This window comes from Mesoplodon mirus (genome assembly GCF_964341445.2).
Source record: "Mesoplodon mirus genome assembly, chromosome: 4".
Lineage (NCBI taxonomy): Eukaryota > Metazoa > Chordata > Mammalia > Artiodactyla > Ziphiidae > Mesoplodon > Mesoplodon mirus.
Genome location: NC_138979.1, coordinates 113693414 through 113765502, shown reverse-complemented (window position 1 = coordinate 113765502; position 72089 = coordinate 113693414). Strand labels below are relative to the sequence as shown.

The window sequence follows — 72089 nt, the reverse complement described above, 5'->3', positions numbered from 1 at the left end:
AAAATGGCTGGGTGGACAGCCACAGAGCTAGAAATCTACTCTTCAGAGCCTAAAGAAAGATGGGGGCAGGAGGGGCCACGTAAGACACACATCTGAATTTCACCTGAGATAGAACTGCATCACAGAGCCTTCACCTCACCCTGGGCTCTGTTCTGGTGTGGTGTATCGGACTAGATGTGGACCTTTGTCAAAATGGGACAAAGTTTGAGTTTTATATTGGGTCTTTTAGAATAAATACATATGCAGGCATGAGTGACAAAGGAGGTATCTTATCCACATGAATAGCATTTAAAATGAGATAGATTTTTAGTAGAATGGAAGACAAGTTCTGTGGGCAAAACCCAATAAACACAAATCATTGCAGAACATAGTTTAAGAGACACTGTGGCTTTAAATAACTCATGACTCCAATATCTCTTCGGAAGAAGGGCGGCTGAGCTGCCATATTAAAGGCAATTTGGGATGGTCTCATTCTGCGTCTATTTATCATTATTGCTCTATTCTCAACAATCATGAATGTTTCATGCATTTACAAAAGTCATTTTTCAAAAGGTACATTTGTCTACATATTAAATTAAATCTCTACTAACTCCACAGCATTTATTTGTTTGGTCAAATATAAATAGAACATGGCCACTTACTGGGCTTTACCAACACCTGGGTTCCAGTTCCAAAGACGATTCTGGCATTGTTATTCCCACAGCATTTCCTGCCTTTACTGAAACCCCTAGTGAAACCCCACTACACACGTGGCATGGTGGTGAGGGGGCAGTTGGACTCACCGTGATTTTTCTTTTTATGTGTTTCTGGAAAATGGTATTTTATGATAGGAAGAAGAACATTGGTTCTGCTACATAAAGCAAATCATTTTTACTTAGAAAGACCAAACTTAGGAGCTTCTAAGACCCTTTTGCATTGTTAGGCTCAAATCTGCCAAGGCTGAATCAAATAATTTGTTAACAACTCTTGCTCTCTCATATGTGAGCTCAGCCCTAGACAGACGGGTCTGAAAGGATGATGCATTCCTATATCCAAAGGGATGTTTTCCAGCTACAGAGCTGCCTGAACTCGTATCCAGGCTCCACCCAAATGCCTCGGTCCTGGCCCATACTCACTGGCCAGGTTATTTCCAAGCTTTCTCACTGTGTAACAGTGTCTGTGTGGTAGCCTAGGAAGATATTTCACCAGCGAAGAGAAACAAGAGGAAAATAGTCCTATCTTTTCCTAAAGAGGTGCCACCATGGACTCATATGATGCTTCAGATGGACAGGAGTAGGGAGTTATAATACACCATCTCCTACATTTTAAGCAAGTCCAGTCCTGAAATAAATGGAAGAAGTGAACATTTTCTTTAGAAGAAAGATTTTATCCTAAAGGCAAGGATAAGGGCCCACAAGAGCTCCTTTATCACAAAGCTGAGCATTGGCTGGATTTTAATATACATTTTAACATACACTGAGAATCAAAGAAAAGAGAGAGGGGTGAGCATCCAAGACAGTGATACCAGGTCTTGGTTAAAAATAGAGCATAAGTGACAGGATTTTAAGCTTGGAGAGAGGAGAATTGATCACATCCCCAACGTAACTGTGACTTGTTGCTTCTTCAGATTTGAAGAGAGAGTTCAATGCTAGTTTTCTCTCCTCTTAGCCTGGGAGCAGTAAATGTCCAGAATAAACCAAAAGGATGTAGTCCAGGGAAAACGAAAGGGAAAACAAATGGAGGACATATAGGGAAGGTGTTATTGAATATATGGGTCACCATATTAATATTGATCTAACCCACCCTAAGCCTTGTCTTTGCCCTGCCCCACCCCGGGTCAGTTTTGTCTGCCTTCTCAGCAATCTCTCCAACCATAGCTCTGAGGTCTCTTCTGGGAGAAAAATAAGGTGCTTGGACCAGCTGACACACAACTGTACAGATAGGTTAGCAGAGATTGTATCTACCTAGGTAAAGGTAGGACTGGAGCTGACCTGGGAATCAGGTTCACAGAGCAGAAAGCCTGTAACATTTAGATGGGAAGAATTTTTCTACAGTGGTTTTTCTTCCTGGGATTTACCTTAACACTAGCCCATTTCCCCTTCTCTGACTGTGCGGAGCCATCAGGAAAATGGGAAATTTGAGAGCCTGCCTAAATAAGGGATGGCAGTGGGGTAAGAACTCTACCTTCATCCCTCCTTTCACTGAGGAGTGACTTTACTTCCCACTTGCCAGGGACACAGAATCCCACTACTCACGTACTTGGCTTGACAGAAAGCAGTGGCCAGTCCCAAAGAGGAGCTCGTTGGCAGCACTCCCATAATTTGCACAGCCCTTCAGAGCCTTACAGTAATCCTCAGGAGGGGGCATGGCAGGATGGGGAGTATGGGCTTATTTTTCCCAGGCTAAGAGCTCCTTAGTCCCAATGCTGCGAAATCAGACTTGCCAGGTATCCCTTTAGGCTCCATTCTTCCCTCAAGTACCCTGACACTGCCTTTTATTTATTTTTTTAACATCTTTATTGGAGTATAATTGCTTTACAATGGTGTGTTAGTTTCTGCTGTACAACAAAGTGAATCAGCTATACATATACATACATCCCCATATCTCCTCCCTCTTGCGTCTCCCTCCCACCCTCCCTATCCCACCCCTCTAGGTGGTCACAAAGCACCGAGCTGATCTCCCTGTGCTATGCGGCTGCTTCCCACTAGCTACCTATTTTACATTTGGTAGTGTATATATGTCCATGCCAATCTCTCACTTCGTCCCAGTTTACCCTTCCCCCTCCCCATGTCCTCAAGTCCATTCTCTACGTCTGTGGACACTGCCTTTTAAATTACACCCTTGTGGGACTCATGCTGAAGCCCAGAACCCCAGGGGATTCACCAGCAAATGACCAGAAGCTTTGCAGGTATCTGCTCCCCACGCAGGACAGCAACCAGAGATGAGGGTGTCGGGAAAACCGCCCGCACTGCTTTTCACCACTTGGTATTTGACTGTGGCCCTTTCCCTTTTCTCTGGATTTCTCTTTTGATAAAATGAGACTGGTTATATCCTTGGGAAAGAATTCCAACCATATTAGAGGGAATTAGATACTCCTTAACAACCCAGCTCTGCTCTCTTGGAGGGCTAGTGAAGCATTATTCATTCTGGAAGCAACTAGATCAAACGAGAGAGTTGGTGGCTGACATTGCTTCTCGCTGGGAATGAAAACTCTATTTGGGTCGAGTGCATTGTCTCCAGCAGGCTGGATTGTTCTTAAGAATATAATTTGCGGGCTTCCCTGGTGGCGCAGTGGTTGAGAGTCCGCCTGCCGATGCAGGGGACACGGGTTCGTGCCCCAGTCCGGGAAGATCCCACATGCCGCGGAGTGGCTGGGCCCGTGGGCCATGGCCGCTGAGCCTGCGCGTCTGGAGCCTGTGCCCCGCAATGGGAGAGGCCACAACAATGAGAGGCCCGTGTACCGCAAAAAAAAAAAAAAAAAAAAAAAAAAAAAAAATAAATAAATAAATAAAAGAATATAATTTGCATGCGATGCCTCGTGTATTATTCAACCTGTGTCTCCTCTCCCTTACGGTTGGTCACATCTCTGAGACTTACCTGGCTTTATAATTAGCTTGGTCCCAGAGCCCCAGATCAACTGATAGTTGCCATCCGCACAGAGACAAAAACCTTAACTAAAACCTTCACTGTCCTTCTGGGGAGCCTATTAGAGATAAATCCCAGATATAAAGTCCAGAGCCAAGCACATAAAACAACGTAGGACTATTGACTATTGAAGACTATTTGCTCATTTAATTACACTTGATTCCCTCTCCCATTATAGATTCCAGACACAGATGATGAAATGGGATGACTAAACATCCAAAGTCAATCTCGATCTCTCTGCATATAAGGGAAGCAAAATTCAGAAACAGTTTTCAAATGGGAGAAGCTGAACTTGCTTCACCTTCCCTGATGTTTTAAATAAAAATGCAAAAGAGAGAAACAGGGACTTCCCTGGTTGTGCAATGGTTAAGAATCCATCTGCCATTGTAGGGGTTCGAGCCCTGGTCCGGGATGAAGAGTAGCCCCCGCTCAACACAGCTAGAGAGAGCACGCACGCAACAACGAAGACCCAGTGCAGCCAAAAACAAACAAACAAACAAACAAATAAATAAACAAACAACAAAAGAGAGAAACAGATCATTTTTTTTGGAGTTATAATGCATCTGATTTTCTAGTGTCTTGTTTTCACTGCGGAAAAGATTCTAGTCAGAACCATGGCATTCGTATATAGATTATACTGATTTGGTTTACAGAATGTTCTCTCTGTGAGAAACGGCATCCTGAGGGAACAAGGACCAGGCAGCCAGAGGTGGGGAAGGCCCTACAGAGTGCAGGGCTGGGAAGGCTGGCCCAAAGTACCACGAGGATGAACCAAAGCGAGTTGACTGTTTATACAAAACACCTTTGCAAAATCACTTCTTGTTTTCTAGGACTTACTTGGAAAGACCTGTAATCTGCTTCCAGCCCCAAAGATGAGTTTGTCTGTGTTGGAGAACACAGTGATGCCGAGGCCTACAAACCCCCCTGAGCCCAGCAGGGTGCTCTGCCTTTACATCTGGCCCCTCTGCTCTGTCCCCATCTCTGGCACCAAATAACTACCAACGGCAAAGCAGATTTGGGCATGTACATTTCAAACACCAATGCAATCATCAGACAGTCAGTTTTTGTTTTGGTTAAGTTCCATCCCCACTGGATTCCTATGGCCTGTGCTTATTATGTTTTCAATTCACAAAGGTGACAACTCAAGATAATTCACCATAAGAAAATGGGGAATCTCAAGCTCTAATCCCAGTTCTGATTTTTGGGGTTTGACTTCAATTATTTAACTTGTCTGTGCTTCAGCTTTTCTGTGAAACTGTGTGTGATGATGTGTGACCCTGTTTACCTTCTTAGAGAATGTTGTGAAGACAAAAGGGCTGGCGGTAGAGCAGTGGGTTACACACAACAATGCATTTTGAATAATGTGGGGAAAATTGCTTGTTGAAGCCAAGATATTATTAACACGAATAGAAGGGAATAAGTTAGCTAAAGTGTACTGTCAAAATAACTAACCAAAAGCTTTCTTAGGAAAAGCTGAAGGAGAGAATATATCTGTCTTGTGTGTTTTCCTTCAAGAAAGTTAGTGGACACAACCATTTAATCTGCCAGAGGAGACAGGCCTGGAAAAGGTCAGCTGAATTCTGAAGTTTAACTGCCGGGGATAAGAAGAAATGACTGTCCTCCCATAGCAGCGAACGAGCATAGATTAGGTTCCCACGACGTGCTAACTTCCCTTTGCTGTTAGCAGCATTAATTGAAATCAGTCAAAGTTATATCTGAAAATGAATTTGATCATCTTAATGGTCAAACCGGCAGGGCAGCTGGATCCAGAAATTGTATCCCATCAGTGACTAGCTGGGAAACGGGGGTGGGGGGAGAACTCCTCTATATGATTGACAGACATACCCACCCACAGAAATGAGAAAAGATGCACTTACGTGGTGTAACAATCACTTGAGTGCCGGGGCCAGAACGCTGTATGCCCCCAAAGCCTGACTGTCCACAACGGCTGATTCCACTACAGAAACCCGCCCCCTCTTCAGAGCCACAAAGGTCGAGTCAAGGTGGAAGCTACAGTTTCCCAAGTAGGAGGGGACTCACACACATGCATCATGAAGACCGTAGTGGTCCTCATTCTGGGGCGGTCCTCCACTTCTTGGGGGTGGGGCCCTGCCCTTAGGGAGGATTCTCTCAGGTACCTGAGCCTTTGGAGGATCACTCAAGGGGGGCTAAGAAACTCCTTAGAAATACAACGGATGGCCCAAAAGGCCAGGCGGCCTCTTTAGTGTGTGGTAGGGTTGGTGCTGGGTATGGGCATGGGAGTCAGGGGTCACAGGAGACAGAAAGGAGCTAGACAGAGGAGTGGGAGATGGAAGGAACAGCCCTAGAGCAGAAGGGTCTGAAAACAGGAGTAAGAAGGGTGGACACACAGCAACAGCTGATGTGCTCTGCTTTGTGAGACCCCAGGAGCTCTGGGGAAAGACATGTTCCCGGCTCTGTCAGTCACCTTGACCCATCTAGCACTGTTTTACCCCCTGTAACAACCTCTCACATGCAGCTGAGAAGGCCTACACTACAAACAGTGAGCCCTCTCCCTGTCTTATTTCTGTTTTGTAGAACCATCTGACCAAATGTTCTACACGAGGGGGCAAGGACAGCAGCCACAAAAAGATACTCGGACTCTGTTTCTCTCTTTCTAATTAGGCTGTTAATCTGTTTAGCTAATAAGTCCTATGAAGTGTCTTAATCTCTTCCAAGGAAGGGAGTCATATAAATGCAAAGTAGCAGCAGCCATAAGTCAGATGGCTTGCTGGGTCTCTTTTCTTTGTGTGCAGAAATGTTGTTGAATAGAGGGAAAACTTGCTGTGTGGAGAGAAGACAGACGGGGGCGGTGGGGGGACACAACAGCCTCTGTTTTTATTAGGCTGAGTCTCTACAGCACAAAGTAAAACAGATCTGGCAATTATTTAGGTAATGTGACAGTCAATTCAGGCCATTTTGAGTGCAAAAAAGGTTTCTCAAGGAAGTGCCTAAATATTTGGATCAGCTACTGACAATTAACCAAATTAACTAGACAACTGTGCTATGTGTAGTCACAAGCTAATAAATGTGCCCTGAGACGGTTCTTCTGAAAGGGTCACATTTTATAAACTTAATATTAAAACTGGTCCAATATTTATACCCACTCTCTTCATTTTGGCACCACAATTGACTTTTCCCATTTTTTTCTTACAACAGGCCTTACATTTAGAGCTGCAAAGGTAAGGGTAACCTTCTCCCTGGAGTGTCTTATCAGGTTAATACACGGAAGCTCATTGAGAAATTCAATAGGTGTCTGGGATGTGAGAGCTGGTCATTATAGATTAAGGGCTTTTTCTCAAGTGGCAAAAGACTTACAGGGAATGACAGTGAGTCTTGTTCCCATCCCAAAGACAAGCTGGTTTGCCCCAGAATCTGACACACTGTTTCTGCCCAGTACAAAACCACTTTACTCTGGGACATTTTCTTCCTCTTCTTCCTCCGTGAAGCTCACCTATGTTTTGACCCTTTTGACTCCTACTTGGTGATAGCCTTTTACCAACCATCCTACGGAAAAATGCTGTTTTCCATGTTTCTTAACAAAAAAAAATCCAAGTCACCAACAGTCTCCCATCTTTCCTCCCCATTATTTTTCAAACAAAACCTTGTCATTTCTGTGTTACCCCTTTTCTCCTTGAAAGACAGTTCGTAGAGAATTCTAGCCTCTACCAGTGTGGTTCTCACTGTAGTATGCCATTATGTAAAATCACCATTTTTTTTTTTTTGGTGCATCTCTCATACTAGATGTTTTTATGTCTCCCATAAAATTATATTCTCTCAGTCTTAGCCTAGAAATTCCAGACCTAACTCACTTCAAATCCTGCCCCCCTTTTTTTTGCCACTAGCTGAAACCAAATGTGTTAGAAAAGAATGTAGCCAGGCTTTACCCACTTTCTCCTTACTACTGTAAAAGAAAAATAAAACCTAAAAATAAGAGTCTTTGGTTAGAAGTTGAAAAGGCAGAGATGATTAACCAAAGAATGAATTTAGTGGGTAACTCTGGCTTATTCGAGAACATTCAGACCTACCTGGTTTTACTTGTAACATTGTCCCCTGCCCAAAGGTGAGTCTTCCTGCATTGCCAGAGTCACACTGTAGTACTCTACTTTACAAAAACTTTAAAAGGAGATAGTTTTTTTCCTTCCTTCCCTCCAGCAACCTGAGCTAGTAATAATAACTAATATTTATTGAAGACTTACTAGGTAAGTCACTATGCAAGGTCCTTTATAGGTATTAACTCTTTTAATCTCATAACAATGCAGTGAGCTAGGTACTGTTATTGTTCCCATTTAACAGATGAGAAAAATGAGGCATGAAGAGATTAGGTAACCTGCCTAAGGTCACACATCTGGTAAGTAGCAGAGTTAGGGTTTACCCAGGCAGTTTGATTCCAAAATTCACCTATAGTGGCTATACCTTTCATTAGTCTTAAAAACATTCTGGGTTCCCCTTTAAAGTGTGCATCCCAGTAACACTGACAAAATAGTTAGCTCATCCATCCTAATAAATGTGCCTTGAGCCAGTTCTTTTGGAAGGCTTACATTTCATAAACTTAACATTAAAACTGGTTCAATATTTATACCCAGTCTCTTCATTTTGGCACTGCAGTTGACATTTCCCATTTTTTCTTGCAACACATGACTTCCATTTAGAGCTGCAAAGGTAAGCGTGACCTTCTCCCTGGAGGGTCTTTATCGGGTTAACACACAGAAGCTCATTTAGAAATTCATTAACACCTGTATCAAAGATGTCTTTCCCAAAGCCCCTGGACTCCATTGTATCACACCCCTTCCTCTCCCCGCAGCTCCAGCCTGGAGCTCCAGAACTTCCCTGGGAGCTAGCCCCTGCCAAAGCCACAGCAAACACTGCTAGGAACAAGTCTGGTTGTACAAAGCACAATTCTGAACAGGTTAGGTGGTCCCTAAGATACTCCTGAAGAGTCTTGGAGAGAAGAACTTTTCAGGAGAGACCAGAATTAGGATGAAACCAACTCCTTCCCTGTTACTTCTAGCAAATCCACCATAAGGCTGTAGGCCAAAGAGAACTGAGAGATGCAGAAATTATATGGTAAGTTTGAGTCATTCTGGATAATCCATGGTGAGGAGATGTCCTCCAGGGAGGTCACTCGGAGGGCCCTAAGTCCCAGGAGTTCCCAGCAGCACTTGAATTATCTTTGGCTGGGAGGAAACAGGATTCACCAATGGCCCATAGTGAGGTCAGTACAGTATGGACTAAGGAGGTCTAACTTTCAGTGCTCTCTGATGGCTCTTTTTGGAAAGGGCCACCTGTTTGCTCTGTAAGAAAACAGTCTAACAGTGCAACTGCCTTCCTACCAGGCACATCTGGCCCCCTCTCTCTAGTTATTTTGGTTGAGAGGTGGGCAAGGGCTCAGCTTGGGTGGACAGGAGGAAAACACTATTCATTACTGCACAGTTAAAACATGAGGGCTAAAGAAGGAGATAGTTTCTGAGATACTTCCAGCTACATAGACAGGTTTGAGAGAGTTAATTTGAAGACTCACTTGTATTTACTGCCACACTTGTCCCCAATCCCCAAATCAGCTTACGGTTGTTGCCAATATTACACAGTCATAGAAAGCTTTACAGAAACTGACCAGGCCAATGTGTACCAGGAAATCCCTTTCAATCCCCAAATCCAGCCAGTGTGCTTCTCCAGCTGGGACCCTGGCCAAAGAATCAGCGGGGAAGACTTTATTATCGTGGTCAATTCACAGCATGGTTAGGACACAAAGTGTTTTCTGAGGTTAAATACCAACCTCGAGACTGAGCTGTCCCCTCACGAGGCCAGCAGGGCATGGCAAAATACTGACTAAGTCCCTGGAGAAGGTTCTCTCACTCCAGTGCTCAGCCATCCCCGTGTTCAACACAGACTTTCAGACCCAGATGGTTAAGACAAAAAGGACAAGGAATCTGTTATTCTCCAGCTTATTTGTTCCTGTGCCAGATGATTACATATGTGCCCGTTTTCACATATACATATGGCATATATATACACTGTATAATCATTAGGATTAATGATTAGAATTAACTTTAAAAAAATTGGGTGGAAAAAACAGCCCCCAGATGAAGTTCAGTGCTATGGCTTCCTTTAGAAGTCAGAGCAATCATTACAGATTCAGCAGAGATACTCACGGGGTTTGACCATTAACCTTGTTCCCCCTCCAAATGTGAATGTGTTGCCTGCATTATTATTCACACAGTGATCTTCAGCTCAGCAAAAACCTCCTAGAAACCAAACTAAGTTTTCCCTAAAGATCTTCTGGAAGAAGCGATACCATGAGCACAGAGAATATTAAGTAATAACCTGGCACAGAATCATAGCTCCAGCCTGGATTTCAGGACTGTTTACACATTGGATGAATGGAGGATATTCTTTCTAAATATTCTAAAGGAGTTTTCCTGCATAAGCCCAGCATACTGACTGCCAAAAATCCTAGCTATCCTCCGGTGTTTTACACAATAATTCTCCAGGGGTTCTGAAGATCATGTACCTCATTTGGACAAAGTAGGAACAGTTTTTGTCCACGGCACCAAAGCCAAAGGAGTCAGAGATATTGTCATCGCAATGGGAGAGACTGAGGGCAGCTGCAACTGCCTACCCGTCAAGAGGGGTCAGCATGCTGGTCCACCCTTTCAGGGCGCTGGAGCCAGACACCTCTGACCGAGGTAGTCACAGGCGCTGGTCAGCCCTGGAGTTCACCCTTGACTCCAGCTCCAGGCCTTTTCTTTTCTTTTCTTTTCTTTTCTTATTTTTTTGGTACGCGGGCCTCTCACTGCTGTGGCCTCTCCCGTTGCGGAGCACAGGCTCCGGACGCGCAGGCTCAGCGGCCACGGCTCACGGGCCCAGCCGCTCCGCGGCATGTAGGATCTTCCCGGACCGGGGCATGAACCCGTGTCCCCTGCATTGGCAGGCGGACTCTCAACCACTGTGCCACCAGGGAAGCCCTCCAGACCTTTTCATCCCCAACTTAGACGGTCACCAGGAAAAGGACTTTCACTACTTTCTATCTGTGTCCTAGTGGGGACTTTTGCATTCTCACTGTCCCTTTCCCGGGAGATAGCATAACTCAGGGACTAACCTGAAATCATTCTCTTACAGGTAGCTTCTCCCATCCTGTCAAGGTGATCCTTTTGAGCCTCTCTTAATTTTTTTGGCTTAAAACAATAAGCATTTATTAGACCATGAGCCTGCAGTTCAGTGATTTAAGCTGGGCTTAGCTGGGCAGTTCTCTTCATTTTGGCTGGACTTATTCTCGGGTCCGGGAATCAACCAGCTATATAAACTGATGTCGGCTGGCTATGGGAAAACTGGTGCAACTGATTCTGCTCCATGTGCCCTTAAATGTCTGGGTTGAGCATTTTCTCTTAGTGAGGACAGAGATGCAAGGGCACAGTTGAAAGCTTGCAAGTGCTTCTCAAGCCTTTGTGAACCTCTCTTAATTTTGAGGTAGCTTGAGGAAAATCTGAGAAGGAAACTCCATAGGCACCACTGCTGAGTGTACAGCACGGTCTCCTCCCTCTTCCCCACCCTCTGGCCATCTGGGGGACCAGGGGCTTAACAACCAATAATTCGGAACGGACCACTCCAGAAGGAAAACAAGAAACGTACAGGGAATTTGGCAGCCCATAAATTTCCTACTTGGATTTAGTCAGTGTTGTTCTCCTCCAAGAGTCTTCCCTCCTTCCCACACCCATTACAGAAGCATCTCCTTCCTTCCTACTTTGCTATTTGCCTGCTGGATCTCTTACCCAAGCCTCCTTCATTTTTAAGAAGAGATATAGTTTCTCAAGTTGTCCCTATGAAATTAAGTCTGGTGACACTTGTGCTGGCTAAAGAACAATTTGTTTCATGTATGCTGGTCTATTTTCAGTGGGGGTCTATGGTGTCTGATTTATGGACATTAGGTACAGGTGTGGGCATGTGTAAGCATTTAGGGGAAGTAGGCGTCCAGTTTGCCTGGAGCAAGACATTTGAGAAAGGGAAGAGCTGGAAACAGATTTGGAGAACAGAAAGGGCCCAGGTTTTAGAGAGCCTTAAGTGACAGGCTAAGAAGTGGATAGGATGCTTTCTCAAAACATGAATGCCCAGGTGAAGCGTTGAATTGGATGAGGGAGAAAGGCATACAGAGGGGTAGGAAAAAGCGAGTGAAAAATGTGGAATGAGGGTACAGTTTTAAAAGAATTCCCGTGTTTAGAGGAGTCTCTCAAAGTCTTTAGCTAATAAATATTTTCTAATAATTAATATAATTCTTATGAAATTGGTGGTAAATTCATTCCAGCGAGCCTCCAAGCTCTCCTTTGTCCTGCCTGTCCAGAGTAGATGGACCCAGAATGGCCACTTCAGACAGCCTTAATTTTTGCTTCCATAGCCAGTATTTCCCTTATTTTACCTTCCTTTGTGTCTCAGACACCAAAAACATTTAAAATGTCTGACTTGCCTGTAATACTCACTTGCTAAAACCTGCAGGCTAGTGCCTGCTCCAAAGACGTATTTGTAGTTTCCTGAGTCACAGTGCTATGTGGCTCTACGTAAACCACCATAGGGTTACCATTTCTTGGTGTAGTTTTGCTGTCAATTAGCAGGATATTGTATGCACTTTCTCCATGGGAAGGTTTTGACCTCGTGTTTTTCTGAAAGGGATTTACTTGGGATAATATCTCAGTTCATATGAAAGTCTTTTTGCTTTGATTAGGTCTGGGCTTGCAAAACTTCCTCAATCTCATGCTATGTTTATCTTAAGTGTGTTTATTAAGTAAAGAGGTTGTTTTAACAAACACATCAGGATTTAAACATCTAAATGATGGTTGAACCCTTCAAAGTACTCCCTTTAGGGCTCTCTCTGAGAGTCAGTTTATGGGCTACACATACACAATAAGGACATTATTTTATAGTCACGCCTCATTTTTGGAACCAAAATAGTACCAGTAATTAATTTGGGTCCCTCCTTTATTTATAACTCATGGCTCTGAAAGCCTTTTTTTTTTTTTTTTTTTTTTTTTTTTTGCTGTACGCGGGCCTCTCACTGCTGTGGCCTCTCCCGTTGCGGAGCACAGGCTCCGGACACACAGGCTCCGCGGCCATGGCTCGCGGGCCCAGCCGCTCCGCGGCATGTGGGATCTTCCGGGATCGGGGCACGAACCCGTGTCCCCTGCATCGGCAGGCGGACTCTCAACCACTGCGCCACCAGGGAAGCCCTCTGAAAGCCTTTTGATTCTTAATAAAAATGAAATCCACCTTCAGAAGATAAAACCATCATGGCTGCTACAAAAAGAATGTTTTGGGCCCTTTGAGGGTAGATTCAAAAGAGGAGGTTAGCAATGGACAGCGGGGGGGTGGGGTGCGGTGAGGGGACTAAAGGTGTGTTACTTCAGGCTGAATGGTTTGACTGAGCCACTCATTTAAGTGTATAAACTCTATTTGTTAACAAATCAGCCCCATTACCTATTGTCACACCCGGTTCAGGCACAGAGGGTGGTGGGCAAAATACGACTGAAATGTCAGACGGCAGGCATTTCTGCAAATAGTGTGCCTGCATGGAAAGCACCCCATTTTCTGTCATTCTAACAGAAAAAACCAAAACTAAAACCCCCAAACACTGAACTCTGCAAGGCTGGAGATAGCTTGTAAATTCTCAGTATTTCTTTCTGTAATCCATCTCTCTTCCCCTCTCCCTGACAGCTTCACAACTCAGATAAACATTCTGCTTTGTCACAGGAAATCCAGTGGCAGTGGGGAGGCTTCCAAGGTACCGGGATTCTCTGTCCCTCCCACAGGGTTGACTAGGCCAGCCTGGGTGAAGGGGAGAAGTCCATGTAGGGAACTACTTTGTCCTTGGGGTGAAGAGGGGGCTTCCACTGATATGACCCATAGAGGGCTGTCCTCTCTCCAGAGAAAGTTTGATTGTTCAACTATTCTCCCAGCAGAGGAAAACCACGAGAAGCTTGTGGCTCTTGCCGCCCACCCCTCACCCAAGCCCTCAGTCCACCTGCCAGATTTTCCAGTTCTACCAGGTGACATGGCATAGGCGCAACTGGGTCCTCAGCACTTATCTGTTAAGGACATGCTTCCGTGGCTGCGTGCTGCTGCTTTGGTAGCCTCCCTTTTCATTGGTTTGTTTCTCTCTCTATCACCAAGCTTTTCTGCCTCTTATCTCTGCCTCTTTCCCAAAGCCTCAACGTGCTTTGTGGACCTTCAAGAAACACTGACTACAGTATTACAATTTATCAAACTGCCCATGGAACTGGTAACCAAATCCAGCCACCAGGGAAACATGTATTCATATCTTGCTCACACATCTGACATAGTTAACAACTGCATGCTAAACGAAGCAAGTAAATTCAGCCGTGTTTCAACACGTCCCTTTGGGTTTCTCTCCAGAAAGGATAATGAGTTAACCACAAGAACTCACTGGGTATGACCAGCAGCGAGGTGAGTTTGCCAGAGGTGAATGCATACCCACAGTGCATTTTCCCTAAACAAAACACCCCTCTCAGTAGCCACTCTGCCTCTCTTCCTCATGGGATCCTCCATTAAATCTAATGTCTAAACACCTATCACCCAGCAGTCACACAGACCGTCGGTCACCCAGGGTCCTCTTCCATGAGACCATTGCTGAGAAGGTCACCCACTCAGCACAGTGAGGTGGGTGATCACTCCTGAGAAGTGCCATCCTGGGGAGGGGGCCCTGTTACATGTTATAAAGCCCAGAATTTTCCTGTGTCCAGCAGAGGCCAGTGCCCATCTGGCTGAGGACAGCCAAGGGCCTAGATCAGGGCAACTCTGTAGGCTCATGGGTGAAGTGTGGGTAGACTCCACAGAGAAATGGGGTTGGTAAATTTCTTCTCATTCACTCTGGGCTGTGCTTTAGCTGCACTCACTGATTAATCTCTGAAACCCGCCAGTACTTACTTGGTTTAACAGGGAGTGTAGTGCCTTTTCCAAAGGTGAGCTTTCCTTGGCTGCCTCCATAATTCACAGTCATATGGGGCCTTACAGTAATCAGTGGGTGGGAAGGATTGAGGCAGAGAAAGAACAAGTGAGACCACTTTCTCCTCTAGTGGAAGTCTCACCACTTTGCAGCCTCAGCTCCCAGCTCCTTGGCAGGGAAAGGACATTTCTCTGAAAATAGCAGCTGGCTGTGCAGATAGATCTGAGCTTGATCTTAAACCACCAGTTTTGCTCCCAGAATACTGGGTTCTGATGGCCGACTCATGCCTGAGACACATGGGACAATTGCAAGGTCAGACAGAGACATGCCATCTAGCACAGGTGGTCAACAGGGGGTCAGAGAGTGGCTATTCTGGGGACTAGGGACCATGCCAATTTCATAGTTCTGACAAAGAATAACAACAATAAAACCCAGTAAAAACCGCAACAAAGGAGCTGATTGTGGTCCTCTTGGAGAGGAGGAAGTCTTCTTGAGGAAAACCTGATTTCTGAGTTGTTAGATCTTTTTACTTGGTCTTATCACAGAATATGGGTTTTGCATATTATCATTAGCGTTTTTATATATCCAGAGCCAATGAGGGTTGACGGTGAAAATTTCTACTTCTTCATGACCTAATTCTTAGGATTGCTAGAATTCATCAACGAACACACTTCCAACCAACTCAGGTACAAAGAAACTAGGTGCATCTACCCTCTTGGGAGAGGCAGTATCTTAATCCCACTGAATTGCACAGAACAGCACTTCCACTCAGGTCAGCCTTGGCAGTTGACCCGCTCCCATCACTTACTTGGTTTCACTGTCAGTCTGGTCCCTGCGCCAAAGTGTAGGTCATTGTTATTATTGCCACAGCAGTACACCCTCTAACAAAAACCTCCTGGGGAAAGCTTGCAGCCAGGCTCCCAGCGTGGCAGGCAGAAGGGGGAGAGGCACCAACAGAGACCACAACACAACAGTCCCATTCTCCTCTCCTACAGGAGTGGGGCCATTTATCATGCTTCTAGGCTGTACAAGTGAGCACTTTTCAGTGCACTGAGCACAGCTAATCCAGATTCCAAATTGGCACGCTGAGACATAGAATCAGCTTGCAAACAGGTTCCCAAATTATGTATAAACACATGCCACAAACAAATCATGCCCAAACACACGGTTTGTCTTCAGGGACCACTGTTTATAAGGTACTGCCTGGTGGCATGCTTCAGATTGTTGATAATTTGCATCTTAGTTATGGGTTCAAAATACTCAAACTACTCATCTATGTAATTTCATGCTAATTATCATGTAGTTATTTTGTAATTGGTAAATAATGAAACGTGGCAGTGCGTTGGGGGAGAGGGTTGACATCTCATTATGTTTTCAGAGGATCAAGTATTTGTTTTACTCCACCAAGTGTCTAACCCAATGATTCCTCTCAGAAGTTGAGTGTGTAGAACATTAAGCAACTTTCCTGAGAGTTACTCAAAAACAGTCATTAGAAGGTCACTCTAGCCCATTTCCTCCCATTTGTACACATCACCCCTGAAAATTTATCAGGAAAAGCAGGGCTCTCTACTTTCTATTTGAGAACCCTTTTCATTCTGTTGCCCAGAGTGAGAAAATCCTGATGATAAATTAATTCCCAAACCTGCTGCTCCAAAGAAAACAGAGTAATGAAGACTGAAGAAGCTTGAAGCAGGGAGAATTCTGTTTTCACAGGTGGAAAGGAAAGCCTCAGTAGTAGAAATAAAAATAACACAGATACTGATTGAATGCAGGTACCCTCAGTGAGACCCCCTCCCGCTGGAATGAAGGCAGGACTACTTCCAGCTAGGATGTCCCCCCCAGAGCACCCCTGTTTTAAAGGACACACAGTTGTTACCTCATGGTCCCTGTTACCTACCAAGGGTGACCTGAAGTCTCGTTCCAGTCCCAAAGATGAGTTTCCCGCCACTGCCCGTGGCTACACTGTGAGATGCTCCATGACAGAAACCTGCCACTGGAGTTCCCATCTGGTCTCCACCCTGCACTCCCTTACTCGGAGTTTCCCCATGGATGGGCAGCCTGGGCAAGCCCTGAGGGATCCATTCCCATCTCCTAAACTCTGCAGCATTAACCCCTATGAGGGCAGCAGGGCTCTGGCCAGATACTACCTGCCTGTGGTGCTCTTTTTTTTTTTTTTTTTTTTGCGGTACGCGGGCCTCTCACTGCTGTGGCCTCTCCCATTGTGGAGCACAGGTTCCGGACGCGCAGGCTCAGCGGCCATGGCTCATGGGCCCAGCCGCTCCGCGGCATGTGGGATCCACCCAGACCGGGGCACGAACCCGTGTCCCCTGCATCGGCAGGCGGACTCTCAACCACTGCGCCACCAGGGAAGCCCTTTTTCTTTTTTTTCTTTTTTTTTTTTTCTGTGGCCCTCTTTGACCTCACCTGATCACGGGGTGCTGGCTAGTTGATGAAGGCTGAGGAGTTGTCAAGTTCGACTCCCCAGACATTGGGAATTGAGCTCTTTGTTCTTTCCCTTTCTGGGTTTTATGTTAATGAATCTCTCTTGTCAGAACTTGAAGAATGATTGGGACTCAGAAAATCAAATGATTAATAACTGTTCTAACTTAAGGTCCCTAAGTCAGGCAGAGAAGAAGACATGAAGACAGAAAAGGAGAAACGATCAAACCTCTATCCACACAGCCATGTCCACAACACCCATGAAAGTCATTTTCATTGCAAAGGTGCTGCTAACAAAACGGTCCTTATACATTCATGCCTCAGTTCTAAGTGGTATCTTTTGTCTGCCAGAGCCCAGAACCCCCAGGAACGTCCTTGGAGTCAAATACACTCACAAAAGCACCCAGGAGACCTCCAGACTATCATCTCCCACACTTACATGGCTCAAAACCTTCTGGGTGCTTAGGACCATGCTGATATGGCAGTGGTACCAGAGGCTCATCAGCAGGGTTTGGAAATGTCCCCATGGAGTCTGCATTTAGATCCCCATCTCCCGGGTGGAAGCACTTACAGGGCTGGATGATGAGCTGGGTTCCTTTTCCAAAGATGAGTCTGTTAATACCTCCTCCTGTATTCACACCTCAAGTCAACCCTTTACATAAATCCCTCTGCCAGAGACCCATGCCCTGAACCTCCAGAACCTCTATCTACAGCTACTCTGAAGCCAGGGACAGCTTGTAGCCCTGGCTGGACCTGCTGGTCATTTCCTCCCCTCCCTTGTTGCTGTTGTAAAAGCTCAAAACACACATAACTGAGGTAAGGGCCCCGGCAATGAGGGCAGGGAATGCCAGCACAGTTATCAACTGCATCACTGCTGATTTCTTTTCTTTTGCGGTACGCGGGTCTCTCACTGTTGTGGCCTCTCCCATTGTGGAGCACAGGCTCCGGACGCGCAGGCTCAGCGGCCATGGCTCACGGGCCCAGCCGCTCCGCGGCATGTGGGATCTTCCCGGACCGGGGCACGAACCCGCGTCCCCTGCATCGTCAGGCGGACTCTAAACCACTACGCCACCAGGGAAACCCTGACTTCTTCATGAGAGCCGACAAGGTCACAAAGTGCTCCCCTGTCACATAGAAGATGGAGAGGATGGAGGCCCTCAGTCACACACATTTAAAGGGGTTATGGTTTGTATATCTGGCATCTAAAACAGGACAATTCAAACGTTAGGCTAGAACATAGATGTTTAGGCAGAGACATAGATGTTTCACTTTCCTCTCAGACTTACTGGGCCTCACTGCTAAATGCGTTCCAGTCCCAAAAGTCAGCTTTTCTCCACTGCCACTCTTCTCACTGTTGTCAGCAGCTTTACAGAAACAGGGTGGACATCTGTCACGAGGGTCACGTCAACAACCTGTCTGCCTGGCTTCCTCCTGACAATGATCCCAAAATGCTCTACAAACCAAGCAGTGTGCATCTTCCCTCATACCTCTCCAAGTCACAGGCTCAGGATAAATCCCTCAGCTCAAAACTACAGGCTAAGGTTTCCATTTTGCAAGTCTAGACACCCAAACAGCAAGCAGTGTGGTCCCACAGAGACGCTGACATGTAAAAAAAAATTTAAGTTCTATTTTAAAGCTGAAGTTCACACCAGTTAATTGGTGTGTTTAACTCTCTCAAAGGCAATGCGTGGGAACTCTTAAGTGAATCACATTAATAAAGTGTTTGTGTTGCTCCTGAAACTTCACTTTTTCTCTCTTTAGAATCAAATCTTTCTAAACTAGAGTCTATTTGATTTGTAATGAAACACAGGTTGGGATTAGGGTGGGCCAAAGTGTTTTCTATACTCACGAGGCTTGACTGTCAAAGTGGTTCCTGAGCCAAAGATCTGTGCGTTTCCATAATTCACACAGCATTAAACTCCTCTACAAAAAGAGCTTGTGGGCGTGGTTGTGTGGTGGCATGGGGGCGAGTGACTCGGTCCTGGAAACAGAGGACTGTTCCTCTTTGCATGTAGGACTTGCTGGTATTTGGCCAAGAAGCCAGAGACATTGGAATTATCACAGAAACTTCCCAGTGTGAAAAGGTCGATGTGTATGGAATTTGGCTTGTGTTTGCTCTTTGCTTCTTGGACTAGAATAAATGCTACAACTCTTCTCTAGAAGGAACGCTCCAAAGGTTCAGTGTATCTTTTCTTTCAGTGCTTTTCTAGCCCCCTAGCCAGAATTTTCTTTCAGCTCATTAATCCCAATCAGACTCACCTGTTCCAAACATTTCTACTCTGCTGTGATGTCCTTCAATTTCAAAACTCATAGCAATCACCAACCAGTAAAAGTTTCTGGAAGCACTGCTTGGAAATGAACTCTTTACAGTGGGCTTCCACATACAGTTTTTGAGTATTTGGGGCTCTGAGCTGGATTAGAGCCACTCTGACTGTCCCCTGCTGGGTAAAGCATTCTTTTACTGAGTTGCTCTTGGTGCCACAGAGGAGAGTGGCATTTTCACTGGGTGTGTTATGTTTTCACCTGGGGACAGTCCCCTGAACACTTCTGGCTACTATGGAGTCTGTGGCAGGGAGCAGACTGACCATTACTAGGTCCCCACAGCTCAGCTCTGTCACTGTCTTGCTTTGTAACTCTATGACACCCTCAGAGCTCCCTGTCCCTAAACAGTGGGGAGAATACCGCTTCCTTATCTTCTCCAGACAGAGAAGAAAAAGGCTTTGATGCCTAAAGGTGCTTTATCCAGCCTAGCTGGGAGGTGCATTATAATGTAATTTTTACTACAAGAGTCTGAGCCATCCAAACCCTCAATACTCATGTCTTTAATTTCTAATGCAGAAAAGAGAGAAAAAGATTCCTCTAGGTAACTGAGTGGTTAAGGCAGTTGAGAAATCCAGCCTTGGAAAAGTTCCATCTGTCCAGTTCTTGCTCTTCCAATGTTTGTGAGGTTGTCTTTTGTTACAAAGTGAACATGTTCAGATTTTCCACAGCTTTTAATTTCAGATGCAAGAAATTTATTTGCCCCATGCTTTTCATGTTACTCTACTCTGTGTATATATACCCAGTATCTATCTCATTCTTTCTGTCTGTCTGTCTCTCTTATCTATCTATCATCTATCTATCTATCTACCTACCTATCATTTCAGACATAGTTTTTTTTTAGCAGTTAATTCTGTGCCTTATCCACACTGCAATTTACTAAATGCAGACGTGCTGTCACACTGATAAACTCCACTGGGGAACACACACACACCCCCCACCCCCCCGCCACCGAGTTTTCCAAGTTTAAGCCTTCCCCTTGGGATCAGTGCTCAGCATCCCATTGCTCCGCCCCACCCAGAGCATCAGCTCTTAGCACCTTTCAAAATACCTTTGCCATCTGCAAAGAGAGACACACACTGGACTAACTTTGTAAAACTATACTCTCTGGGTCTTGTGGTTTTCTTGTCTTTTTGATAGCCTACGTTTCAACCATTTCTTCCAAATGCTTGCAGTACTCAAAGTTCAAATTATCATACAAGATAAAAGTGAAGATGCAGTTATTCTATCTAAATCCTCTTCACATGTCACATTAGCACATGATGGCAGCGGCAAAAACAGAATTTTGAATCATATTTTCCAGTTTTGAATTAAATATTCAAGGCTGGAGTTTCCCCAGAAAACTCAGCTATTTGGCTGACACCCATCTCTACCAGTTATGAAAAAGGACAGATGGAACTCCTTGTAAGCCTGCACAGTCTAGTATGACCTCCAGAATCTTACATAGGCCAACTGGAAATTAAAGAATAACTGATTTGCTGACCAATAATGAGGTACTTACTTGGTGTAATGGTGAGTCTAGTTCCTTTCCCGAAGGTTAATTTGTTTCCGTAGTTAGACACACAGTGTTCTAAGTCATTACAAAAACCATGGCTCCAATCTCTCCGAACCCTACTGTGCCCTCCCCCCCCTTTCTTGTGAACCCCCTCCTCCCAATGCTTCACCATCAAAGCCGCCAGTGATCCCTTCATACCATTTCCTGCTGGACCCACTGAGAGAAAGTGGGAAAAAAGCTATAATTAGAAGAGGCTTGACATGTGAGATCTGTTTTGATTTTTCTGTCAAATTTTCCTTCAGAGAGAGGACTAGACATCCTTTTTCTCTCTGCAGGTACTGTCACTGAATCCCTTGGGTCTAAACACAGGATGAGTCTGGACAGCCCTGCCATCTTTCTCATCCTCTTATACCATTCCATAGTTCAGCTTTCTCTGAAGTTGCCTCTTTTCCCTTCTCTAGCCTTCTGGCCTATTCTCTCTCAGTTGAGGCTTGCCCCTCATTCTCTGCTCCTGTGGCCTGTGCCACAAAGGGCCACGCTTCTCTGGTCAGTGCTGGTGTGAGGGGCGAGCTGCAGGGGATGGCATGGCTGCAGATGACACTGTTTGACCCCCTCCTCCCAGGGGTTTCCAGGCAGGGAAGTAAAGACCTGTCATGGCATAAATCATTCTTGGGGTGGACGGGAGAGGCTCTTTGCTCTGTTCCAGATAAAATTCTACCTATTTTAGAGAAACAGAGTAGCAGACTTTTGACGATTTCTTTCTGGAATTTAAAGAGTTTGCTCAACACAGAGGTGATGGAAAATTTTCTTTGACTTACTTGGAATGACTGTCAAACTTGTCCCTCTCCCAAAATAGAAGTTCTGGTTGCCGGTGTTCCACTGTGATAGGAAGCTCAGCAAAAACCAGGCAGAAGACAGAGCCGCTGCTGACACCTGGGGCCCCACCTGAGGGACAGACAGACAGACTGTCTCTTTCCCTGTGCAGGTGCAGGGGCAAGGGCATTAGTGGAAAGGAGCTTTAGGGCTTAGAGCAGCTGTGAACACGAGCGGCTGGAGGGATGAGTCCCACTGAGAGGGGACCAAGGGGAAGGCTAACATGCATTGTGTGCGGCTCGCTGTCTAATTCAAGGTGTGGGCCCATTTGTTTTATGCATGGACATTAAAAAAAATTCTTTTCCTCTGAAGATTTAATTTCTCTCCTGATGATCACATGATTCTGAAATGCATTTTCACTAGGTCTCTTCGTTACATCTTTTAACTCCGGGAAGGCTTTTCTTTCTTTGTGAAATTTCTGGAACAATTCCTTTTCTTGGGATTAACCCAGTATGAGGCTCTGATCACTTGCTCCTTTCCCACCTGCCTCATTTCCCTAACACCCCGTTAGGCAGTGTCCATTGTTCACCACCCCCAGCCTTGTCCCCCATGAGCGGTGAGGGGGTGGGAGGGAGAACACAGGTTGGCAACTTGTTTTTCGAATTGCCATGTTCAGACCCCAAGCTCTCTATGCTACCTTTTAAGCACTAAACCTACATTTGCCATTCTTTAACCTTCTTTTCTAATCACAGTTAATACATCTTGATTCCCTCAGCTTTGTGTCTTCAACCGCCACGCCACCTGCACAGCCATTTGAGCCCCATGCCTGTGACAGTTAGCCCTGCCACACTCCACAGGCAGAGTCACGGGCGGACTTACTTGGAACGATGGATAAGCTTGTCCCCTGCCCAAATGTCAGCTTGTTGTAGCTGTCACACAGTCACCCGACCCTTTACTATAACTGACAGGGGACTCTTAGCGATCTCAGACCCCAGTCTTTTTTGATGCCAGTTCAAAAGGCAACTCAGGTACCTATGGGACAGGATCTGAGAGTGTTGGGCCACAGTTGGGTCGGAGTGATGTCACCCTCCTCTAGGGCAGGGGTCTCCAACCCCCGCTACTGGCCCGCAACCTCTTAGGAATCTGGCCGCACAGCAGGAGGTGAACGGCGGGCGAGTGAAGCTTCATCTGCAGCTCCCCATTGCTCCCCATCGCTCTCATTACCTCCTGAACCATCGCCCCCCCCGACCCCCCCACCGAGGTCCGTGGAAAAATTGTCTTCCACGAGACTGGTCCCTGGTGCCCAAAAGGTTGGGGACCGCTTCTCTAGGGGATGGTAGGAAACTTGCTAGGAACACGTGCTTCCCCACCTTGGGGTCACTGCAACTTCTGACATGCTGAGGGTTTTAAAAGCATCAGTGAGTTCCCTTGTCTCCTTCTCCCTTCTCTGCTATCCCCCCATCCATACAATGTCCCCATCCGCATCTCATTTCCATCATCTCCAGGCCCCAGTTTGGTGACATCAGGTCCTCAGGCACCATTGATTCGCCTTCTTTGAGACAGCGTATGTTTGCCGGCTGCCGTGATTAAAGGGCTTGAAATGCCAGCATCTCAGAGGCTGAGATCTGGGCTCCTCGCTCTTTTTTTTTTGTGTGGTACGCGGGCCTCTCACTGTTGTGGCCTCTCCCGCTGTGGAGCACAGGCTCCGGACGCGCAGGCTCAGCGGCCATGGCTCACGGGCATAGCTGCTCCGCGACATGTGGGATCCTCCCGGACCGGGGCACAAACCCGTGTCCCCTGCATCGGCAAGCGGGCTCTCTACCACTGCGCCACCAAGGAAGCCCAAGAGCTCCTTACTCTTTATCATTGGTCAATATGTTATCCTCCTTTGTCTGTCTAATGAAGAGCTGACTTTTCTAAGTGGATGCTTTTTAGCTGAAATGACAACTGCCGAAGAGCTAACAATAAAAGCAGGGCTCTGAAGGTTGTGTTGGCCTTTCAGACCCCTTTGGCTTATCTCAGTCAAAGCATTCCCAGGCTCAAATGTCAACATCTCAGCTTTGGCTCCCACAGTATTGGGCTTGGAGAAATTCAACAAAAACTGGGCAATATTGGTCCAACCTACCCCTTGCTCATTAGACCCGGCTATTCTTGGAGGCATCTTGCACATTCAAGATGGTCATAACAAGCCAACATTCAGCTTTATAGTGGTACGTCTAGCTCCACACCCACCTGATACGAATTGACGCTGCTCCTCAGTGGAGCTGACAGAGGCCACGATACCAGAAGACCTCCCCCCGCCCCCTCCCCACATGCAAAGTAGAGACTGTGCTGTCTGCCTGATCTACGCAAAGACAGACCTGGACCCTCATCCCTTTGGCATGGGAGGACTCTGCCATCAATTGAGAGCCTAGGAAAACAGTGCCTGCAATATAATCGGAATGATGTCACCCTTCTCTCTGACACCTTCCTCACCATCTCAGTCTTATCACGCTGCTGTTAAAGACATATTCCTACATTTTAATATTTTAATGTTTTCCCCCTTCTTGTCTGTCATTCCCTCCATTTACGTTTCTGAGCACCCACGGGGCTCCAGCCTCCCTGATCCATTTCGATCCATTTGCATCCTTGCAAGAAAAGGACAAAAGTCCTAAAATGCAAGAATACCTGGGGAACCCTGTGAGTTTGGGTCTTTCCAGCTTCTTGGCTTCACGGTTAGTCAAGTCCCCTTTCTAACTATCAGCTTCTCAGAGCTGCCTTGCTTCTCCCTGCAGCGGGGAGTTTTACAACGACTGACAGAAGGAACTTTAAGAATCTTAGAAAAACAGTCAGAGTTTCCCTCTCTTCCTGGTGGGGAGCAGCAGCAAACACACCAAAGCCAAATCTTTCTATCTGCTCTAATTATCAGCAAGGATACAAGTCACCTTAAGGAGAAAGGTAGTAAGCCTTGTATCTGAAATTTTTGGAATTCATTGTAATCCCTTGGCTGGTGGTTTCAGTGATAGGAATGGACACAGTGGATGTGTATTTTTTTCCATCCCTTTTTTTTTGTCTCCTCTCTTTTTGTAGTTTTTGCATCTAGAGAAGCCGTAGGAGACATGCAGGGAACATAGAGGGATTTGAAATAAGACCTCAGATTCCCGCTCAGTTTTCATTTTTTCCCTCTCCGCTTTCATTTGAAACCCATTCTGAACTGAATGCCACGGACTTATTTAACCTCTGCTCTCAATTATCCCTCTCCACTCTGGATGATACCAGTGGAAATGGCCTCAGCTGCACCAAGAAGAATTTAAGATTGATGTAAAGAAGAACTTTCTGACGGGGAATGGTATATAATGGGTTACTCAGGGGAGTGTGTTGGAAAGGGTGACACCCTCCCCTGCCACCAAAGTTGGGCATTATCTCCAGAGACGTTTCTGAAAGCTGCAAAGATTCTTTTCTATCTTTCCAGGGACAAGATTGGCTTTACTCAACAACAGGGGGATAGACCCAATGGCTCAAGGTCCAAAAAGGAATCTATGAATATTGACATTAAAGAAGAGACAGGACCCTGGAGGCTACTGGTTAACTTCAAGCAAGATCTGGTTCCTAGGCAACACACATTTCTCTCAAAACTAACAGCAGGGGTGAAATTCCAGAATTTCCAGTATGCTGCTGTGTCCTGTTACACTTACTTGGATGGACAGTCAAAGTGGTTCCTTGTCCAAATGTCCGCTTTCCATAGCCAGCACCACCGCCAGTGGTGACACTGCGAGGGACGCCTTTGCAAGAACCCCGGGGGCACCCCCGAGGCTCACAGACAACTTCCTCTTTAATTCTGGGGAGAAGAGACTCACCCAAAGCGGTCTGAATCTGGGAGAGCTTCTTCCCACCGTAGGTCAGAGAACCATTGTCATGTCTGGTCCTGGGACATTGACCTCCTGCATCCCCCCCAAGGGCCTGTTTCCCGTCTCTCTCCATTTCCTCTGGTTTCCATGCTGAGGCTTACTGATTTCTCATGTTCAGCATTTCTCTTTCTAAAGGTCTCATTTCCATTCTACGGCATCATTTTCAGGGCAATTTCTCTGATCAGTTTTCAAGACATGTCCTCCCCTTCCTTCGAGGTGTCACGCATGTCTGATGACAATGAATTGATTACAAGGAGACGTGAGGAGAGTGTTCAGCTTTCTGCAGGCTGACTAGAATTTGAGGAGGTTTAGGTTCCAGCCCCAGGAAACACCAACTCCTGAGCTTCCCTTCATGCCCCAGCGTAAGGAATGAAAATGATGGGCACATTTGACTGAGCTTTCCAGTCAGCCTGGAACATGAATGAGTCACTACTGTGAGTAGTATCTCACAGAAAGTTTACATCCGAGCTTTGTTACAGTGATTAACTATCCTGGGGGCTGTTTTGGGTTTAGCAAAGAAAGGCCTTTATTCTGGGAGGCCCCTCAATCATAGGCAAATCGGGTCAGCTGGTCAACCTAGAGTCTCACCCAAGGTGTCCTGACCTCACAGAGCTGCCCAGTGGCCATAGTGGTAGCTAGTTGAGGCCTCTGTTAGAGGCAAGCTCTGGCATGTTTACTTGGAGTTGCTGTAAATTTCATCCTTTGACCAAACACAGCTTCCATTGCTGACAGTCACACCCATAGGAAGCCCAGGGGTCTCCCTGGCTGTGTCTGGTGGCTGCCACAGATGTTGTGAGTAGCCAAATACAGGCAGTCTCATTATTTGACACCCCGGTGATCAAACCCTATCTCCAAAGAAGATAAAAAAACAAATATTTTAGCTCCTTAACTTCACTCAACTTTTAAACTCTTCAACTGGTGTGACTGAATTTGTGCTAGTCTCACTAGTCAAGCAACCACTTATTAACAAAGCGTCAACATGAAACATGAAAAGGGTGAGTAAACTAGGCTATTATTTAGTAAAGAAGAAGTGACATCTGCTTTAAGGACAGTGGTCAGAGATTCAAACGACACTTCCCATCTCTTCCCTTCCCAGCATCACAGTATACAGAGCTCCCCACACCCTACTTCAGCCACTGAAACATCAGGATGTAAGCAAAATTCGATGCCTGCCATCAGCTAAACCTCTCAAACAGACGGCACCAAAGTGTGGCTGTGACAATAACCTCTGTGCTCTGCTGATTGAAAGAAAACACAATTTAATCATAGGACCCTGGGACTCCAGCCTTGCCTTGGTAGACCTTGCAGAAGAAGAGTCCATTGTATGGAAAATCTGGCCTACAGTTACCGTCAGGAGCTCTGGAAAGATGCTCGCCCTGCACAGATATTTTCTTTGCATGGTCAGGCTGGCCTCTTCTACATTTTACTGTGTAGGGGTTACAGCTCTCAGTCCCCTAAGAGGGCCACCAAGTGCTGAGAGGGGCTCCCGGCTTCTCCAGCATTCTGGAAAACCCACCACAGAGTTCTCCCTAGTGTGTTTCCAGCGAGACAACAAAGATAACACCTCCTGTCTGGTCCCCTGTCTCAGCTGCCCACTCCCAAAAAGGTAATGTCCTTGAGTCTCCCAGGAGGTTCACACGAATCCCCTTGAAGCTTTAATTAGCTAGGACCTCAGAGACTACTGAATGCATGGGATTCCACAATATCACGCATTATTCACTATTTCTGTTGTTGCAGACATGTGCTGGTTTTGCCCCTGCTGAACAAGACACTTCTGCATGTGACAACTTCACGGCTAACCACACTGCATGTTCTTTAGGCAGGACCTAGCCCAGAGCATTCCAAGCCAGCTGCTACCAGGGCTGCAATAACTCCTTCAATGCTGCATGCACTGCATCACTTCGTCATTTACACCCCCGTGATCCAGTTTTTCAAAAGCTTCGACTGGGCTGTATTTTTCAGCCTCTCCCAGTGCTGTGTCCTCTGCTAATCACAGAAAGTAGATCTGAATAAATGAAACTCAGCAACCGGGGTGCTTAGCTTATGTCAAAAGGAGACTGGGGGGCTTTCAACAGGTTTTTCCCATTTACCCAAATTTTATAACAACTCCGTCTTCCCGGCATTAGTTTATAAGCACCACTTTCAGAAGCCCACCAGAAACACAGAATCTCAAGAAATGCCAGTAGAAACCACAGTTCCTTACTGTTATATATAGCACTTAAAACTTTTCCAAGTACTTAACACACATTATTACCCTTATGAAAGGGTGGGTGTATATGTGAAGGAGAGAATAAAATGCAATATTTTCACGATTCAGAGGACAAATGAATTTTTTCCCCTTTCCTTGGATGAGCTAAGTAAAATGGTGACTCAATCAATGATTTTGGTAATGGAGGGAAAAGTGGGGTTAAATGCTCTGAGTTAACTGGACAGTTCCACCCATGGAGACCTCAGTTACTGGACTGGGGATGGAGAATAGAACATTTAAGAGAGACAAAGTGAAGGTAAAAGAAGAAAAGAAATCTGTCTGCAGAATTTCCAGCATTCATTAATGAAATCTCAGGGTCCCACTATTTCAGGAGATAAATTTAGGGGAGTTTTAGTATCTACATCAGGAAGATTTATATTTAGTCTACTGAATTTGCATAGTCACAATATGCCAATTTCCTCTCTATCTTTTTGGCAAACATTTCCTGGCTTTAGCTGAATCCCTCAGCCTCTTGTATTCAATTTTTCTCTTTGTACCAATAATCTCATTTAAGATGGATGATAAGAATATTTTTGGCTGAAGGTAGTTTAGTCTTTGTACAACGGAGTGCTAATCTCTCTGATGGGGATCATATCCTGCCAACGCAAGCATTAGATTTGGAAACTAACCTGGGATGTTTTGGGGGCACAAGTAATTTAAATCAGAAGAAAGAAATGTTTTGAATCCCTCCCACTCCCCACCAGGCCCTTCAGACTTACTTGGATTCACAATTAAGAGAGTTCCTTTTCCAAATGTCAGTTTATAGCTGCTACTTCCACTAGTCTCACAGTCAGCGGAGGCTTTACAAAAACATGAACAGGAGCTGCTCTTTGCAGAAGGGCCCTGGGGGTCACTATGGTCTCGATCCCACAACCCTGCAGTAAACTACATGTTATTTGACAACATGCCCAGAAGGCAGCTGCTGCAGGTAGGAGCTGGGCTTCCAGAGGGCAATGGAGCCCTGATAAATATATACTTCATTTATTACAAATTTTAAATTTGTTTTTCTTTTTCTTAGTTGCCACCATAGTTTGGGTGAACTATCTCTTTTTCTTTTTCCCTCGTTGTCTACCCCTGGTTGGCACTCACACAGTTTTCATTTTATTGTACTTCAGGGCTACCTGTTTCTCTGTTTTTTCTTAAAATTGTTCTCATCAACACACTAGATTCTGGTTTACTGGAAACCGATTGCAGAAGGGGAGGAGAGTGAGGGAGTTTTACAGGGCCATATTCAAGGTAGGAGTATGAGGGCTTTTTGATCTTTCCCAATCTGCTTCCCTATGATGGACCAGGCAAAACAAGTACGTGCCCATCCAGGAGAGGCTTTGGGACGTGGTCTAGAAAGGATAAAGCTCTCAGGAGACCCATGTGGCTTCACCCTTTCATACTCACTGGGGTTGATGGTCAGGCTGGTTCCTTGCCCGAATACCAGCTTCTGGCCGGCACTCCCCAGAGATGCACCACAGCAAAGAGCTTTACAAGAACTGCACACACAGAAGGGCCCTCTCTCCCCCTTGAATAGGAGCCTGATCTGCTCTCAGCACCCGAGCCTGCTGGAGACAATGGCCCGAATCTCACAAATCAGGGAGGTTTAGGACAGTGTCTCTTTGGGGCTGCCTTCTTCCTCCTTGACAAAGTCCCCTTTAGCAGTTAAAGTCCCCTTTAGCAGTTATAGACATGTACCATATTTTTATTCTCTTTGTCAGTCAAACATCTAACATCTTTATTTCCACTTCACAGAATTTTAACTTTTTTTTTTTTTTAATATCCTTCAGCTTTTACAGAGCTCTCCCTAAAAACAGCTGGATTAAAAGAATCTTTCAAATCAGAATACACCAGGTCTCCTGAGTGAAGTTAAGCTGGCTTCCTCCTTGAAACTGGTGGTTTGAATCCTAGGGTCTGCTCATCTGGGACTTAATCCATTGGCTAAGACAGGAGAGGGTAGAAGTCAAGGCGGAAAATCCAGGGGAAATCCTGTCCTGTGACCCCGTCTTCTCTGCACACTTATTTGGACTTATTTTTGGACTTAATCCCCCCTCCCCCAAGACATTGCCAGCACTTGTCTCCCACAGGGAGCCCTCCTCAGAATCAGTACTAGAGGACACCCACCCATGCACCCTGAAGTCTGAAAACAGACATGGTTTCTTTCTTCTGCTCAGGGAAATTTGATTGAAAAATAATTTCCAGTTTTGCAAAGTGGAAAGTATCAGGAGAAAATCTGTTTGCTTCTGTTCTCCTCTTTCTCCCCCCTCCTCTTCAATAGTTTTAAACTATTCATAGAAACAGCCCCTTTAGGGTTAGAGAAATGTGGTAAGTTCCTAATCTCTTCATCTTTTTTTCCTGCTATCTATTTGCTGCAGTCCTATATTTACAATCTAAATTTACATTTCATTTCCATTTGCTGAAGCTTCTAATGCCCTTTTTCTATGACTTCCAGAACACCATGTGTAATGATAAACTCTATTGAAATGAACAAATTCAAAAGGAGTTTTTAGGGCTGGAGGCTGACATTTCTGTCTTCCCAAGACAGGTCTGGGGGTGAGCAAGTCATTATTACTCTTCCAGGCAAGCCCAAGATAGGGGCAGTGCAGCCAGCTGAGCAACTAGGCTTGTGGGGTCGACGTGCCTATGTCTAAATAACCATCTGCTGAGCGTTGCCCTTTGGGGTTAATTGAGTTTTCTTTTTAATCTAGTTCCCAAATGTCAGTTTCCCATCTTTTTAGCTCTTAGAATCTCTCTGACAGGCAAAGCTTAAGGTAAATCTCATAGATGTTTTTTGAATCTCAACCAATATTTCATCTCTGTACACATCACAAATAAAGGGACCAAAAGAAGGATGAATATAAGAACTTTGGGAGAAAATTTATAACAGTTCTCTGGGAGAGATGAGAATTATAAATAAAAATGGAATAACATGTGCCTTTTCTGATTATCATTGCTAGTGTCTGGAGGACTGTAAATATCCAACCCAGTTTGGAAACATGGTAGCTGACTGGCCTGCTCTTTGAACTCTAGTTAGCAAATGAACACACAGGTCAGCGTGGAAACACTTGTTTTAAATCTCATGCTATTTTAGGCATAAGGGACTTTAGGAAGGTCATCTGGAACTAACATAATACTCACTAGGACATCCTGATTCTAGCCTTTCTAATATGGATACTAATTTGGCCATGAAAGTAGAGTTTGAGGTATCCATTGGGTAGTTGGTATCTCTTATGAATTGTAAGCAAAAGTTAAACCCCAGATGGCTGTCTGGAATGAGCTTCTGTTGTAGTAAATAGAGACTCCCTCATGGAGCAACATTTCAGCTACATTCAAGTTAATTAATCGATTTGTTTTGAGAGTGGTAGGTAGCACTCAAAATCTCCCTCTGGTTATTGCAAGCGGGAGAGAAGGGTTGTTATTATATAAGATTAGGGAATCCTTCTCTGACACTTCCCAGTGTGGTGCCCCTTTTCACTGAGGGGCACAGAAACGAGTGGGTATCCAAAGGGGCTTCTATGATAAGCTCAGCCAAGGCAAGGATGAAAAAGTCTCAGTTAGAAACGTAGTGGTTAACAGCATCCTGGGGCATGTTTTCAGCAGTTCATGATCTTTCTGACTATTTTGAATATTTGCTTTCAATCTTACCCTTTCCCTAAATATCAGCTTGTGATCAGCATCAGCACCAGAAAATCTTACATGACTTTCCTCAACTTGGTGTGGCTCCAAGAATTTGAGAATTATGGGGATCAGACAGTTTTTTCCCCTAATTGCACCAACATGGAGGCCTTGGGAAGACAAGTAGCTCACCCGAGAGTGGTCATTCAGTCGTTTATATCAATAGGCTGCATCTCACTGTCTTCCTTTGGGTCGGGTTGCATTGCCCACCCTACGTTGCTATGTACTTTAGTCTCATATATCCTTTCTTCCTAACTGCTTTCTGCCCTGACACATTAAAACTTTAGTTCAGATTCCATTTGTCAGACACATATCTCCAACAACAACAAAACCCAGCTTTTAACATTTCCCGAGGGCTTAAAGGTGTTGAAGAAACAGCCCTAAAGGGGCTCCATCAGAGGCTGCCCTCATTATCATGTTCGCCAGAAAGACCTGTGGCACCAAGTCTCCAAAGATGCTAATCACTGGATGAGTAATTCAGTGACCTTTCACTGAATGTCGAAGAATGATGGCTTATGTTTAGAAACAAGCCATCTTCTTTAAAACATACCTGGTCTAACACTCAGGTCGTTCCTCTTCCGAATGTCAGCTTATTAGTGGCTGTGGTACCACACGAAGACACGAGACTCTGCAAAAACTTAGCTGCCCAAACTCCCCTTACTACCTGCTTAAATGTTTATCTATCATCCAAGAATCCCCTTGATAAAAGCGCTTTTTATAATGAGGGTCTGGTGGTAAAGTTTATGGACCTTCTGCGGCCCTCCTTCTTCCTTGTCACTTAGTTGGAGATGTGCCAACATTCCCTCACAGCATGCCTGCTCTGGTAAAACAGGAGTAGGAACTGCCTCCCTCATTTAACAGAGGGAGACACGAGAGGCTCAGAGAGTTCATTGATTTTCTCTTAGTCCCATGGAAAATTCTACCAGTTCTAATATCAAATTAAACTTTCTATCAGTCTGACTCCTTAGTTTAATGCTGCAGTAGCACTGTCACTCTGGTTTATTAGATAAAATAGCACGTGAGGGTAAACAGCAGAGTCCCACGGGAGGCAGGTACACATCAACGGCTGTTTCAATTGGAATCCACCAATGGGGCTGCCATGGTTTGGACTTGCGTTATAAAAGAAAATGGAAAATTTAGGAATCAGGGTTCCAGAGAGAAATTTGGAAGCATTAGTTATTCAGACTTACATGGGCTTACTGTCACTTTCGTTCCCTTTCCAAAGAAGAGTCTTTCAGATCCACCCTGAGTTACACCCTCACAGACTGCTTTGCAAATACTGCCAAGGCCTTTCCACCAGGTGCTGGGAACCCAGGCTCCTGCCGCTTTCCCAGAGGAAGCACAAAGGCAGAAACACAATGTTGTGCAATTACACAGTTGAATGATCATTCCTGAAAAGGGGGTGGGGAGGATCGTGGAAACAATTTAATCCATCTTTACCTAATATTAGATTACCTTCATTAATTGACTGATTAGCTTAGTTGGTAGGCAGTTGCAATTAATTGAAATAGCTCAGGCTTTGGGGTCAGACAGACTTGGGTTTGAAACCCAGGGCGAGTCCCTTAACTTGCTGCCCCTCACTTCCCCTATCTGTAAAATGGGGAGAATGACGCCGCACTGTGATGCTGTTGTACAGACTAGGATCTGTAGGTGGGTTGCAGTGGTCCTTCTGCTCGATCTCTGGCTTGCTTAGCTGAGAGCACACTTCTCTAGGGATTATTTTAGCAACTCTAGAGACCAAAGTGTCAGTGATTTCCCGCCCAAACATAATCCCCCCCAACTGGTAAACATTTAGCTCTGGAAGCTGAGTCTCAAGAATTAAATTCCAGGCCCTCTCTCTCACTGAGTCAATCTGAAGAAGTTACTCAACCTCTCTCTGTGCTTCTATAAAAATATAAAATATAAAAATTAAAAAAGTTCTTTTCTATAAAATGAGGATAATAATAGCACTTAACCCACATAGCTGGTATAAGGATTGACTGTGGTAATGGATCGAAAGCATGCAGCACATTGCCTAGCACATAGTAAGCAATTAATAAATCATCATTATTTTCCTTCCCAGAAGCCAAACACATTGACCATGTTCCTTTTTTCACAATGACCTAAAAATCCTAAAGTCCGTGGGCACTTCTCTTCCTCTAACTGGTAAACCAGCAGAGCTGTGAGGGCAACAGAAGAACAACCAAGCAGTTTGATGAGGAGGGTAAGTGATTTTGTGAGAATTTAGCAAAAGCTGTATCCAGCTGCACCTTCATGGTTGAACCATTTTGGGGGATGTGGAGAGGATATCTTTTAGCCAGGCAGGATTTAAATATGAGCGGAGATGGGCCAGGAAGCCACATCCCTATCAGTCACCGTAAAAAGGATCTCATATCATTTTCAAGAAGAGGGTTCAGTGCTGTCCTTCACTTACCAAGATGCACTGTGAGCTGAGTCCCTTTCCCAAATGTCATTTTAGAGCCACTGGTTTGCTGAACACAATGCTGAGGGGCTTTGCAAAAACCTGTGGGGTTAATTTAAGGAACCCAGCTTTGCAGAGCTTCCCAAGAACTAAAAATTTCTTTCAGCCTCCAAGGTTTTAAGACAGGATAAGTGATGGTGTCTCTCTTTGTGGTAGCCCAGAGCTTCAGTGCTGAGAGATATGTCCAGAGATGATTGCCACTTTAAGACACAGGAAGGCTGAGCAAGCCGATTCTGTATACACATTCTGTGGTCCAAAGTAATTGCATAGTTGATGCAATCTATCATAGAATATAAAATCCCACTGGGAGAGAAATTAACTCTGTGGAATTTATAGGTAGTGTTTGATGGTCACAGTCAATTGTCTGAAGACAAGACCAGCATTTTCATTTTGGCTTTTTGCATCTCTGCCTCAGTCTGCAGATGGCTGCACCTTTCCCCTCATATCAAGTTTAGTTGTTCTGACTTTAGCCACCTTTCCCCCCCAAACAGGCATGCGATGATTTTTATCTCCCTTTAGAACTCTGTGGTTCTGTTTTGAGCTCGCTAAGTCCTGGATAAAGAATGTTTGGGGTTCAAGTGAAGTTGCTTAGTCAAGAACCATGATGTTTTCTTTCCCTTGGGTCTGGCCTGGTCCAGAGCTATGAGCTGTCTTGGCTTTGCCCTGGACCAGGCTCAGCTGCGAGACAATGAGCAAGTTCACAAACCTCTCTGAGTTTCACTGTCCTCATTTGCAAAATTAAAGAAGTGAGTTTGGTGGTCTTTATGGGCTTTCTGAGCTGTTAGTCTTTGATTTGATTCTCTGGACCTAATCTATCCAAAAATGCTGTGCAAATGTATTTTTTTCCCCTCAGGGTGTCTAGTCTTCCTCCCCATTTCCTAAACAAAATAAAACAAATAAGCAGAGAATAGAAAAGTAGGTCTCTACTTATTATACAGGGAAATAAAGTTTTCCAAGCCTACCGTCTGCCTTAACATTAGATCTTTTTAGACGTTTGAAGTCAAAATTTTGGAACCAAATCCTCAGGGAGAAGTGTTCTTTCTTTGGAGCTTCCAGATAATTCAAAAACCAAACCAAATAAACTGACACCTTTGGTTTAAAGCCAGTACTTACTAAGTTTCACTCTCACTTGAGTCCTGGTTCCGAGCGTAACTTTCCTGTTTCCTTCCTTCCCACAGGAGCTGAAGCCTTTACATAAACTACAGGCTCTTGCTTACCCACAGGAAAAGTGATTTGTTACTTACAGTCTTTTCCCAACGGATAAGGGAATTCATCATCTAGCCAAGGATGTCAGCTGTCTGGTTGCTAGATGTTAGATGCTGAGGGGATTTTGTTAACATTACGTCTGAAATGGAGGTACTCACCCAGGCTTACAATTAACTGAGTCCCCTTCCCAAAAGTGGGTTTCTCAGTGCTCTTCACACAGTGCCTGGGCCCTTTACCAAAAGTCCCTCTTAGTGCTGGGCTGTGACTTCCCCTTCTCAGATGCAGCCTGTCTCTAGTGTGATTAGGGCCACAGCAGGGGGCCAGCTTCATGAGCAAGGTCACTTAGGGTTGCCCCTCTCTTACTAATGCAACCCAGGACTCAGGCCATGAGCAGAACAGGACCAACCATGTTGTGGTGGGGGGGGGGGGGCTCCAAAGTTCTTTTCTGGCTTCCTGGGCAGCTGAGACCCCTGTATCCTGAATATCTCGCAGGCAATTTCTTATTGCCCACCCTGTTGTACAGATCAATAAAAACCATAACTGCCTGGTGGTTCATTGTTAGTTTTTTTTTTTTTTTGGTGATCAGGACATCGTTAGTTTTGACCTACAAAAGGAAAGGACACCCCCGTGGGCATCAAGTATAGGAGGGATGCCAGCCCCTCTTTTTCATTATTGGAAAGGCAAAAAGTACCACTTCTTCCTATGTTGACGGCGAGCCTGATTTCAGAAATGTATGATTGATTCTTGAAAAGCTTTCCCCCCATAGACTTAATAGATCAAGAAGACTTACAGTTGGGAAGAGAAACCTGCCCTACAAAATAATGAAATATGTGCTAAAGCCAATCATAAAATAACATTTTTGATTATCTTGTGTATTAGATTGTCCATGCTATTGTGTACATTTCTTTCTCCCCTGAAGCTAAGCTACTTACTCAGGGCCACAGTTAACTGTGTCTGGGTCTCAAAGGTAAATCTGCTGTCATTGTTCATCCATTGACAAAACCCCTCCTGCCTTAGGGCAATGATACCATCGCCTCAGAAGCTGGCCCAGATGATCCCTGGGAAAAACTGTGGGCACTTAATAAATATTTGTTAAATTGAATTGAATTCTAGTAAACATTAATCTTTTGTTCCTATTCCTTAAGGAACCCTTGAATGTCTCTCTGACAGTTTTCAGATGAAAAAAAAATTAATTCTGCCAGATATTACTTACTGAGTTTCAAGATTCCTCTAGTCTTGGCTCCAAATGTCAGTTTCCTATTAACCCAATTCCCACAGGGGTGAACACCTTTACAAAAAACAGAAGCGTCAGCATGGTTGAAAGGGATGTGGCATCAACTTTGTTCTCCTTCCTCACTAGTCATAGACAGCTCTCTGTCCGCCACAGGTACCTTATCTTTCCTGGGAAAGGTCTGCCCTCCTTCCTTCTCTCAGGGCAGAGGTAGGAGGGGGCAGAGTAGATTTCAGGGATGAAGATGATAAATAAGATATCAAAATGTTATCACACTATGCAGAGACTTCTTCTTCTTCTTTTTTTTTTTTTGCCAAATTAATGGGGTTTTTTTGTTTTGTTTTGTTTTTCTCCCCAAAGACTGTTTTCCGCACTTTCTCTCTCCCAGATGCAATAATCACTGGATTCCAAGCTGGCATCTGGGCACAAACCTCCAGGCTCTGATGAGTCACCCATATTTCATCAAGAAATGATGCTCCCAGTGAAGAAGTGTGCTTTGCGTTTTCCCCTTGCTGGGGCAATGAGAAGTTCAAGCAACATGCAGAGGGGAATATAAACCCATAACTCTCTCAGGATAGATCTGCAGCTTCAAACATTAGCATCCTAGAATGCAAGACCTGGAAGGGAATTTAGCAGCTGCCGGGGCCAATGTCCTCAGTTGAAAGATGAATAAGCCCAGGCCCTGAGGGTTAAAGTTGCTCAAGCCCATGCCAGTAGATAGAGGCAGAGCTGAGACTAGAACTCAGAACACCTAAGTCCCAATCCTGCCTTCTTCCTTCCTGTGACTCAGGAGAACAGGGATCTTCCCTGGGTTGTCCCCATCCTTAGTGGCTCTCCTGGCCAGCCCAGGTATGATTATCTCTGTTAAACAGTGAATAAGCCACACAAGGGAAATGTTTAGTTTCAGCCCAGTGTTTAAAATTTTAAAGGGCGGTATAGAACATCTTAATTCATTAAAAAAATTTTATTTCTTAGGCTGCTGGCCACAGCAATTGATAGTGGGGGAAATGGCCTGTGAGGTGTCAGGGAAGCCAAGGGAAAGATAAAGATTTAGAAATTTGTCCTTTACCAAAAGGATAACCCAACAGAGAGCTGGCTCTGATTAGTTTTTCTCTGCAAGACTCATTACAGGACTGACATCTAGAGCAGGGGTCTTGGCACACCCAAAGTGGTGTGGTGTTACCTCCCGCTCCTGCTTCTGTGGCAGATATTGCTAATAGATACATCACACCTCTCCTCTGAGTCTAGATGTGGCCTCAGTTCTTTTTCTTAATTGAAGTATAATTGATTAACAATATTGTGTTAGTTTCAGGTATACAGCAAAGTGATTCAGTTCTCTCTCTCTCTATGTATATATATATATATTTCTGATTTTTTCATTATAGGTTATTATAAGATTTTGAATATATTTCCCTCTGCTATACAGTAAATCCTTGTTTTTTTTTTTTTTTTTTTTTTTTTTTTCTGTACGCGGGCCTCTCACTGTTGTGGCCTCTCCCGTTGCGGAGCACAGGCTCCGGATGCGCAGGCTCAGCGGCCATGGCTCACGGGCCCAGCCGCTCCGCGGCATATGGGATCCTCCCAGACCGGGGCACGAACCCGTATCCCCTGCATCGGCAGGCGGACTCTCAACCACTGCGCCACCAGGGAGGCCCAATCCTTGTTTTTTTAATCTATTTTACATACAGTTCACAATCCTTCCTAAAACTGTGCTCCAGATAGCTACTACCAACTGCTAGCCCTTGGTAATTGAGATATAACCTGTTTGCCCTCGTGCCTGGGGAATAAGTGGAGAGAAGATCCTGCCGATGGCTTGAGAAATCTGGTTGGCAAGGGTCAGGCCAGGTCCCACACAGCCCCAACATGAAAGGTATCACTCACCTGGCTGGACCAAGACTGTTCCTTCCATAGGCCGCTCCAGAGGTAGCAACAGTAAAACCATGGAGTATCTCTTTGCCCTCACAGCTTGCTTTCAAACGCAGGCTTTGGGAAACAAACCAAGGTAGCGTTCTTCGTGCTTACTCTTGCCTAAAGAGCCTTCAGCAAGATTTTCCCCCCAAACAGAGGTCCTGGGGGTGGAAGACATCTACTGGACCTTGGTCCCTCCCTGGCATGCTTCGTCTTATCCATCGACCCAGGTCTGTCCCGGGGCTCCTGGAATGGAATGTGGCACAGGAAGAAGGTGATGCAGAAACCCTTTCTCTAGACCACTCACTCCCGTTGTCACACATTCAGATGTTTCTAAGCTTTTCCTTTTAATCACATTTCTATTCTTTCATAAAAAAGAGATACGTTTGTCTATATCTATCCAAAGACATTTCCCTGTGTCCTTTACTGTTGCAGTAGGCTTTGGTTTGACAGGGAAATGCCCATCAACCCTTGTGGGGTACTATCTCATGTCCTCAAAGACAGTACTCTGAGTGACTGGGGAGGTTGGGTCCTTTAGGCCAACAGAGCAGCACCTGCCAGTGTCAGGGTTGAAAGGGGATCGGGGAACAGAAGCAGCAACTTTGACTTAAGTTCTGAACAAAGTATATTTTCCTCCCCTGACCTATTTTCTGCCAACCTCTAGTATGACCCATTTATGGAGATGGGCTAATTAGAACAGCAGAGGGCGCTGTAAGGTCAGAAACAAAGCTGCCCGCCTCAGAAGAAACTGGGAGAAACGTCCCTTTTTTTGAGTGATAATAGTGATCAAGGTCCAAGCCTGGGACAAGAGTGGCTTATTTACCAAATCCCTGGGACCCCGCCGGTCTGAAGGCCTCTGTTGAGTGGTGGTTTCGGGCTAATGAAAGTCAGTCCAGGGCGCTCACTGACAGCGGGAACTGCTCAGATGCAGACATCAATAGGTTTAAGGGAGATGGGGTAGGGAAGTTCAAGGACAATACGTCTGTAATAGGTCATTAACTCTTGAGACTCTCTTAGCCCTAAACTTTGGCGGTCACTCTCTTGTACATTGTGGTCTCCCATGAACAAGCCTGTTGAAACCTTTGGAAGACATAGGACAGTGGGCTAGCAGGCTCATTTCCCATGTTCCCACTGCTCTTAGGGGTTTGGGGTGAGCACAGCTTGGCTCAGGTCTCGGGAGAGTGCAGAGCTCTATGACACGCTTACAGCAATGACAGCAAATGAAAGATGTGAGTCACTTTTTTTTTGCCATCGATTGGTACAACATGTTTTGTGGGGTTTTTTGCCAGATTTCACAACTTTATTTTTTAGATTTACTCAGCATCTTATTTCTGAACATCTTTAATGAGACTCAAGCTCTCAGGAAATTTATTCATCAGTCTATTTCATAAAAATGACAATAGGAACAGCAATGCCTAGCGTTCTTAGATCACTTGCTGGGTGTATTGCATCTGTTATTTCATTTAATTATCCAACGGTCCTGAGAAAAAGGTATTATTATTATCATCTTCATTTTACAGATGGAGAAAATGAGGCTTGGAGGGGTTAGGTCGTGTTCGGGGTCACACAGCAAGTACATGCTGGAGCTGATAGGAACCCAAGCAGTCTGGATCCGGAACCCCACTCCTTAACCATGACACTGCACTGCTGTTCTGAGAAGTACCCTTCCTTAAGGGATGCCTTTCAAGGAATGTTGGAAGGACACCATGGTGGGGAGTTTCATGATGTGCCACCCAAGGAGGTCTCCATGTGAAGGATTAGGGAGAGGGCTTGTCCCTCTGAGTGAGGGTTTTGAAGCCCTTTCCTCTGTTTTCGGCTATGGGCAGATGTAACTGAGGTTGGGCCATCAGAAGAGGAGCAGCAGTTTAATTTGTTAACTGTTATACTGCCTAGATCAGGAAGGGAACACTCAGCTCTCATAAATATCATGCCTGGCAACACCTTTAGAACAAAGACAGACTCCCAGAGTCTGACTGGGGGCTGTTAGAGCCCGTGAATGTCTGAGAGCGGGAAGTTCTGAAGTGGCCTTCTTCCCAGCAGAGGGGTTGGTGCCTTTGAGAGGGGACACCTGTCTGCAGGGGGCAGTGCAGGCCTGGCAGCAGCTGATCAGACAGAGCAGCCCCGTTGCTGACCCTGCCTCTTCCACAGCCGGGGGCCTGGGGATGCTCACGCTGGGGCTGCAGACTTCCTGGTGTGCACTTTTGCTAATCTTCACGACAAGGGCTGCCAGATAAAATGCAAAATTTCCAGTGAAACTTGAATTTCAGATAAACAGCGAATACCTTTTTAGAGTAAATATATCCCAAATATGGCAAGTCCCAATTATTACTAAAAAGTTTTTTTTGTTTTTCATTTGAAATGCAAACTTAACTGGGTGTCCTGTATTTTTGTTGTTGTTTTTTTTTTTTGCGGTACGCGGGCCTCTCACTGTTGTGGCCTCTCCTGTTGCGGAGCACAGGCTCCGGACGCGCAGGCCCAGCGGCCATGGCTCACGGGCCCAGCCGCTCCGCGGCATATGGGATACTCCCAGACCGGGGCACGAACCCGTATCCCCTGCATCGGCAGGCGGACTCCCAACCACTGCGCCACCAGGGAGGCCCTGTCCTGTATTTTTATTCGCTAAATCTGGCAACCTTTCTATTTACAATAGGCAAGACATGGAAGCAACCTTAATGTCCATCAACAGAAAATGGATAAAGAAGATGTGATATAAAAAAAAAATATATATATATATATATAAAATGGAATACTACTCAATCATAAAAAAGAATGAAATAATGCCATTTGCAGCAACATGGATAGACCTAGAGATTATCATACTAAGTGAAGTAAGTCAGAAAAAGACAAATATCATGTGATATCACTTAAATGTGGAATCTAAAAAAATGACAAAAGTAAACTTATTTATGAAACAGAAACAGATTCACAGACATAAAAAACAAATTTATGGTTACCAAAGGGGAAAGGGGTTGGGAGAGGGATAAATTAGGAGTTGGGATTAGAAGATACAAACCACTATATATAAAATAGATAAACAACAAGGTACTACTGTATAGCACAGGGAACTATATTCAGTACACTGTAATAATGCATAATGGAAAAGAATATGAAAAAGAATATATATGTATATAACTGAATCACTATGTTGCACACCAGAAACTAACACAACACTGTAAATCAACTATACTTTGATAAAAAAATTTTTAAAAATTTGGCAAACTTATCCATGCCATTGGTGAGTTTTTAAGTGGACAAAGTTATATTCCTTTGTTCACAAATATTTGTTGATTATCAGTTACGTGGCAGACACAGTCCTAGGGGCTGGGACGGATCAGTGAAAAGATAAGCAAGGCCCTGCCTTCATGGAGCTTATATGATGGTGTATGTGTATGTGTATATGGGGTGAGAAGGGAAAGACAAATAATAAACGTGTAGAAACCTGATGATGACAAATAGTGATGTGAGGGAAAATAAGAGGTGAAATTGAGGGTGACTCTGGGTACCCAGGTGAGTGACTAATTTACTTGCCAGGGAAAGCCTCTTTGAGCTGAGATTTGTGAAAACCTGGAAGCAGAGTTTCAGGGACCTAGAAGAGGGAGGCAGGTAGAGGAGCAGAAGGAAGGCCACAGCTGCTGAAGGGGAGTGACAGAGGCAGGAGAGGACGTGCAGGGAGATTGGACAGGGAGCAGAGATCCCACCATGTGCCGTGGGTCATAGGCCCAGGAAGGGGGGCCCTGCTGGCATCATCAGATTTACATTTTTATAAAGACCTGCAGAGGAGATGGTCCAGGGGCAAGAGCAGAAGCAAGGGGCCCTGACAAGGGGTGTTACTGCCGTGGTCCTGACAAGAGATGGTAGTGTTGGTGGGAGGTGGTGGGAGTGGCGGTGGAGAGAAGTGGATGCACTAGAGACACACTTCATGGTGCAACTGACAGGCCTTCCTGATGAATTGGAGGTGGGGGACCAGGGAAACAAAGGAGCTCCGGAAGTACTCCTAGAAACATTCCTAGGTTTGGGGGAGCCAGTTGGTCTTCTATTTTTTAGGGCAGTGCTTCCCAGCAGTTGTCATGTCTTGGCTTACCCAGAAGACAATATTTGTATTGAAATGTAGCCGGGAGGGACTGGCCTCCGGGGTTCCAGCCACCCCAGGTTCCAGTGTCCACTGTGAGCACTGTCTCAGCGAACCTGTAACCCACTCACAGCAGTTCACCCACTGGGAAGGTCTGCTTCCGGAGGGAGAAGTTTCCAGCTGGAGCCAAGTGTGTGCTGCAGAGGGAGAGATGGAAATCAAGCTGCGGGAAGTGCAGTGAGCGTTCTCAGGACCACAGCACTCCCTCAAGCATGAGAAATAGAAGAGTTCAATATTTTGTAATAACTGTCAGTGGAGTGCAACATTTAAAAATTGTATAAAAATTAAAAATAAAAAAACATAACAGCAACCGCAACAAAAATAAAGAGTTCTAGAATTCAGGGCTAGAGCAGATTTTAGAAGTGACCTCATCCAACCCTCTCCTTTTTCTTTTTACACAAACATGTAAGACTAGGTTAAGGTCCTCATTCATTTACCCCGTGTACAGAGTACTTCCGGTGTGTGCAGCTATGCTACTGCTCTGTGACAGTGCTACTCAAAGAGCAGTCCTGGACTGGTACCCGGTCTGTGACCAGAGGATGCGGAAATGGAGGATAAGCCACTTTTAGGGCAATTTGATATAGAAGTACGTGATCATTGGACTTGCAGTCTCTCTTTCTTTTTTAAAAACTAATTCATTTTCATTGTGTTTTACAAAAAGATTAGTTCAGGATGGACTGAGGACCACAAAAACAATAACAACAACTTTTCCTGGGTTGGAAGACTGCGCCCCAGAGTGTTACAGCTAATTCAGTCACGTGACCGTCAGGGCTGCCCTGCTCCCCTCACTTGCCTCCCATCTCCTTCCCTTCAGAAGCACTGAGAAGGTCTCAGAGATTTAAGGAGCCCAGTTTTATTCTATATCCTCCTCCCTGATATGAAAGATGACGATTCTTCTTGTGGGCTTCAGCCTTTTGTTTTACTGTAAGTACACTCATTGTTTTGTCCTGCTCGGTCTATCGCCCGTTTCCCTTTTCCTTACTTTCCAAGGCTTGGGCTCTTTCTCATTCACACTGGATTTTCCAGTAATTTTCTGCCTTTAATTTTCATCTCTGTGTCTTTCCCCTGCCTCTGCCCATTGGGTTCCCTCTGGATGGGCCTGTGCTGGACCCAGTGCCTGCAGAGTGTAAGACTTCACTGTTTTCTTATTTTTTTCTCTTCACAGACAAGGACGTGCTGTGTAACCAAGTGACCCAGATTTCCCAGGAGCAGATAGCGGCGAGTGGCAGTGAGGTGACACTGCAATGCATTTTCCAAACCACATACTCAAATCCATACTTTTACTGGTACCAAATAAGACCAGATCGTTCCTTCCAGCTTGTCCTGCACAGGAGTAACATTAAATCCCATGATGTGGATTTTGCTCGGGGTAGATTTTCCGTGCAGCACAGCTTGACCCACAAAACCTTCCACTTGGTGATCTCCTCAGTGAGACCTGAAGACAGTGCCACTTACTACTGTGGCTTGAGCTTCCACGGCGATGCAGGTGTCCAGGAAGTCTGCACACAAACCCCTGGGCACAGCCTGGCAGAGCTGCCTCTCCAGACAGCTCATGTCCTTGGACACAGCATCCTTCTTCCCTGTCATTCTGTGGTCCAGTCTGGCCTTTAGAGGTGCCCTAACGTGTCTGCCAAATAAGAAAAGGCCTGGTCACATCCAGGGGAGCACCCTGGCTTCCGATGGAGCAGACATCTCCCCACTTCTGACACAGAGGGCCCTGGTTGCCCGAGTGCCCATGGTGGGGAAGGGAGACTGCACATCTGAGAGACTCCGGTGCCCAGGTCGTGCCTGATACAGAGCAGGGCTTGACAAGGATGTGCTGCATGTGCCAGGAGCATACCAGGACGGGGCTGGTGAAGGGCCAACTTCAGGAGAGCCTTTTGGAAGTGTCTTTATTTTAGTCTCCATCATTCATCCATTGCTGTGAATTGGCCTGTTTCCTTTTAAGACCCAAATTGGACACAAAGTTACTTACTTTAAAAAATTTCCCTGGTTTACCTTTCATTTGCATCTTCTTGTGCAACCACCTTATTTCTCCTGGATTCTCTTTGGCACCTCCATTTTACTTACTGTGCTTGGAGAACATTTTTCTTTCACTGAAGAGCACTGAGATATTCCCAGAAAGCTGTCTGTGAAAACCAGAATCCCAGCTTCAAAGTCCCTGAGTTTGGAGCTCAGTGGTATCCCCAGGGGAGAGAATTACCTCCAGGGGAAACCAACAATGTGATGTCAAAAATAGATATACTCTGGGCCCTGGGAATCCATCCCCACTTCCTCTACTTCTACGGGTGTCTCTTCCTTAAAACAACTAGTAGAGTTATTAGATGTAATCTTAGAAATAGTAGAAGCCTTAGACGGTATTTTATAGGAAAAGTACCGAAGCCCAGAGAAGTGAGGGACATTTGGAAGGTCGCTGATCTGGTTAATGACAGAGCCAGGGGTGTGGGGCTGCACTTCTGCGGGCTCCCTTGCAGCGGCACCCTAGGAGGCTGTATCAGTAGGTGGCTTGGGCAGCAGTATATCTGGGCTTCAACACAGGCAGGTGGAGAGCAGTCGCTATAGAGAGGGATGGAAAAGACATGCGTGAGGGAGCCAAAGGGTCAGGCCAAATGACTCAGCCTCTGGGGCTTTTGTTCTGCCACCTACTGAGCGTGTGTACTAATCTCCTGGAGACTCCTTTGGGGTCACATGAGATTCTACACGTGAGAGCTCTGGAAAACTATAATCCACGATAGCATGGTTTCCACACCAGAAGGCAGCCGCAATCCCCTATGGCTTCTGCCTTAAATCTTTTCAGGAGCATCATTTTGGTGGAAGAAATTCATGGTCCTATAAAATACTGGGATGCCTTTCGCTGATGATCAAAGTAAGCCAGAGGGTGGCTCGTTCATATGCTATGTACAGGACTATCCTGAAGTTCAGCCTAGCTGAACTTCAAAACAAGCCCTCTTCCCTGTCTCAGGGATGTGCTGTGCCCTTGTAGAAGGAACTTGGGGCTGACACTCCTGATAACTTTGTTCTGCTCCCAGAAATATTGCTGCCTCTCTGAATGACTTTGAACAAGGTACATACCTTTTCTGGGGGACCTATTTTTTTCCATCTGAAAAATGAGGATGTGTTGTTTTGTTCTTAGCAACTTCAGAGAAACATTCTAAGAATGGCCCAAGGTAACAGATGGGAATGTTTTGGAAACAGGCATTCTTGATGCACATGAGGTGAAGATGTGTGGAATCTTTTAATAGTTTTCCCCTGGATGGACCTGGCTTATCCATCTAGATGGTCCTAAACTCATTGACTCAGAATGCCACGGCCTCCTTTCTTTGGTTTGGGTTGTGAGGACGTGACATGGGGTTCTGCAGATGGCAAAGATGGGGGAGTTGTGGATGAACGTTGCTCTTTCACTCATATCCTCATGAGCCCCTGCCTGACAGCCCACATAGGTGCTGAGGAACCCACAGTGGTCAGTTGCTAGACCTTTGCTACCTGGGTTCGTGCACCCGGAAAAAGCTGGCCTTGCTGAGGTGGGAGGAGCCGAGCTCAGAGGCCACACCAGGGACGCTGCTGTTGTTGGAGTAGCAGGAAACCCAGGGGTGGGTCCCCGAGGCAGGAGCCTGCAGGCTGGGGGCCCAGGAAGCTGCGGTGTGACCTATAAACTCAGCGTGGTTTTTGTCTGACTACCAGTGAATTCACAGCTCCCCTTACCCCCTGAGATGGCCTGCAATGAGGAAAGCCAGAAGCAAGGCACACACAATGCACTTTAATACATGCAACAGAGACAAAGAAGAATGGCAGAAAACCATGGATACCAAAGGTCCAATGCCTTCAGACTTCTGGGCATGGATGGGCAAGCAGGGGGTCATGAAGGCACTGTTCTTACAGGGGAAATCTCGGGGTCTCATTCCTGTCCCTCCCTCCCAGAACACTTGCACAATGAGTTGCTTGAAAGCAAGACCCATGTCTTACGTATTTTTGCACCCTCAGTACAGTGCCTAGAACTTGGAGTAATTTACATTCGTTAAATCAATTAATAGAGAGAAACACATTTCCTCTGCATTTTACTCTGATCTCTGCTAATAACTCTGAGAGTATTTAGATGAGATTTGAGAAAACCCATTGCCTGGGCAGAGAGTGTTAGGGAGTCAAATGTAGTTTTGTTTGTCAAATACTAGGAAAAGCAGAAAGTGCCTTTGTGGATGAGGGCGCTAGTTTGGGGCAAACCTAGTGCTGGGTTGAGCAGAGCCTTTTATGTTTCGGTAGAAGCCCAGGATCTATTTTCCTCTTGGAGAATGGAGCTAGGAACCCGATGGCTCCCGCTTTCTACTTCTGGAGGCAAAGAAAGTCAAAGGAACAAAACACCATTTTCAAAATGTGTCAGTTGTAGGAAAAAAAATGTGTCCTATATACCTTCATATCTCTATATCCTTTTATAAAGCAGCATGTAAAACAGTTGGGACCATAAGCCCCCACTCTCCAGGACTTCTGTCTTTCATCAGGCTGAAGGATAAGCTGGGTTTGTTGCCTTTAAAGGAAAACTGGTTTGGGTAACAGCCATTTAAGCAAGGCTGGGACAGGTCAACTTAAACCACCAGGAAGTTGAAAGCCTAGGAGATAGCACCTCTGTAGGCTTTTGATTTCTTTCAGGGCGTGTAGCCTTCTCATGCCAGTCAGCCTGCAAGTGAAGGAAAATTGTCAGGGTTATAGAATCATAGACTGTCAGTGCTGGAAGGAATCATAGCAGTCATGCAGTCCTGGGGATGGCCAGTACTTGCTGTGGTTGTACCGTTGCAGACATCACTAATATATCCTGGCACATTCCCCTTCTACACATGGTGATAGTTCAGCTAGTCACTGTCAGTTTATCAATGTTGGCACAAGTCATAAAACCCATCTGCTCTCCTTTAGTTATTCTTCACTCCTTTGTTTTACAGATGTGATAACCCAGGCCCAGAGAGGTGAAGCGACCTGGCCTAGGTAACATAGTGAGTTAGTGACATAGGCAAACCTAAGCCCCGGGTCAAATTTCATGTCTAAGATAACCAGAAGAGGCAATGCAAGTAACAGGCAAATAATTCACGTCTCATCCTCAACTTTGCATGCATCCTGAGTGGCTAGTAGTGAGCTGTTCACTAAGGATGGGAGCATAGGTTCATCCCAGAGATAGGCTGGTCTACACATCGAGTCCTATGATTAAGTATCGAGAGCTGACATCCCCTTTGTCTAGGCAAAGATAGGTTCTGCTCCCCTTGAATATTCTTCAAGTGAAGCTTTACTGATGGCCTTGCCAAAAGCCCATGGTCCCCTGGCCATATAAACAAAATTAGCAGTAAAGAAAAAGATTTCTCCTGTTTAGGTCCAATTTTTTTAGCTCCTGAGTTTGAGGTGAGGATTATTGGCTGATATTATATTATATTACATGAATTTTGAGTCTGGCTTGAAATAAAAGGCTAACAGGAGATGGGGTGTTATGCTGAGTATCTGAAAAGGTCCACCTTAGTAAATCATAATATGTCTCTATGTGTTTTTCCTTTCTCAGTGCTTCTTACCATTCCTAAACTCCTTTCCTCCATGTGCAGCATAGTTGGGGTGGAGGTAGGAATAAGAAGCAGCTAGTTCTTACCTTAAAAGAAAAATAACTTGGCAGTCAAGAGAAAATTGATGGCAACACTCTTGGCAAACAGCATTCGGAGCCCCAGCACTGCAAGGGACATCATGTTCACCTTCCCGGCTTGAACTGCAATTGAATGAGAATGAAGATGGTGGCTTCAGCAAGAGACTAAAATTTCCTTCCAGAAATTGGACCCACAGCACCGAAACCAGACTGCCCTGAATCACCATCATCCTTCCTGGTCTGAAGCCCAGCTTGGTGCCAGACAGCCTTCAGAGACCTAAGGCTGCTATTCACATCTAGCAAGGCAAGCTTTGGAAAAACCCATGCTTACATCCAGGCAAACTCTGCTTAGAGAGTCAGAGGGAATCAACTGGGCTCAGGTATGGTTTTTGTTTTCTTTTGAAATAGAATGATTTTGGGCCCCATCTGACAATGACAGAGTTTGCTTTAACCTCAATTCTGAAGTTGGCCCTTTGGTTTCAACTAACCTTGGGGCTCATAGCAGGTCTCTGGAGTTTGAGTTTGCGTGATGTTTTCAGGTTCATTTGGCGTTGGATTTTCTGGAACAAACAACAGTGGTCAGGGTTACAGTGATAACCAAGAGGCTCAAGATATTTCAGGTTTTAAAACTGGATTTCAGGTTTTACTTACTTAGACTTTAAGTAAGTAAAGTAAGGACCAGAGAAGTGACTTGGTTAAGGTCCCATAGCTATTTGCACAGTCAACATACTTCCTGTCCTGAGAATTTTTTCCATTGTACCATGAGGCCCACATGCAGGTATGCCTCTAATTTGTAAGAACAACTAGAATAATTAACACCATGATAAGCTGGGCTGCCCTTTGTTATGGCATTCACACTAGATTAGACCTCACATGAATTTTCAACCCTAGAGTCTTTAGTATGAAGGAGACAGGGGTTTGGTGAAGAGGAGAGATGGGGATGAAATAAGATGGGCTTTATCTTAGATTCCAGTGCAGAGATGCAGAGATTTTAATTCCTAGTCAATGATGGGAATTAGCCTAAGTCTTGAGTCTGAGCCTAAGTCTTGTTTCCAGCATGACGTCATATTGAGAGTGATCTGTCAAGAGTTTACAACTCTAACTTCTCTTTCCCTTGACTTTTCTTCCCCACAATCCCAGCCCCTTGAGGCCAGATAGGACCTACCTGAAGTATTTTTCTTCGGTTTGAAGTCAGTAGAGCGCCAGGTTTGTTTATTATGTTGAACTGAACATGTCACTGAATCTGGATCTCCATACTGACCAAGCTTGACGGCACTGTACCTCCCACCGGGAGAGATGACGATAGCAGGGTAATATTCTCTTATTATCTTGGATGATTCCAGACTTATAGTTACATCTTTGGGGTAGAACTCCTTCACCAGACAAGCGACATGTGTCCCATTTTTCATGACAAAAACGGATGGGTTGGCAACAGCCTGAATTTCTGCAAATATAATCAATTTATTTTGTGAGATGATTATCCACGTGTGGGAGTTAAACCATGATGTTTTCCTCAATTCCTCTGGGGCCAAACACTACAATCCAGACTTTCCTGCATCCTGTTAGTGACCTGAGCTTGTTAGCACCTCTATGAAAGGAAGGCCAAGAGAGGTAGACATGAAATGCAGCAGTTTGACTTCTAGTTAGGAGCTGCTAAGAGATATGGCTGGGAGCAGAGGTAGAAAATGACAAATACAAAGAAGTGTCTGGGTCTTTTGAGTTTCAAATATTTATGTTTTATTAAACAATCCTCTGGACAATCCAGTTAGGCTGAAAATCTCTCTGAATCAGTTGGTTTATTTTAAATGCATGAGCCCTTGGAATGAGATCAGGGCAAGGTCTGAGAAGGACTATATAACTGGTTCCAACACTCTCCGGATGGAGGTGTTTGTGTCACTTCAGGGTGTCATCCCCATTTTTTGGACTGGAAGGGATCTGCTAAAGTTAAGTGGTCCATCTCTGTGCCTTCAGGTGAATTCTTAGTCTTTTGTAAGGGACCACCCTACAGTTTCTTTTGAGTCTTTAATCAGAGAATTACAGCTATCATTCTCAGAAGTCCTTAGGAACATAAAACTAGTTTAAGCCCATTTCTTCTTGTTTTGTTCTAAGTCGAGCTGTGGAACACCGGTTACAATAATTGGGTCTCCTCTGGCCTTCTCTCCTTTCATGCCTCATCTTGGACAATCATCTATCTGCTACTCTGTATATGCATCTTTTTCTTTCCTTAAAACCAGAGGGGGGTTGGGGATTTTTCAAAGGGCTCTCCTGGAACGTGGAAGGAGAAAACCTTCATTGTTTTGTTTCACGGCATAGCTGAAGCCACTGATAACAGACACCGATAACCCCAGCAGTAACGGCTTGGAAACCACATGTTCTGCTCAGTCACCTCCCTCCAGAACTGTGGCATTTCTCTCTTACGATACTGACTTTGGTGAGATGGATTCCAGTTGATTTTCAAGGGAGCTTGAAAATGAGTTATACAGAAAGGAAACTAGTCCATTGAAAAGCAAAACCAAAATAACCCTATCTCCTTCATTACTTAAGAGTGTGACCCAATCGTAGTCTGATTTAGTTGGATAATTAAGCCTTGCTTGGGATTTAAGAACCTAATTTCAAAGGCAGTTGCTAATGATCACTTTGGGCTGGAGAGACCTGGCTTGAATAATTTGAATAATGTGATATAACCAACAAGAGAGATGTCTGAAGAAGGTCATACGCTCAGGATATTGAGCTCTGAATCTGTTACTCAGCATTTCAGATAGAGCATAATGCACTGGTTTGGTAAAACATTTTTCTCAGATCCTCTTTCTCAATTAATGTCTATCCGTTCAAAACAATTGTTTGAAAGTAAAGTGTTTAACCCAGTCTTTGGTGTCATGGTAACTAAAGAAAAGGCTATCTGACTGAATTGAACCTTTTTTAAAAAATGGGATGCATACAATATAGTTGCCATATGTAACCTAGTCTATTTTGTATTAGACCTAAACCAAAATTTGAAGTTGTATAAAATTTGCACTACATTGTAGTCTAAAATTTAAAGATGTAATCACTTATCTTTTGAGAATTTCCAGGCTTTCTCCTTGGTCCACAAACGTAATTACATTTCAGCATGTATTGCAAAGTGCTGTTTGTTTGGGCAATTGTTATTTTATTTTCAGACTTTCTCTTTTTATCAGTACTCATTTAATGCTAAGGTTATGTGCTGGTAAACAATACAAAAAGAAGTGTATACCTTTCCTGAACAGTTTTTCTTAATTTATAAACTTAGAAGTCATCTATGTTCTAGATTCTCATAGAGTGTCTTACTGGTTCCCTAAGCATCGCAACATGGATAACAAATGTCACTCACAGTTTCAAAGATCTCTGCCAATATGGGATTTAACTTGAACACAAATCAGGTAAGTTTGCTCTACCTGATTACTCTGACCAGGTTGACCATTTCTCTCCTAAATCTTCCAGTGGCAGGACATTTAACAGGTGGCAACAAGGCATTCACACTAGTCAGCTTAGCTAAAGGGATGCCTAAGGATGAAGCAACCACCTTGGAGAATTTGGGCCTCTGCCCCTCCTGCACCTGATGCTCCAACTATTAGTATAATTCTTCTAGATTTCTTTGTGCTTTCTGGGCTGCTCTGAAGATTTCAGAAGTAAGTTTTTTTTTTTAAGTAAAAATAATTACAGAGCTACTTCAGCTACTCAGCCTAATATCTTTACTGTGGCCCACTCCATCTGTACTACTCCATCTCCTAGTTACACTTTTTCACGTAATGCAAACTGGATGGCAACCCTAGTCCCAGGAGTCAATTCCTCCCTAGAAATGTATGGAAAAAGAAATCAACTCACGGGGCTCCACGAAGAGTTTGGTGCCAGCTCCAAAAAGCATCTGTTGGGTGTCCCAGGAGCACACTGTGACGCTGCCGCACACGTAACCAGCCTGGGGCTGGCCCTGGGGCCTGGGCTAGAACATCTGTATCCTGCCTCCCCAGCCTGGGTCCCAGCCGAGAGACCCCCACCACTCAGAGAGCTACAAAGCGGCCCTTGGTTAGATCAGGGGTCGAATTCATAGAGTCTCAGTTCCCTTTGAACCTAATAATAGTTTAACTGCTGGGTAAGGATGAAAGCATGAAATCCCCAACCAAGAAGCACTGGGAGAGGGGACAGGGGACAGGGCTGAGACAGAGCAAGAGAAGAGGGTGACAGGTGACCAATAGCTGCCTTCAGGATGGAATATTTAACATCCCGTTTATTGGGAGGGCTCTCCAAGAAGAACACATTAGCTTGGGAGTAGGGATGGGGCACTGAATATTGACATTTCTTGTAATGAATGTTAGGCCAAGGAGGGTTTAGACACAGATCTTGTTCTCATATTCTGGTTCCCTTCTCTTGGGTCACAATCCACCTTTTTGATTAGAAACCTAATTTCTTCCCCATCACTCAGACTGAGTCTCACCATAACAGCAAACCTACTTTCTAATTCCCTGAGTCCATGGAAAGGCTTTCTAAGGACCTGAAGGTTAAACAAGAAATTGGTAGCTGACAGGGGAGCCCAGTGGTGCTATGTGTCATGGGTACAGGTCAGAGAAGCCAGCGCTTGCTTTGGATTGCTTATTTTTGTTTTATAATTTCTCTTGAGTCTGGATCCAGATACAAGCCTCAGGAGGACAGAGTAATCATGTGAAATAGAACTTAAGGATGATTACTCTGTCTTATCACCAAAAATCAAGAGTCTAGGGCTAGAGCTAGGCAAAGGGAAGGATGGTTGTATAGGGCCATTATAGGTTATCAAAACTTTAAGGATTGGGGGTTTGATTTGAAATTCTCAGTCCCCCTACCTGAGCTTCATATCATCATATTACACTCTATCACTGCAGGAAGAGAAAACCAGAGAAGCAACTGGGGTATATCTGGAGAGCTCAGGTCAGCATCTCAACAGAGGGGCTAAGCATCACTTTCATCTCTGAAGACCCCCAAAGGCACAGCCTCAGAGATTTGATTCTAACACTGCAGATAACTCTGAATCTCAAGTGGAAATGATTTAAAGGGAAAATGAAACAACACCTTTTGCTCAGATGCAATTTGCCCAACATCAATCAGACTGCAATCAGTTACAACGTGATTCTGTTTCTTTCCTTCTTTTCATTGCTCTAGTCTCTCTCCCTTCAAAGATAAGAAAACTCACCAAATTCCACTATTTCCCTGGAAGCAAGAGGCAATCAAGTATGCCTGTAAGTTTATATTACCCTCTGAGAGGCAGAGACCCCATTGACACTACCAGTCCCTTTCAGGACTGTCAGATCGCCTCCCCACATTCATGTATATTTCCCCACTTTTTATTTCCTCTGAAATAAACAAAAAAATCAGAATCTAACCAATGCCCCATTGGTTTTGGCATTTTGGAAAGCATCTGAAAGATTGCTGTTCTCTGGACTGGTCACAGTGACTGACTGTTGGCAGCTATCCAGACTACCTGAACATGACCCCTGGATTTCCAAACACTGGAACAGACTGCCAGTGGACAATATCTCTAGGAGAGCACCACTACTTCGCTATTGTCTTGAAGTTGGGGGCTGTGTTTCTACCTTGGATGTGGGCTCCTGAACCTTTACAGAATCCTCAGATTCAGGGCTAACAAGGGAGATGCGCACATTACGGTTCTCGGCAGACCCAGACGAGGATGGGACCTTGGAGAACATTTAGTGTGAGCCAGGCACGATGATTTAATGCAAGTTCTCAGCAAAAAAGAGACAAGGGCAGATTGGCTTTTATCATCTGAGGCAGAGAAGGCTATTTTGATCTAACTCCTTCTTTAATAATATTTTTCTTCTTTCTAACCCTCCCTCTTCCTATGCTGTGACCATGACTCTTTTTCCTCATAGACAGTGGAAAGATTCTCCTTATCTAGAACTTGCCTTTTTCCTGGTCCCAGTCCCTGACCAGAGGGCCAGAAGCCTGACCAAGGGCTTTATTTAAGCAGTTGTAGAAGACTTATCAATACTAATCCTCAGAACAGAGTTTCCAAGCATACATAGAATATTTTCTTAAGAGAAACCTAGTGAATTTGTCCTCCAATTTTACCCTGGCTCTTTGTAACAACAACAATGGATTTCGCATTTAAAACCTCCTAACTTCTCAAGAAGTTGCGTTTATTCAGGACTATGCCACAACTCCAAGGGAATATACACACTGAATAAAATGCATAACTTACTCGGTTCCACGATGAGTTGAGTCCCGTTTCCAAAGGTGAGTTGTGCTGTCAGCACACCATTTCAGGCATCATGGCCAAAAACATTACTACCTATTTGCCCCCTGCCTAGTGCATCTGTCTGGAAGGGGGTGGGTGAGCTAGAGACATAGAACTTTGCACGGGTTTCTAAGATCTAAGCATTTCATGTTAGCAGCTTCTTTGATGTATGTTATCTTCTGAGTGTTGACGTTGAGGGACATCCCTGTGTTTACTGCTGTTATCTCCTCAAACCTGTCATCTCTTACCCCCAGATCTTGCTTCAGGATCACATTTTCACAGGGAAAAAGGAATTAACTGTCAAATGGCTATTGTCAGCAGAAACATAACTGTAAGGTTCAAGTCAATCAGAAAGGACTATGCCTCAGTTAGAGGTGGAAGGACACGATGGTTGGACCAAGAGCCATTGAAGAAAAAGACTTGGAGTCTATTAAAAGGCTGCTAATACTCATAAATGACTACCATTTCTGTAAGTACTTTACTACTTACAAATGGCTTGTGCTTACACTACCTCAAAAGATACTACTGTAACAAACTCCATGAGATGATATTATTAGATCTATCTTACACATGAAGTCACTGGAGCTAAGCGTGGTTAAGATAGTGGCTGAGCTGGGCCTGACTCTCAGGTCTCCAGACCCCAGATTCCATTCATTGAACCAGAGGAATAGATGACAGGACTGAAAGGAGCCTCAGCTGTCACTTGTCAAAACCCCTGATGTCACACAAAGTCTAAGTAATGGACACATAGGGAGAGTTTTGATTCCTTTTTCAGCGTCTTTTTTCATTAAATCTCAGAATTCCCACTGGGTCATAAGATATTCACATCATTGGGCTTCCTCGCTTTTCCTACTATATTGTCCCTTAGAATTGGTCTGGATGATAATCAGGATCTTAGTGTGCTAAAGCTGGAAGACACCTGGGAAATCATTTGAACCAGCTAGAGGGAAACTCGAGTTCAGTGAAGTCACAGAGCTCGTCAAAGAGGATTGGAACTCAGTCTTTGAACTCTTGGTCTAACATGCTCACCACGGCACCTCATATTTACTAGACGTGCTGTAGTACATGTCTGGTCGTTGCCCAGATCTGTAAATGGTGAATGCATGGGTGTTAAGTAAGCTGGTCCACTAAGGCTAGTCAGGTAGAGGGAAGGCCACAAAAACTCTTCTGGATGGAGAGTGGACCAAGAAGACTACTGCAGCACGTACCCACCCTGGATTGTATCAGAAACTCAGTCCCTGCCCCTCAAATCATCCCTGGCTAAATTACCTGCTGGAGGGATTTTCAACAACCTAAGAAGTGTTTCCCAAGCTGATGAGTTGGGAAAATATTTAACAAAGATAATTGCCAAACATAGTGGTCAAAAGAAGAAAAACAACGAGTCACTTACTTGGTTCAACGTTCAGATAGGTTCCTTTGCCAAATACCAGTGGATAATACACAGCTGATTAACCCAGTCTAAAAACTGCCTTTCTTTTTTCTTACCACAACCCTGCCCCCAGTTGCCAAGTCATGTGATAGTCATTGGATGGGATTTTCTGTCTCATCTGCTTAACCTCTTTTCTCCTCAGTCTTGGGGGCTACCCTTCAAGACAAAGCAGGAGGTGGTTCCTGGGTCAAATAGAAATCTAGGCTTTTGCCATGTGTCACAATCTGAATTTGTGATCTGAACGACAGAGGCTGGAAAAGAGTTTCTTAGATCAGGAGCAAAGAAAGGTAGACGGTTGATCATAGAGTGGGTGATTGTCAACCCTTGGCTACACTTAGGTGGGGCAAGATCTAGTGAGTGACATGCCCCACTCAGAACCTTTTAGGAGAACTCCATTTCATATCCAGTCAGAGCTTTGCATCATTGACAGGCACTGTGCAGCAGCCAGACTTAGTATAAAATAGAACTAGAGTTTTTGGAACATTTTAATAATATGTTCATGAACTTCAAATTTGAGCAAGCTTTAATGGCATACTTACACTTAGAAGGGACAGTTAGATTAGCCTCTGTCATATGTAAAAATCAGTGTCTGTGAGATTGCTTGTATGTCACTCACAAAATCCAGGGAGAAAAAGTGCATCTTCAGATCAGTTTACAGCCCATACAGGATTGCATATCATACTTTGAAAATCACTAAAATGGAGAGTGCTTCTCAGTTGCGGTGAAGTAGGGAGATGTCAGAAAACCTGAAATCGAGTTCAACTCAGTTTCTTACTTACTAAGTGTGTAATCTTGGCCAAGTTCCTTAAGGTCACTGAGCTTCTTTTGCCTCCTTTATAAAACAAGGATACTGTCTTCTGTGTTGGGAGGTTGTAAGATTACATGAAAGGGTGTATATATAAAGCATTCCGTAAATGCGCGGTGTAAGCAGAATGTTTATTAGTGTTAGACTGAGAGTAAAAAGTGTTACTTGAAGCAGGAGCATGTAATTTCACTAAGCTCAGAGCTCCCTGGGACAGGGATGTAGGGAGAGGTTGCTGAGGGAGGAGAGAATCCTGTTTCTTTGGTGTTTGGGATAAAAGTGCCCACTTCTTAAAGCTGAGGGTGAGGACTGGAATCCAGATTTCTGTCTCCCTTGGTCTCTTCCCAAGGTCAAGTGTGACTGCCATTCCCTTCTCTAACCTTCCCTCTAGAATCCAAAAGCCCAAGTCCTTACAGTGACTTAGAAGCCATCCTTTCTCCATTACCAACCTGACCTCATTCATAAATTCTCTTCAGGTCACTCACTCTCCTCCAGCCACCCAGGCCTCCTTGGTATCCTTCACACACCCCAGGCAGTGCTTGTGTTCCCTCTGCCTGGAAATGCTCTTCCTCCAGAAACCTGCATGGCTCCCTCTGTAACCCCCTCAGGTCTCTGCTCAAATGTCCCCTTTCCAATGAGGCCTTCTGTGACCCCTCTGTTAAACATTGCACACTGCCCCCTCCCACTAATACTCTTTATTCCTCTTCCCTGCTTTATTTTCCTTCACAGGGCTTATTACCACCTAAACTACTATATATATATATTTTTTTTTTGAATTTTTGAATTTTATTTTATTTCTTTTTTTACACAGCAGGTTCTTGTTAGTTATCCATTTTATACATATTATTGTATACATGTCAATCCCAATCTCTCAGTTCATCTCACTACCACCACCCCACCACCCCGCCACTTTCCCCCCTTGGTGTCCATACGTTTGTTCTCTACATCTGTGTCTCTATTTCTGCCCTGCAAACCAGTTCATCTGTACCATTTTTCTAGGTTCCACATATATGCGTTAATATACAATATTTGTTTTTCTCTTTCTGACTTACCTCACTCTGTATGACAATCTCTAGATCCATTCACGTCTCTACAAATGACCCAATTTCGTTCCTTTTTATGGCTGAGTAATATTCCATTGTATATATGTACCACATCTTCTTTTTTTTTCCTTTTCTTTTTTTTATTATTAGTTTCTGCTTTATAACAAAGTGAATCAGTCATACATATGCATCTGTTCCCACATCCCTTCCCTTTTGCGTCTCCCTCCCTCTCACCCTCCCTATCCCACCCCTCCAGGCGGTCACAAAGCACTGAGCTGATCTCCCTGTACTATGCAGCTGCTTCCCACTATCTATCTACCTTACGTTTGGTACTGTATATATGTCCATGCCTCTCTCTCGCTTTGTCACAGCTTACCCTTCCCCCTCCCCATATCCTCAAGTCCATTCTCAAGTAGGTCTGTGTCTTTATTCCTGTTTTACCCCTAGGTTCTTCATGACATTTTTTTTCTTGAATTCTATATATATGTGTTAGCATACGGTATTTGTCTTCCTCTTTCTGACTTACTTCACTCTGTATGACAGACTCTAGGTCTATCCACCTCATTACAAATAGCTCAGTTTCGTTTCTTTTTATGGCTGAGTAATATTCCATTGTATATATGTGCCACATCTTCTTTATCCATTTGTCTGTCGATAGGCATTTAGGTTGCTTCCATGTCCTGGCTATTGTAAATAGAGCTGCAATGAACATTGGGGTGCATGTCTCTTTTTGAATTATAGTTTTCTCTGGGTATATGCCCAGGAGTGGTATTGCTGGGTCATATGGTAATTCTATTTTTAGTGTTTTAAGGAACCTCCATACTGTTCTCCGTAGTGGCTGTATCAATTTACATTCCCACCAACAGTGCAAGAGGGTTCACTTTTCTCCACACCCTCCCCAGCATTTGTTGTTTGTAGATTTTCTGATGATGCACATTCTAACTTGTGAGGTGATACCTCATTGTAGCTAAACTAGTATATATTTTATATAGTGAGGTTACCATCTGTCTTACAGTGGTAGTTACACTACACTGTAAGCTCCAGTAAGGCATGGGTTTCTGTCTGTTTTATTCATGCTGATCCCCCAGCACCCAGAAGAGTGCCTGGCGTATAGTGACAGTGACTTGTCACAGGTTGCAGAGCTGAGATCAGGCTTGGCTCTGGAGGTGCCTAGCTTGCTTACATTTCTATTTCCTTTTGCCTTAAACCACCATTGACTTATCCTCTCATTCATTCATTTGTTCATTTGTTTGTTCATTCATTCAACAAACATTTACTTAGTGCCTTCAATGTATCCATGGAAATGGTAAGGCACAATTAAGAGCCCTTGCCTTCATGGGACAAGGGAGATGGCTGATAAGTGAGCATTCAAAGTTTCAGGTGGAGGCGAGGGCTATACAAAATGAAGCAGGGTAAGGGGACTGTTGAAGACAGGGGTGGTTGAGGAAGGCCTAATTAGATGTGACATTTGAGTAAAGACCTGGAGAAGGTGAGGGAGAAAGCTAGGTGAGTCTCAGGGAGAAAATGGTTCCAGACAGAGGGAAGGGCAGGTCAAGGCTCTCTTCTGGGAGAGGTTCATCATGAGTGAGAAGGAAGGAATGCCAAAGATGGGAATGGGAAAGCTATCTCTTGGCGTTTTAGAAACATGTTGATGATCCCAGGATTTTTTCTTGGGGGAAAGGGTGATGCTCTGATCATTGTCTGAACAGTTCTGAGTTTAGGGACCCTTGAGCCCTAGGGGTGTAAATTCAGGGATGGCCCTTGCCTGGAGAATGCCTCTTTGGGTAATTGGTTTTGGTTTGGGGGCAGGAGCCCTGTTTTGGTGAAGGACTGTGGTGGGGATGGAAGGGAAACAGCCTAACTGTTGCTTAAGACTCTGCAGGCAGCTTGGAAAGGAGCTCATTAGAAGCCTGAGGGGGAGGCTGGGACAGGCAAGAAAAACCTCCGCATGTGCCCCAATCGAACTTCAGTCCTGATAGAAGAGCAGAGTTCTTAAGTGCACAGGTTTTGGAATCAGACAGATGATACAAATTTTGAATTTGCTAAGCTGTGTGATCTTGAGGAATCCCTCCTGACCTGTAAAAATGGAGGTAATAGTACCTAATTTTGCATGATCATGTGAGAACCAAGGACAATGACATTCATTTATAAAGTGCCTAGTACAGTAGCCCAATACATAGTAGGCACTCAAAAAGTAGTAGTTGATATGATAATGATATATGTATGTTGTATAATAATATATATGACTCTAAGTCCATCCAGTGGCCCACTGGCAGGAAGATGTTCCTGATGACTGTGGCCGTTTCTAAGCTCCTGTCATTGCACACATTTACACTGTGGTACTTTATTCCTTGCTGTTTTATCCTGTTCTCTTGTTCTGTTTTATAAAGTTAAGTGGCAACCCCAGGTTTTCTCCATCTGGAGGGCTAAAAGCTATGGTGGATCTGGGCTGTGGGTCTGTGTAGACCTGTTAGTTTGGTGCTGCCTGGGAGCCCTGCAAGTAAGAACTTGAAAGAAGCACCTTTCCTCAGGTGCCTCAAAAGAAAGAGCATCAAAAGAAAGTAGGCTTCTGAGAAGATAAAGGGTCTGAGTTTGCAGTGATGCCTCTTTATTCAATATTTGTTGCCTAAAAAGAAGGCACCATACAAAGATATTCTGGATCCTGCCCTCTTTGTGTGCCCCTCATCTTTTTATTTCAAAGGACAATGGAAGTCACCGGCTCAGTGTTTCCTAAACTTCTATTTATCACATCTCTTTTTGGGTTGTTTTGGGTCACATCCATCAGTCATAAGATTTGCTTAATAATTTTCTTTAAATTTACTCACATTTTAACTTAAAATATAATTAAGAGGAAACTTTAAATCACATGGGTTTGACAACCTAGCTGTACTATCCTGATACCATTAAAAGACAGTGCAATTGAAATGAAAAGAAAGTCTATCTATGTACCATATAAAGCCACGAACTATGCATTCTACACTTAGGGCAATGCTGGCTCAAGTAAGTCAGTAAACAGAAGAACTTAATTCATTTGGAAGAACTCGGCCAACAAAGGGAGATAAGGGAACTCAGTCACTTTGTCAGGAATGTGGATAAACTATTATTTTAGTGAGAAAATTTAAAGCCGATGAGGTCTAATGGCAAGAACCTCCATTATTTGAATTTTCAAAATCTTACTATGACTTCTAAAAAAATATGAATTTTTCTGTGCTGACTCTGCTAGCTGGCTTCGGATCTCTATCTTTTTCTGGATGCAAAGCCCCTGCCCCACTTTTCCCTTTAGCGTGTGAGGTCTGGGAATGCCCAGCTTGCACGCCTCCTTTTCCCTTCCTTTGCCCTCAGTTCTATGCCTCCTTCACTTCATACACCAAGGACTGTCTTGTCCCTAATCATTCTCTGAGAGGCGTCCACCCCATCACATTTTCACCCCACCTCTCTAAAGTCTTCGTTTACTTTAGAAAACACAAGCTGAACGCCAAGGCATCAGGCCAGGACGTGCTGTTACTTTTCCAGCAGCCAGCTCAGCAGATTTGGGACCCCATAGCTAGACTTCCCTAAGATCTTTGAAATGGGGTGTTTTGTGTTTGTTTATTACATTTTCTAGCTTAATATTAATCTCCACTATCTAACTGGAAGCTGCTGCCCAATGGAGACGGATGTCTTTTTTTTTAGCAAGACACAATTTAATTCAAATGTCACTTAAATGACCCGAGAAGATGCCTCCTGTGTTGAGCACAGTCCTTTGACAACGTTAACATCGATTCCTTTATAACAGTTAATTAGTGATGGGCACCGCATCCCCTTAGTGAGGAAGATGGACGCCATGAGTCCTTAGGGAGCTATGCCTGGCTGTGTCTTATAGGTTTTAAAGGAAGCATTGCACATTCACTTTCTTCTGCTTGGAATCTGGTCTCAATGGGAACCAGAATGTTCCAGCTTCCTCACTAGTCACCTAACTTCCATTTGCAGCTCAAACAGTTAGAAACAGATTTCTGGAACTGGTTCCTTTTTTCTGAAGAAAAAACAGAACAACACCAGTGCCTACTTACCCTGGCCTAACCCTCTGTGCCCAGGAGGCTGACTCAGTTCTGAGCTCTCCCAAGAGCAAGTGTTTGGCCTAAAGAAGGTCAGAATTCTTTATAGCTGGAGCCACCTTGATAGAATCCCCCAGACTCAGCTCAACCGTGTCCTTGGTCAGTTCTGACTCTTCTAGGGGAGCTGAGCCAGTGACTCTGTGGTCTCTACAGCCTGACCCAAAGCCCATGCATTGGGCAGAAACTCCTCAGTTTCCCTGAGCTATGTGGGGTCTTTCACAGCCCTCAAATCTATGTTTTCTTATAGACAATCCCCTCCTAATTCCTATGGGGGGGATTAACAGTAGTTCACATCTTCCCCAAACTCCTCCTTGACACAATATTAATGCTACTACTACCCATCTCACATTCCCTGATATTTCTGCCTCCTTAGATAGAGGATTAACCTCAAAAAACAGATAAACAAATTACTTGGTTCCACAATCAGGCGAGTTCCTTTTCCAAAGATGAGCCTGTCTCTCTCATACAGCGCTTGAGGGCTTTCCAAAAACCTCAGCAGTGCTCCCACCTTTCTTCTTCCTGTCATCTTGAGGATGGGAGGATCTTAAGGGTTTGGTTCTTTGAAAGATGGCACTTGATGCTCATCCAACTGGTTCGTGATGGTATAGTCAATTGCAGATTCGCAATTGCTTTTGGGTTTGCTTTTGGGAGGTTGTAGTCTGAGAGTAAGTAGGGGCACACACTCCTGTGGTGAACATTTCCAGTATAGGACACTTCATGAAGTTCTTGGAATGGTTGCTTTCTGTTATTTTAGACTTTTCTCACTTCCTAGACGCACACCTAACTCTCAGTCTTAGAAAACAGGTGTTGCCAAGGGGATCGGTCTTGGATCCATGACTATTCCAGAGTCAAGGCATTCACAGATACCCGGGCTGCTTTAAGTCAGATAACATGTGGCATACCAATGGTGACAGGGCAGCATGAAGCACCAATCATGTACTGGGGATTTATAGTATATTCAGTGTTAGAATGAGCAACTACTACTGTTGATGGCCTAAAAACAAATCCCTCTCTTTAGATTCATCTTCCCAAACAGCACAGCAAAGCTCTCAGGCAAACCTCTCTAGGAATTTTGATTCAGAAATTCCATAAGATACCTTTTTGCAATAGAAACCAAGACAAGGATAGTTTTGAGAATCACCTTTTTGTATTCCTCAAATACAGTTGAAATGCCAGTTTCACTCAAGAGAAAACAGCAGTGAGAGAAAGAGGCCAGCAACTGGGGGTCACCTCTCCTGGTTCGGACAACTTTCTGGCATCCCATTTGGATCACTGAGCAAGGAAGGACACCTACTTGCTGTGATAGTCCCCGGGGCGTGGTAGCCAGGCTATGGATTTCCCAGGGAAATGTCACTTTGACCCCTGCAGTTTTTGTACAGGTCTCTGTGGGTTTTGTATCACTGTGCGTATCCCACCCACAATGCTACAGAGCTTTATAAAAACCTCCCTTTGGTTTTGCCCAATGTGGCCTCTAAGAACTACGGGGCCGGATGTCTTCTCCAAGTCATGCTCCAGCAAGATCAAAGGGATTTGGCTTAGTTCAGGGGAGACTGGCCTGGGTGCTTCTGTCTGAGACTCTTTTGAACCCCTGGCTAGATCTGTCCCAGAGTTTGTGACCAGAACAGGTCAAATCATGATGTCTACTCCCACTGTGCTTTCTGGCCAGTCTACTCTCAGATGGTTTCCCACAGAGGAGTTTGCCAGACCTGAAAGTCTCAAGTGGATTCTACAAGTTGTGGTTGGCAGAAAATGTTTGTGGGCAATGTAATTTCTCCTGTCACCTGCTAAGCTCCTGAATCACCTCTGTCTGCCCCACTTTGCACATAGAGGGTGTTGTATAATTGACAAAGGGCTTTCACATAAACTTAGAATTTTATCCTTTCCATTGACTCTCTGGTTGCTAAATTGAAAGTCAGTAGTCCATATGCTGGTTTATGTGACTTGGAAAAGGTGACCTACTGGGCAAATGCAGTGACAGCTCCTAGGGTTCTAGTTGGCAAACAGAGGTTACCTTTGTGAGCTTTATGAAAGGCTTCCCTTTCTCCAGCTGATGCAGCCTCATACCAGGGCCTTGGCTCGGCCCGCAGAGCTCAAGCTGAATTTTAGCCCCACTTGTCCCCTTGGCTGAGAGCTGATTATTATAGATGCTAAGCCTTAGGGGGATCCCAACTAAGGGGTTACTTGCTAAAATTTATGGTAGCTCTCCATTATGCTCAAGATAAGATGGTTTGGAATACAGGCTTTTGCTTACTTTCCTAGGCCTACATCTTGTACTTTTCCATTTGCTCCCTTAAACTCAGTTGCCTTGAACTACTTGCTTTCTGAAAGCGCCATGTTCTTTTATATCTCTTTACTTTGCCCTGTGATTGCTTTTGCTTGCAATGCCCTTTCCTTCTTCAGTTCCCAATTTGGTCCCTAACCCTGCTCCTTAGATCTTATTGATTCCCTGATCTGAGCTTAGCTGTTGACATCCCTGGGAAGTTCTAAATGACCACCAAAGACTGTACTGGGTTAGATGCACCCCTTTCCCTGAATCTTCTTGCATCCAGGGCTTATCCCTATCATTGCTCTCAAAACCCCTTTCCTTTGTTTTCATTAGGTACAGACCCTTGAGAGAAGGGATTTGTCTTGTTTATCTCTGTCCTCTGTGCCAGCACAGTGCCTTACTGAGTGAGTTCTCAGAAAGTGTCTTCTGAAACTATTTTAAGGATGCGGTATCTCATATTCTGAGAGGATAAGCTGGGAAGTGACAGGTCCATGGCTAGAACGCACATCTTCCCAATTCCTAGTCCCTTACTGTCTCTGGCCCTGGGTGCCCTATGGAATACTACCTTGCATTTGTTTAGGAGAGCATGGCATCATTAGTTGTAAATAATTGGATTTTTAACATTAGCCTGAGTTAAGCATCATTGGGAACATAAATTTGTTGTGATTTTCTCCACACCATGAAATATATTCCAAAGGCAAAGAGAAATGAGTTTCATGTTGTCTCCATATTTGGAGTATTCAAATCACATATCTGGAGTATTCAAATCAATATGTTGTCTACATATTTGGAGTAATGAAGGGTCAACTGTGCCTCTAGAGAAGCATCCTAGGATGCCACAGTTGCGAGAGCCCTCAAGGATCATGTATTTGCTCCCCGATATGTTCAGATGAAAGGGTGTAGAAAGATCCAGAGAGGTTTTGGAACTGGCCAAGGCACTCAACTTCAAAAGAACATACAAGAAATCAAGTATCCCAATTCTTAGTTCAGGAATATTTTTTTGTACACTTGGCAGATACCAAGTCTTCTTTGTTCCTTTATTCTGACAATTGTAATTTGAAAGTCTGGGTATCCTGTCAGTCCTCCAGCTGATCTCCTTCCCTGGAGTGGCCTTAGAATGGAAATATTGGAAGCCTGGCATTTTCTTTCTTTATGTGGCTTTTCATTTTTGTAGGATATGCTCTTCTGTCGGAAAGGGGAGAGGCAGGCACAGGGTGGGTTTATCCCGAAGTTTCCCTCTTCCTGGAAGGAGGCTAGGTCATTTTCAGTGCCAGATAAGTGCATTCCCAGAAGGGATCAGAGGACAGGAACGGTGTGTGGAGACTGAGTTTACCATGGTGTTGTCCAATGCTGGGTGGGATCAGGCTTCCTGCCTGGATATTCAGAGCACTTGGGAAAATTTATGGGATGCCAGGCCAAGAAAAGAAATAGGGATTGGACAAGGGCATCCTAGAGCTTTTAATTTTGAGATTGTGGACTTTGAACTTGCTTTGTTTATCTTCACTGCTTGCTCCTGATATTGACATGTACTCTTTGAAGGTTATAGACAAACTGCAGTGGATTCAAAGCTGATACCAAGCTGTTGAAAAGACTTCAAACCACATACAGGGAGGAACAGTTAGAAAACTTTGGAGAATATAGACCAAAGGAAGGGAGGTGTTTGATCATAGTCTTCAGATAACCATCAGGGTAGAGCTGGCTTATTAGAAGACACCTGGATTCACATGTATACTTATGCCTTCTATCTACTGCAATATATTAGTTTGGCTGCAATATATGAGCAAAACTTGGCCTTATACATACAAACATGTAGTACAAAAAGGTAGGTTAGTCACAGTATGAAATCTGAAACCGTGTTAATGGACTTACTATATTCTTTTCCATTAAAATCCTTTGGTCTAGCTTGCATTTTGGATGGAACTTTCACCCATGCATGGTTTTGTAACTTTATCCATTGGTCTTCTGAGAAATAATTGGCTCTCTGTGTTAGGCAACTTGCGTGTGTTATCACATTGCATTATACAATATCTAATATATCATAGTAGTTAATATGATCACCAATATCTTTAAATCGGAACAGTATTTAAATACTGGGGAGCCATACAGCTCATGGTAGCAGATACAAGTTTCCCAAATTCTAATTTTTGCCTGAAAGCTTAGAGTTTTATCATTAGCAACAATGGTCCATTGTTTTTCTTGATGTGCAGGCTCAGTTCATTCATTTTCAAGAAAATGCCTGACAACTACCCAAATTTGATTAACCATGGTTTCCCTGCCAGTCATTCTGTTCAGCAAAATGGTGTTTCATGGAAAAAGTGGCTAGTTCAGCCTGTAACTCAAACGATTGCACAAATATTTTCCCTTGAGATAATATAATAATTTGGAATGCAACAGAAGTGCATTATGTGTACTTCCACTTTTGTCACACAGAATACTAAAAAGACATATACTCAAGAGTGGAGATTTAATAAAATTAATAGTTTTACTGCTTTTTCAATGTTATGGACTGAACTGTGTCCTCCCCAAATCCATATGTTGAAGTCCTTACCCCCAGTACCTCAAAATGTATCCTTTTTTTGGAGATAGGGCCTTTAAAGATAAGGTGAAATGGGACCATTTGGACTGGATTAGAGTGGACCTTAATCCAGTCTAACTGGTGTCCTTATGAGAAGAAGAAATTTGGGCACACAAAGAGAAGAGACACAAAGGATTTGCATGCACAGAGGAAAGTCCATATGAGGACACAGAGAGAAGGTGGTCATCTCCAAGCCAAGGAGGGAGGAATAAGGAGAAACCAACTCTGTGGGCACCTTGATCCTGGATTTCTAGCTTCAGAGCTGTAAGAAAATAAGTTTCTGTTGCTTAAGCCACCTGGTCTGTGTTATTTTGTTATGGCAGCCTTAGCCAACTCATATAGTCAATAACATTTTTAGGTGAAACTGGCTTTTTTTTCCCCCTTGCAAATATAGAAATGAAGGATATATTGACCACTAATACAGAATTGAGGCCTCTGTCTTGATTCATGATGAGGGACCAGGAGCTTTATCCACCATTGCTTTTACACCATCAGGGCAATGTCAACACAAAGAAAAAGGCAAATATTCTTTTGATATTATTATGGAACTAGTTCTGACCTCACAGACTCCCTGAAAATGTCTTTGTGTCCTTAGTGGGCCATGGACCATCCTTTGAAAACCATTGTCCTAATCTATGTGGTTTGTGCTGCCAAAGCTGCAATGGCAGCAGTCAATCCAGGCTTTCTCTACTGCTTGACCACTCTCTTCTTGTTTGCTAGTGATTAGCAGATCAATTATACCATATGCTTTGACTGATAGATGAATAAGTGGTCAGAAGCCATTGTGAGCAGTAATTTTCCAATTTCTTAAAAAAGATGAAATTGTCCTAAATACGTTGGTGGACTCTCTAGAGTCAAAGACCATGGACCTGTATGTCCTCTGACTGGGGCTTGTTCTCCTTGGTGGTACTCGGTGTCTCAGATGCTGGATCCATGGAGTTGGTGCTTTGGGGACAGTGGGAGGGCTCAGGGAAGGCCCAGAGTCTGACTATATTATGTTCAGTATCCAAACTATATTTCTGCAGCAAAGCTTCAACCTTTCCATTAAAAATAGTACTTCTCATTTAAGTGACAGGTAGTTAGGACGGTGACTTGAATTTTTGGCAAAATCCTAAAGGGGAGGAATAGATCGACTTGGCTTTCATGGTTAATGGATCAAGCAATATACTTAGCAACTGGACTGGAATTAAAAAAGGCCAGGCTTTTGAACTGAGACCCATATAAAGCCCCAAGCATGGATAAATCTTGTCAAGTTCCCCTCACTGAGGAGGCCCCCAACACACTTTGGCTTTTGTCAAAACCTTCTCTTACCTTCTCTGTGATGCTCACCCCCCTGAAGGAGAAGTGAGCTTGCCAAGCCACTGACTGGAGTCTTTGGTACGTCTGTAGAAGTCTGGCTCTGCCCCACCTCCACACAAGTGGAAGACTGGATTTTGAGCTATTATTATCTCAGATCTTGAAAGGCAGTGATTTTAAGATACACCACTTATGCCTCTCCAGTTCAAGATTGTTCTTGAATAAGAGCAATCCAAAACATGGAAAATCGTCACCTGCAGTTTTCGCATTAATTTTACATATGTAGGCAGTGACAGAGTCCATTGTTGTCTTAGAAATATGTCATATGAACACACAGTTTTAATATCTTTAAATATCCGCAGATTCACGGTTTCTTTGAGCTGAGCAGTATTCTTCAAGAAATCATGCTGATTTTCAAGAAACATATTGTATTTCACTTTTTCACTGCTTAAACTTGCTGTAGACCTCTTGGCCACTTAATGGCCAAGAAATGAAAACATTAAAAATATTTTTCTATAAAGCTTTTGAAATATTAGGAAAAAAGAGGTGAATACAATCAATACCTTGGATTCATCATTTAGATTTAACAATCTTTAATGTTTGTCATATTTGCTATTTATTTTGTTCAATTATTTAAAATAAATTATAAATATCATGACAACTCCTTTCCAAAGACTTCAGCATGCATTTTTAAAAAGAAAAATATTTTTTTTACATAAGCCTAATACCACTTCCCATCTAACAAAGTTAACAATTCTCTAAAATCTTTTAATATTCAGTCCATGGTCAAATTTCCTATTTATTCACCAAATGTCTTTTTCAGACGGTTTTTAAAAAGTCTAGTCAAATACTATGCAATTAATTCGGTTGCTACGTATTTTAAACTTCTTTAATCTGTAATAGTTCTCCTCCCACTACTTTCCCTCCACTGTACTTGTGTTTTCTTTTCATCACATTGATTATTGAAGGGACCGGTCCTGTTGTCCTGTAGAATCGTCACCTTCTTTGTCTAGTTGTTTCTTTGTGGAATTCTTTTTTTTTGTCTTTGCGGCACGCGGGCCCCTCCCCGCTGCGGCCCCTCCCGTTGCAGAGCACAGGCTCCGGACGCGCTGGCTCAGCGGCCATGGCTCACGGGCCCAGCCGCTCCGCGGCCGAACCCGCGGCCCCTGCATCGGCAGGCGGACTCCCAACCACTGCGCCACCAGGGAAGCCCTTTGTGGAATTCTTTAACTTCTTCTGGCTCCTTTGCCTCCTGATAGAACTAAAGGTTTGATTAGGCTTATTTATTTGTTTACTTTTGGCAGAAATACTGTGTAGGGGAAGACGTGTACAGCATCATGTCAGGATAGACATAATGACTTGATAAGGCTAAGATCAATCACTAGGATAAGATGGTGACAGAAAAGTCTATCTTTTGTAAAGTTTCGTATACCCATTGCCACCAGCAAGTTATCTGAGACTTTGCAATGTTTTAACACTTTCTTTTTGGCTTGGAGTGTTTTTTCTGCATGATTTTTTTAATGTGAAGCCTGAAGCTAGTCACATTTCTTCTTTTATTTTTCAATGTCTATTGTTTATTTAACTACAAAGGTATCATAAAAAAATAAAAAACTATTAAAAAACTAAAAAATAATATAAATAACAGATGCCACACTCCATTAAGGGGGATTTGCAGCAATCTCTTTTCTCTTTGCACTTAGGGAATCTCATTACTAGCATCTTCTTGTACACAGGGGATTCAGGTCCAATAAGACTGGATTTCCCACACCTTGTCTCTCGTCTTCTAGAATCCTAGATCAGTGTGGGATGCAGTTCGCACACTGGCGTCCTACCAGTTTGCATGTTCCAGTGCAAGAGGTACAATGTTAACAATGTTTATGCTTATATTAATGATTTTTATGCTTTAATTTCTATTGCTGTTATTAGGGGATGGCTTATTCAATATCTCATGAAAACTAGCATTTCACATACCTTCTTTTTTTTTAGTTTTTAAATTTTTAAAAAACATCTTTATTGGAGTATAATTGGTTCACAATGGTGTGTTAGTTTCTGCTTTATAACAAAATGAATCAGCTATACATATACATATCTCCCCATATCCCCTCCCTCTTGCGTCTCCATCAATTAGGATGAAAAATTTTTATATCCATAAAAGAGATTATGTAAGCTCTCCCCTCCCACACACGTAGGATTGTTTCTGCAACGCTTGTGGTTGGGTTGATAATGGGGGAAAGAGTTAGTTGATCTTAAATGTTTCATTATAATGCTCCTTCTAGATATCCACCACCTTATTTTTTTTAACATTTTTATTGGAGTATAATTGCTTTACAATGTTATGTCAGTTTCTGCTGTATAACAAAGTGAATCAGCTATATGGATACATATATCCCCATATCCTTTCCCTCTTGAGCTTCCCTCCCACCCTCCCTATCCCACCCCTCTAGGTGGTCACAAAGTACCAAGCTGATCTCCTTGTGCTATATGGCTAGCTACCCACTAGCTACCTATTTTACATTTGGTAGTGTATATATGTCAATGCTACTCTCTCACTTCGTCCCAGCTTACCCTTCCCCCTCCTCATGTCCTTAAATCCATTCTCTACATCTGTGTCTTTATTCCTGTCCTGCCCCTAGGTTCTTCAGAACCACTTTTTCTTAGATTCCATAGATATGTGTTAGCATACAGTATTTGTTTTTCTCTTTCTGACTTACTTCATTCTGTATGACAGACTCTAGGTCCATTCACCTCACTACAAATAACTCAATTTCATTTCTTCTTATGGCTAATATTCCATTGTATATATGTGCCACATCTTCTTTATCCATTCATCTGTCGATGGACACTTAGGTTGCTTCCATGTCCTGGCTATTGTAAATAGAGCTGCAACGAACATTGTGGTACATGACTCTTTTTGAATTATGGTTTTCTCAGGGTATATGCCCAGTAGTGGGATTGCTGGGTCGTATGGTAGTTCTACTTTTAGTTTTTTAAGGAACCTCCATACTGTTCTCCATAGTGGCTGTATCAATTTACATTCCCACCAACAGTGCAAGAGGGTTCCCTTTTCTCCACACCCTCTCCAGCATTTATTGTTTGTAGATTTTTTGATGATGGCCATTCTGACCAGTGTGAGGTGATACCTCACTGTAATTTTGATTTGCATTTCTCTAATGATTAGTGATGTTGAGCATCCTTTCATGTGTTTGTTGGAAATCTTTATATCTTCTTTGGAGAAATTTCTACTTAGGTCTTCTGCCCATTTTTGGATTGGGTTGTTTGTTTTTTGATATTGAGCTGCATGAGCTGCTTGTAAATTTTGGATATTAGCCCTTTGTCAGTTGTTTCATTGGCAGATATCTTCTTCCATTCTGAGGGCTGTCTTTTCATCTTGTTTATGGTTTCCTTTGCTGTGCAAAAGCTTTTAAGTTTCATTAGGTCCCATTTGTTTATTTTTTTTAATTTCCATTTCTCTAGGAGGTGGGTCAAAAAGGATCTTGCTGTGATTTATGTCATAGAGTGTTCTGCTTATGTTTTCCTCTAAGAGTTTTATAGTGTCAGGCCTTACATTTAGGTCTTTAATCCATTTTGAATTTATTTTTGTGTATGGTGTTAGGAAGTGTTCTAATTTCATTCTTTTACATGTAGCTGTCCAGTTTTCCCAGCACCACTTATTGAAGAGACTGTCTCTTCTCCATTGTATATTCTTGCCTCCTTTATCAAAAATAAAGTGACTGTATGTGCATGGGTTTATCTCTGGGCTTTTTATCCTGTTCCATTGATCTATATTTCTGTTTTTGTGCCAGTACCATACTGTCTTGATTACCGTACCTTTGTAGTATAGTCTGAAGTCAGGAAGCCTGATTCCTTCAGCTCCATTTTTCGTTCTCAAGATTGCTTTGGCTATTTGGGGTCTTTTGTGTTTCCATAAAAATTGTGAAATGTTTTGTTCTAGTTCTGTGAAAAATGCCATTGGTAGTTTGATAGGGATTGCATTGAATCTGTAGATTGCTTTGGGTAGTATAGTCATTTTCACAATGTTGATTCTTCTAATCCAAGAACATGGTATATCTCTCCATCTGTTTGTATCATCTTTAATTTCTTTCATCAGTGTCTTACAGTTTTCTGCATGCAGGTCTTTTGTCTCCTTAGGTAGGTTTATTCCTAGGTATTTTATTCTTTTTGTTGCAATGGTAAATGGGAATGTTTCCTTAATTTCTCTTTCAGATTTTTCATCATTAGTGTTTAGAAATGCAAGAGATTTCTGTGCATTAATTTTGTATCCTGCTACTTTACCAAATTCATTGATTAGCTCTAGTAGTTTTCTGGTGGCATCTTTAGGATTCTGTATG

General features: G+C 44.0%; 2 gene segments (V, D, J or C); one reads left to right on the top strand and one right to left on the bottom strand.

The window, feature by feature from the left end:
- The first annotated feature begins 43259 nt into the window (after positions 1-43259).
- LOC309802610 (T cell receptor delta variable 3-like) lies at positions 43260-44550 on the top strand. The segment is given in 2 exons: positions 43260-43310; positions 43552-44550.
- A 1350-nt stretch (positions 44551-45900) lies between these two features.
- On the bottom strand, positions 45901-55665 carry LOC309802556 (T cell receptor delta constant-like). The segment is given in 5 exons: positions 55626-55665; positions 49160-49438; positions 48483-48554; positions 48004-48117; positions 45901-47055 (listed from the first exon to the last, which is right to left on the bottom strand).
- Positions 55666-72089: the final 16424 nt, after the last annotated feature.